The sequence below is a fragment of the Stegostoma tigrinum genome, chromosome 12, assembly GCF_030684315.1.
Source record: "Stegostoma tigrinum isolate sSteTig4 chromosome 12, sSteTig4.hap1, whole genome shotgun sequence".
Classification (NCBI taxonomy): Eukaryota; Metazoa; Chordata; class Chondrichthyes; order Orectolobiformes; family Stegostomatidae; genus Stegostoma; species Stegostoma tigrinum.
In genome coordinates, this window is record NC_081365.1 from 38937777 (window position 1) to 39009865 (window position 72089).

General features: G+C 40.4%; 1 protein-coding gene across 3 annotated transcripts; it reads left to right on the plus strand.

Annotated features, from left to right (window-relative positions):
• The first annotated feature begins 4867 nt into the window (after positions 1-4867).
• Positions 4868-50850, plus strand: LOC132210425 (tyrosine-protein phosphatase non-receptor type substrate 1-like). Of its 3 annotated transcripts, XM_059650036.1 has the most exons (7): positions 4868-5083; positions 11803-11888; positions 33133-33474; positions 34589-34888; positions 42501-42605; positions 46221-46279; positions 49361-50850. In XM_059650036.1, the coding sequence occupies exons 2-7, from the start codon at positions 11855-11857 to the stop codon at positions 49619-49621; spliced, it is 1101 nt and encodes a 366-aa protein (XP_059506019.1). In that variant the 5' UTR covers positions 4868-5083; positions 11803-11854; the 3' UTR covers positions 49622-50850. The 3 variants fall into 3 exon arrangements, with proteins under 3 accessions (XP_059506019.1, XP_059506018.1, XP_059506020.1); XM_059650035.1 differs by lacking the exons at positions 4868-5083; positions 11803-11888 and adding an exon at positions 32879-33037; XM_059650037.1 differs by lacking the exons at positions 4868-5083; positions 11803-11888 and adding an exon at positions 32879-33037 and having other exon boundaries at positions 34667-34888.
• Positions 50851-72089: the final 21239 nt, after the last annotated feature.

A 72089-nucleotide genomic window follows, 5' to 3' on the forward strand; every position in this document is an offset into this window, starting at 1 on the left:
AACTGTGCTATGAACTGTGAAAAGATGCCTGTATTTTCCTCTATATTAACAGGCATTGAAATCCCACAGAGGCTGGCAGCCTCCAAGTAAGCACAAAATGAGTGAGTGTTAAGAAGTAAACTAAGATCTATAAGATACATCTTACTTAAATGCATGAGGTACGTCTGCGTGTTCTTCTTGGAGAAGCTTACAAGATTAATACATAGAAAGAGTACGTTTTCTGATGAGGAAAGACTGGACAGAGAGGGCTTGTTTTTAGTGGAATTCTGAGGAGTGACGACTGATTTGTTTGAAATTTATAAGGTCCTGAATGGTCTTTTCAGGAGAATATGGTAAGGATGTTTAGTCTTTTGAATGAGCCTGTAAGTATGAAACAATGTTCTAATTTTAAATTAGAAGCCACTCTTGTAGGACAAGATGAGGATTTTTTGTTTCTCTCTAAGAACTTTGGTGCATCTTTGGAAATTTCTGTCTCAGAAGACAATGGAAATTGTGTTTTGGAATGTTTTTAATGTGAAAGTAGACGGATTCTTGTTAAATTAAAGAATCAAAGTTTAATCAGGGAAAAAATGGGAATGTGGAATTTGTTTACTTTATTCAAGTGTAGGACATGGGCATCAGTGGCTGGCCAGCATTTGTACTACCTGTGCCCAGTTACATCGAAGCACAGAAACATAGAATCTAGGAGGAGGCCATTCAGCCCTTCAAGCCTGCTCTGCCATTCTTCACAATCATGGCTGATTGTCCAACTCAGTAGCCGAATCCTGCTTTCTCCTCATTACCTTTGATCCCATTCGCCCCAAGTACTATTATCTAGTTGCCTCTTGATTATATTCAATGTTTTGGCATCAACTACTTCCTGTGGTAATGAATTCCACAGGCTCACCACTCTTTGGCTGAAGAAATTGGGAGGTGGGAGTATGTAGCGGGACCTAGGCATCTCCTCATCTCCGTCCTAAATCATCGACCCCGAATCCTCATACCTTGATCCCTGGTTCTGGACATGCACAGCATCCGGAACATCCTCCCTGCATCTACCCTGTCCAGTCCTGTTAGAATTTTATAAGTCTCGATGAGATCCTCCCTCATTCATCTGAACTCTAGCTGAAACAATCCCAACCTAGACACTCTCTCCTTATCTGTCAGACTTGTCATCCCCAGAATCAGCCTGGTAAACCTTTGCTGCACTCCCTTGATAGCAAGAATATCCATCCTCAGAAAAGGAGACCAGAACTGCACACAATATTCGAGGTGTGATCTCACCAAGGCCCTATACAAATACAACAACACATCCCTGCTCCTGTAGTCAAAACCTCTTGCATTGAAGGCCAACATACCATTTACCTTCTTTATCGCCCTCAGCACCTGTATGCTTACCTTCAGCAAATGGTGCACAAGGATACCCAGGTCCTGCTGCACACTTTCCCCTCCCAATTTACAGCCATTTAGGTAGTAACCTGCCTTCTTGTTTTTGCCTCCAAAGTGAAGTAGACAGGAAAGACCTAAAGAAAGAGCTCAGAAGAGCCAGGAGGAGGCATGAGAAGTTGTTGGCGGATAGGATCAGGGTAAACCCTAAGGCTTTCTATAGGTATTTAAGGAATAAAAGAATGACGAAAGTAAGAGTAGGCCCAATCAAGGATAGTAGTGGTAAGTTGTGTGTGGAGTCAGATGAGAGAGGGGAAGCGCTAAATGAATATTTTTCAACAGTATTCACTCTAGAAAATGACAATGTTGTCGAGGAGAATACTGAGATACAGGCTACTAGAGTAGGTGGGATTGAGGTTCACAAGGAAGAGGTATTAGAAATCCTATAGAGGGTGAAGATAGATAAGTCCCCTGGGCCAGATGGGATTTATCCTAGGATCCTCTGGGAAGCCAGGGAGGAGATTGCCGAGCCTTTGGCATTGATCTTTAACTCGTCATTGTCTACAGGAATAGTGCCAGATGACTGGAGGATAGCAAATGTGGTTCCCCTGTTCAAGAAGGGGAGTAGAGACAACCCTGGTAATTATAGACCAGTGAGCCTTACCTCAGTTGTTGGTAAAGTATTGGAAAAGATGATAAGGGATAGGATTTATAATCATCTAGAAAAGAATAAATTGATTAGGGATAGTCAGCACGGTTTTGTGAAGGGAAGGTCGTGCCTCACAAACCTTATTGAGTTCTTTGAGAAGGTGACCAAATTGGTAGATGAGTGTAAACCGGTTGATGTGGTGTATATGGATTTCAGCAAGGCGTTCGATAAGGTTCCCACAGTAGGCTATTGTACAAAATGCGGAGGAATGGGATTATTGGAGATATAGCAGTTTGGATCGGAAATTGGCTTGCTGAAAGAAGACAGAGGGTGGTAGTTGATGGGAAATGTTCATCCTGGAGAGCAGTTACTAGTGGTGTACTGCAAGTGTCGGTGTTGGGTCCACTGCTGTTTGTCATTTTTATAAATGACCTGGATGAGGGCGTAGAAGGATGGGTTAGTAAATTTGCAGACGACACTAAGGTCAGTGGAGTTGTGGATAGTGGTGAAGGATGCTGTAGGTTGCAGAGAGACATAGATAAGCTGCAGAGCTGGGCTGAGAGGTGGCAAATGGAGTTTAATGCAGGCAAGTGTGAGGTGATGCACTTTGGTAGGAGTAACTGGAAGGCAAAGTACAGGGCTAATGGTAAGATTCTTGGTAGTGTAGATGAGCAGAGAGATCTCGGTGTCCATGTACACAGATCCTTGAAAGTTGCCAGCCAGGTTGACAGGGCTGTTAAGAAGGCATACAGTGTTTTAGCTTTTATTAACAGAGGGATCGAGTTCCGGAACCAAGAGGTTATGGTGAAGCTGTATAAAACTCTGGTGCGGCCGCACTTGGAGTATTGCGTACAGTTCTGGTCACTGCATTATAAGAAGGATGTGGAAGCTTTGGAAAGGGTGCAGAGGAGATTTACTAGGATGTTGCCTGGTATGGAGGGAAGGTCTTACGAGGAAAGGCTGAGGGACTTGAGGCTGTTTTCATTAGAGTGAAGAAGGTTGAGAGGTGACTTAATTGAAACATATAAAATAATCAGAGGGTTAGATAGGGTGGATAGGGAGAGCCTTTTTCCTAGGATGGTGATGGCGAGCACGAGGGGGCATAGCTTTAAATTGAGGGGTGAAAGATATAGGACAGATGTCAGAGGTAGTTTCTTTACTCAGAGAGTAGTAAGGGATGGAACGCTTTGCCTGCAACGGTAGTAGATTTGCCAACTTTAAGTACATTTAAGTCATCATTGGATAAGCATATGGACATACGTGGAATAGTGTAGGTTAGATGGGCTTCAGATTGGTATGACAGGTTGGCATAACATCGAGGGCCGAAGGGCCTGTACTGTGCTATAATGTTCTATGTTCTATGTTCTATATTCTATGTTCTATGTATTAATCCAAATTATACTGCATTCGCCATTGATTTGTCCACCCACACAACCTGTTGAGATCATGCTGAAGGATCTCTGCACCCTCATTACAGTTCACCCTCTGACCCAACTTAGTATCATCTGCACACTTGGAAATATTACACTTTGTTCCCTTATCCAAATAGCTGGGATCCTAGCATCGATCCTTGTGAGAGACAAAATGATGGCCAAATCCAAGAAAAGCCTCCTTGAAATATTTGCCTTACGCTGCTTTTATCTGCTCCAAAGAGTATGCAAAGAATATTGTTTAGTTTGCAAAATATCATCTGGATGTGAGATGCAAGCAAGTGAAACAGAAATACATTGTAGTCATCAACACTCCCTGTGAAGCAAGTTGAAAATGCAAAGATAGATTATGAAGTTTTCCATATTCAAGGAGGAACAACAGCTCAATATATTCAGCAGATGCATTGAATCTAAAGGTAAGCAAAGCAAGCAAACTATGCAAGAAAATGAAACTCTGTACACGATGCAGGATGTAATGTTGAAAGGACAGTCTGAGAGTAGCAAGCCCTATTGCTTTAAGAGAGCTTCAGCATAGAGAGATGAAGTGTTTGCCCAAGACAGAAACCTGTACAAAAGGAATACATATATTATCATTCAGAAAATGGAAACTGAGATGCTAAAGTGCATCCAGATAAGCATGGAAGGAACTGAATCTAGTCTGATGAAGGCAACAGAAGTGCTCTCCTTGCCAAAAATGAGCAACAAAATTGCAGACCGTATCAGCCAGTGCATTGCTTGTACTGAATACAAAGCCTAGCAAGCTAAGGAGTCACTGGCGATGCATGATGTTCCAGGCAGACCATGGATGAAGCTTGTAGTAGACCTCTTCATATCCATAGCAAATGATTTTCTTTTCACTATTGATTACTATTTGACTGCTAGAAGTTAGGCCAGCTGACGTCAGTGACCACCAGTAAGATTATAGAATGCCTAAAAGTGCACTTGAGTTTTTATAGAATTTTAGACAATTTAATGAGAGACAATCACCAAGGTCTGATAAAGAAATCAAGCAAATCCAGCACAGACGTTTGTAAAGCAATCCTTAAGTAGAAAAACACACCTAATGAAGACACGGAAAGTAATCCGGTCCAAAGAGTAATGTCATGCTACAACTGAGGTGCTGTTCCAATCGTGAAAGAGCCAATGAAATCAGAAATAATAGGAAGCCTGAATGACAAAATTCAGGTGGAATGAAATTCTAAATTTCACTTTGATATTACTGCCAAGATATTGCCAGAGCTAAGCACTGGTGAACCAATCAGAATGCAAACATTCAAAGGTCTCAACATCAGTCAGCTCTCATGGCAACATGGGTCACGCATTGAGCAGTCTTCATCTCAATCATATGCAGTGAATGTGAGCGACAAGATGTAGTGTCACAAACTACAGATATCTACATGCAACTGGAGAGGCAGTGCCTTCACTGCAGACAGCTGACTCGAAAGACATGATCACATTACCTACGTAGAGTACTGAACAGCTATCAGTCCTATAGTTTTTTTTCTATTCCCAGCAATGGATGTGTATCAGAAACAGCTGTTACCATGGCAACTGCATTCATCGCATGATTGACATTCTTTGGAGAAGGAACATCATCCTCAGAAGCAGCAGATGTCACACGAACCGCCAACAATAGACGGTACACGTATGATTAGGAGACCTGCATGATTTAAAGATTTTCTATACTATGCATGCACAGAGACTGATGGAAGCTGATTGTTAATCTTCTACTCTTTCAGTGAACGATAATTTTCATTGCTGGCTATGTATGTTGGGTAACTTGGGTAATTTGTAAGTTCAAATGATTACACATGCAATAAGTTTATGAAAAGTGGTGTTGGGTGAAATGAGGTTCTACATTGTGCGCTGGCAAGGTTGTCATAGCTATGAGACCTTTACCTCTGCTGTAAGTGCTTTTGTGTGTCTTCTGTGGCATACGTTAAACACACCGCTTTAAACCCAGATCTGGCATCTGAATAACACCTAGCAAGCAATTCAGTTCAAGGGCAATTAGGGATGGGCAACAAATATTGGCCTTGACAGCAGAGTAACGTATTGAAAGTGACAAGCCCCTCTCCTGAAGGGATTCCTTGCTTCTAACCTGTTGGCTGCAGTGAAAATAGTGGGTTAAAGAAACAATCAATGTTGTTGGTTTTAACAACCCATCCCCTTCAAATTTTATACATTCTTGTACGTTAAAACCCAGCCCATAGTTTTATCCACACAATTTAAAATAATGCTACCATTCAGAAAAATGTTTGAATCAAATGATTTGTAATGTCCAGCTAGTAAATCAAGCTATATTCAATTTGATTAAATTAATAAAGAACCTGGAACACTGAAAATAATAGTTACTCATATCTTTTGTTTTTCAGATAATTTGTTTATTATTTTAATTATTTTATAAATGTTTTATGGAATAATTTCCTGACAGCTGACTTTTAAACCAGTGTTCAGGTACAAAATTTAACTTTTTAAAAAATAACAATTCCATCTAAAAGCATTTGGCAAATCAATTTAAATCACCCTCTGGATACCTCAATTTACTTTTTAATTAATGCAAATTTGTGAAAAAGCAGACAACTATTATGGCGTAAGTCAAAAAGATCAATTATAATTCTTTTCTTTCAGGACAGTCATAACAGTTAGGAATAACAATGGAACCTGTTCAGTGCAGCAATTAGGCAGGAGGACAAAGCAAAATTTAACACTTTTAAAAGTCAGGTAGTTATTGGCTTTAAGCCCAACTTGCTTGAGAAGTCCAGGAATGACAGGTTGTGAAAATAAAGCGAGACAGTTAGGACTCTACTAATAGTTTTAACTTCCTCTGATTCAGTCTTTTGATGGGAAATCATTAAGGAACCTGATAAGAAGAAGCAAAGTAGTTGAAATAATGTATTTTGTCCAGACACCTTGTCAGAATCACAGTTGAACTTGTATCAAATTTTTGAATAATATTAGTGCTCAGTATTGGGACTATCTTGCTGAAGTCCCATAGTATCCATCATGAGGTGCTATGGTGGAAGAACTGGAGGCAAGCTGTAACAATCAACATCAACTTACTCTTATGTTTCACCTTTCACGCAATAAAATATCACTCGGCAGTTTATGAGAGCATCATAAAGTACAAATTATGCACAGAGCTGCAAAAATTGGTGTGGCTTCATTGAAGAGGTAAATTTTTTGAAGAATCTTCAAGAAAGAAATGGTCAACTTCTGCTCCTGTTTCTAATAGTGACACCGAAGAAATTGTGGAGAATTGGTAGGGTTTAACAAAGAAATTTCAGAACTTAGGCCCTAAAGACAAGGGCTGCTGAAGAAATCAAAATTAGATGATTGCAGATATTTGAGAGATTTGTAAGTCTGAAAAAGATTACTGAGGTAAAGAATGATGAGGGTCATGGAGACATTTGAAATCAAGGGTGAAATTTTTGTATCAAGTTGTTGCTTCACCAGGAACTTAAGACAGCGAGCATCAAGGTATTGATGAAAAGACATGAACAGCAGAGTTATGAATGGCTTCAAGTTCATGGAGAAACAAATTTAGGACACTAGCCAAAGTATTGCAATAATCAATATTAAAACATAGAAGTATTTCAAGTTAATAAATGCATGATGAGGTTTTAACAGCAGATGAGCTGAGGAGGGATAAAGTCATGAATGTTATAGGTACAGATGTAACCAGTCTTGGTGATGGAACAGATATGTGATGCATCGCAGGATTAAATATAACACCAACGTCATGAACAGTCTGGTTCAACTTCAAACAGTTTCCATGAAGAGGGATGGAGTTAACAGTCAGGGGACAAAATTTTAAAGAGCGACCAGTCATTGGTTTCAGTCTTCAGTGATGAAATCCTCTTTTAGTTTCTACTTTTTACAATGCACACTAGCAATCCATGAATATTATAACATTCAGAGAACGGACAGTTGCAAGGTCTTGCTACATTTGACTGTTCCAAAGTATTAGTTACATTTAATACTATTGTGCAATAATAATTGACCATGTCGCAATTTTTTCAATAGGTCACTCAGAACAGCTCAAAGATGATTGAATAGTCAGTTTGACATAGGCAGTGAGAAGAGAAGGTTGTTATCTCATTCAGTCCAGAGTTAGGAGAAGGAACTATAGACTCCACCCGAAAAACCTCCTGCTACAGCCTCCGAACCATTAGATCTCTCGAGCACGGGCAGCCAGGCGATCAACTAAGTGTTGTGGTTAGGGTTCAAGGAAAATCTGGGACTCGTGGGACCTTAGAATTAGCTCTGTTCCTTTAATAGTGCAGCAGAAATGAGGATGAGGGAATTGTTTCTGACCAAGTGCTGGAGCACAGTTTCCAGAATCGAGGACAATACAGTTCTGAGTGTGAGAGTGAACTAGAAGAATGTGATCAGTCGTTGAGACAATCCCTGACAGAATGGTTTTTGAGGGAGTTTCATAGCAAGATCATAAACAGTGAGTAACAGTTTTAATGAGATCAGGTGACTCACTGTGTCACTGACATTTGGGAGGCTGCTGAGAAATCTGTGGGATCTGTCTTTGCATTTACTATTTAATATGTTTGGCCATGTATGCATCCACAGTGCATCAATTACTGATATATATTCCAAATTAATTCAAATAGATGGTTAAAATGTAATATTTTGTTAACATTCATTTAGAATATTTTAAAATAATATAAAGTTTATTGTTATTTGTTCAAAGTAATGGAATCTTTTGTTTTATTCTCTTAATAAAACCTTTGAATCTCACAAATTGCCTGCTTTAAAAAAAAGTTAATGGTCCTTAAGCAGATTGAAAGAAAATGTTGGCAGTGTGATCTGGGATCAAACTTCCTGATGCTTAATCAGGAAAAACAATTGATCATCCAATACTGGATACCAGGTTAGCGATTCAATAATTTAGCAGCAATGAAGGAATTGAGGGAATGGTGATCTAGCTGGGTGTCATTAGTGAACCTCCAAAAACTATAGGAGAGAGATAAGAAACCATTGGAAATTATGCTCTAACTATGATTAGAAGGTTGGGATGGACAGGGCTAACCACTGGAGAAAGTCAATGAGCATTAGAGGGTATTGTTGTCAACTGTGCTGAAGGTTACTGACAAATTGAGAAGGATGGGGAAGGAAATCATCAGCTTTGTCAATGTCATACAGGATGTCACTTGTGATTCTGATAAAAGCCATTTTCACTGTGGTAGCAATGGAAACCCAAAAGGAGGGATTCAAACATTGAGTTTTGGTAGAGCCAACATGAATTTTGGATGCTGAAGCATGTTCAAGAGGCTTTCGAGAGGAAAGAAAGATTTGAGATGAGGTCCTAATATGATTGCGTTAAAATTTGTTTTTTAAAAAGAGAAATGATTTGAGCAGTTTCAAAGGAGAGAGGAAAAGTACTTGCAGAGAGAGAACAAGATAACCAAGAAGAGGGGTTGAATGGTCATTGGCTTAGTGACAATAGGATCAAGAAACAAAGAAGCTATCGTGGGCAGGATCAGCTCTGCAATGGCATGAAGTGCTACCAGAAAAAATGAAGAAAGATACAAATTCAGTGTTAGAGCAGTGGAGAACTTCAGCTCATGTTTTTCCCAGTGGAACCATTAGAAGAAGGAGATGCTGCTGATGGGATGGTATTGATCTTAGTGATAGGAGAATCCATGAGTTTCTTTCAATTTCTTTTAGCTAATGGAACAGACATGGAAGAATAGTGTAAGAAGATGATTCACAGTGGAGAAAGCAAGCTGGTGCAATAGTTGCATTTCAAGATAATGCAGGAATAATGGGCTGTTTAAGTAAATGATGTTAGGATCTGATTGAGTTTAATGTGGTTCATCCAATTCAGGCAATGAATAACTAACCAACCATAATCTTTCAAGTTTGCAGTTGTACAAGCCTTCATAGTTTCATTCAGAAGGGAAAAACTTGAATGTGACACACAAATCTTTCTTTAAAGTATTCACTGCCAATTTTAAAGTCTATGCTATTTTGGCATCTAACAGCAAATAAACGCACACAATGTAATATGCTAACAAAACAAAGCAAAACCACAGGAAATATAGTGTATCCATAACCAACAAAGTATAGATACACAGAACCAGCAAAGCCATGCACACACAACTGAACATAGCCACATGATAAAACATAACTAGACATCAGAGGGATTCTGTCACTTTGTGGTATCCAGAAGAGCAAGATTGGCCAGATTGGCAAGCCTCACTGCTGTTCTGATCAAGCCTTAATTTAAAAAGGGAAAACAGGCCATATTCAGAGACTTAACTGACATTAGTAAGATTAGAATGAAAGAATGCTTTCAGTACTGTTTCCATTTTACCCCAACACAGCCAACCAAGTGCCTGGTTTCCAGACAAAGTAATCTTTGATGTATGATAAACACACGGTTATGGTTACAGCAGTTACTGCAGCATTCATAAGCTAACTTTATCTGTGTATGAAATACTAGCAAAAAAATGTCCTCTTTCTTACCTTTATACAAATGCTTATTCGGAACCAAGTATAAGTGGGGATTTAAGAGCAAACATTCATGCAGGCATGCCCAAAATGACATACTCAATATAAATAAAGGGTGTAATTTCTGTATTCTCCTTCAAGTCAGAAACATGCTCCTGGAGTAAGCGACATCTTGCTGACTCTTGATGACTTCCATCCTTAGTGGCATTAAGTAACTGCGTCTTTTTCAACCGGGTTATACTACAGTAATTTAAAATGTGAAATCCTTTGAAGATGAGTGTGACAAGGCTATGATTTATAAAGTGCAGAATGGATTTTGACCATTCTAAAAAGGTGCTGTTGGGTTTTATAAAGGTTTCACATAGGTCAACAGTAAATGTGAAATATATTGACATTGAACAATTTTGCTATCTATAATTGGGAGACTTCATGGTGGATAAATAGAATGATTGAGTAACATTATCTTGTCAGCTGTTTAAAGGTCTAACATCTATAGGCCTTGTAATCATGTATTTAGTATTGACTCCAAATACATTACACTATTATCCTTTGACAATCGTTCTCCAGACTATCAAACCAAAAACATGGCCCTCACAGTCAGCTCATGTAACAGCTCACTCCACTACGGCAACTATCATGGAATCACTGAAATGCTACGCACAGAAGGAGGCTATTTAGCCTATTGTATCAGCTTGTTAAATGAGCCATCTCCTGCTTTCTTCCCATCCACTTGTACATGTTTTCTTTATTCAAACAATCATCCAATGTCTTTTTCAATGCCCTGAAAAGGGGAGCTTGGGCACCATCCTTTCATAACTTGGTTGCACACTTTTCCTCCATAACTAGTTTTGGAATGGTTTAAAATCCTCGCAATCTTTGGAAATGCAGTTTGAAATAGTACTACATGCTGCAAACAACTTGTATTTAAGTGATTGTATACCTTTAAGTCTGTTGCACAGTTATTGTTATACAATCATCCATTGGCAAACCACTGCTTGTTCAGCAAAGAATTTTTCTCCATCTTTAGAAGAGCCAAACATGGGAAAATAATGGTGTAGGAACTCAGCTGGTTGCTGTATTACTGACATTGTGCATGCTTTTGTGGGGATTTGTTTGGTTTATTGGTTCCAGAAATCATAAAACTTTTTTTAAATGTGTTTACGATAACACTAATAAAACTCAAAACTTATCACAAAAATTGGCAGAGTCGGGAATATATGTTGTTCGATGAATAAAGGCACCTTGCATTGGGACAGACAACGTTAATAACCAATGTAAAATTGTCAAAAATTTCCTTTGAATAGAGAGGCTTACTAAAAGCTCTTATGATTACTCATCCTGGCTAATGACATTAACTCAGCCTCGGAGGTAATGACACTTACAAACGGATTTAACATTCAGTTGTCATAAACTGGGGACCAAGAATTCTTATGAAGCATTGCCTGACTGTATTTCAAGTATCATCCTTAAGGACCTAGCATGAACATGTCAGGATGTTACTTTTAGCTTACATGGGGATACAAACAGAAAATGTTATTTATCAGAGATAACAAGGCGTACAGCTGGATGAACACAGCAGGCCAAGCAGCAACAGAGGAGCAGGATATATTTCTAATTCCAAATGATTGCTTTATACAAAGTTATCAATTAGATTCATTATGAATGTAATCAGGAAAATACAGCATTATCTTAAAGTTTGCATAACTTATCATATAGTGTGCCAGTTGCTTTAGTTATTTTCTTTTAATGTTACTTTAGAATGTGCAGCTGGATCGGTAGATTTTGCTTTGACATTTGTAGCTTTGCAGTGTTAAACCTGATACTCACCAGGTATTGTTATATCAGTGATATTGTTATATGTTCTGTCTTTTAAAACCTTTCTCATAACAGGCCACAAAACAGCAACTGCAAAGTACAACAGTGCCATGTACTGGCCAAAAACATGAATCAATATTCCTCTCTTTCCAGCCCCAACGGTAAGCACTGTCAAGTAATTTCAAAAATTATATGCAAAGGAATACGATAATTTTTTTTATTTAGTCTAGCATTTCATTAGTTTTAAATTCTGTCTCCTTAAAGGACATAGAAACGTTCTTCTCCCCATATTATAAAAATGTTGATTTCTTTATGACATTTCATAAAGTGTTAAAAATTCCATTCATTTATTCATTGGGCAATTGCCACTGCATTCATTTACTAAACAATAATTTGGTCTCAGAGATCTACAAATGTTTTGACTAAATATTTTAAACAAATTACAAGTTCCCCAAACTTAACAGACATATATACATCACAATTAACATTTGAAAGTCAGTCTTTTAAATTAAATTTATGAGAATACATGAGGGTCACATTTTGAAGTTTTTCGTTAAGATGGGCTTTGGGGTTGTATACAATTAGGGATAGACAATAAATGCTAGCATAGTCAATGGTACCATGTGAAACAGACTGTTGATCTGATATTGCTTATTTTTAATCATCACTAAAATTTAAAATGATCCCAGTGAAAGATAATTTAACATTGTAATGATCCTACGACCATCACTGCTGTAACAACTCTATTCAACAGAATGTATCAGAGATCAATGTTACATTTCACTTTGGAGGCTATACCTAGTCTGACTGAAAATTGGCATGTAGGTCAGACATAGAAACAGAAAATTGAAGGTCAGGTACTGTTAAGGGAAACCTTGTGCAGCCAATAGTGGAGGCCAACATTATAGATGTATTTGACAAGGTCTCACAGGTGGATTGGTCAGGAAATTTAAAATCAATGAGACAGATGGGATTGGGGCAATTTGGATCCAAAATTGGCTCAGTGACAGGAAACAAAGGATAACAGTCAATGAGCGTTTTTGCAAACGTAAAGTTGTTTCCAGTGGTGTTCCACAAGGCTACCTTGCTGCTTATGACCTAGGTTATTGATTTAGACTTAAACGTGAGAAACACGGTTGGAAATTTGCAGATGACATAAAAATCTGCTGTGTATTTGATAATGAAGAAGCTAGCTGTTAACTGGGCAGAAAAGTGACAAATAGAATTCAATCCAGAGAAGTACAAGGCTGTGCATTTAAGGTGGGCAAACAAAGCATGGGAATACATAATAACTGGGAAGATATTGAGAGAGGCAGAGGAAGAGAGAGACCCTGGAGTGCATCTTATGATGAAAGATTAGATAGACATCTCATAGAACAAAGGAGGCTGAGGGGTTTGGAAAGATTTGACAGGGAAGACCTACCTTCCCTGGTGGACAGCACAAATACCAGGGGCCATTGATATACAGTGATTGCTGGAAGGGTTTGAGTGGACTTGAGGAAAAACCAGAGGGTGGTGGATGTCTGCAATTCGCTGTCCATTTTTGTAGTTGAGAAGAAACCATCAGCTCATTTAAAAGGAACATAGATTTGTACCCGAATCTCTGTAACGTGCAAGTCTTTCCTAGCACTGGAAAGTAGGATTAGAATGAGCAGCTGGTTTATTCAGCTAGCATAGGTACAATGGCCTCTTTCTGTGCTGGAAGCATTCTACGGTTTCACAGTTATTCAGTTAAGCCCTTGGACAGGTAGGAAGTGCTAATTAAAACACTTAAATCCGGAAAGATGTTGCCTAGAACTGTGGGAAGACACTTTCCACAATTCTTTGCTCAGGGTCTCATAATGCACAAGATGGTGGCAGCAGAGTAATAGCACAGTGTGCAGGCTGCTCAGCCCAGGAGACCGTAGGTCATCTACTCCATTCTCTTTTACAATCATTTTCTTTCTCTTTCTCTGTTTTTAATGCTTCCAATTAGTATAATTAATATTAAAACATTAAAATTCAACTTATCCTCATTTAATAGCTCATCCAGCGATGAGGTGGTTTCCCTGTGCCAATTCATGCCCAATTTAGAAATACTTAGTGGTCAAACCATTTGACTTCTCTGGAGGCTTTTCATATCAGCAAGTTGAATGTAAGTGTTAGTGGGGCTTTGTGTTTGGTATTTTTCCAGATATTTGTACGACATTGGATCTCATTAAGATAATCTTGACAGACATCCACTTTGCTGCCCATTCCTCTAAAAGCTAAGTCAGCAATGCCAACCTTACCAACTTAATTTATACAATTCAACAGGATTCATCGATTGAAAAGGCTTTTTTTCTTTTCAGAACTGGGGGAGTCTGTAGGGTTATAGGAACTATTGAATGAGTTGTGTTCCTGAGAGAACACTGGTGAAGAAGAAAATAGAATCAGCATTTATTTGGAGGAAAGAAATTGAACTTGGAGCATGGTAGTTGACGGCTTTGTTGCCTAAACAGGAAAACTCAAAGCTTTTACCCAAGAGTCCTTCCCTTGTGTCACAGACAAAAGGCAGGGAACCAATTCAGAAATTAATTTAAAAATTTCTTCTTTATTTAATTCCTTAAATACCAATACTCAATATAAAACATACATCCATGACAACATTTACTTCTTACATCACCTAACTTCTACGCAATTCATTTAATTTTGCTTTACCTTATGTTACTTAATTCACATTGAACCTTAACTGTAACTCTATAAGTTTGTCTTGCAGCAAACACTCCCTGATTCAAGTGAAGTGGCCAACTTTTTGCTCGTTGTGTAGATTCCTCCTTATGGTTCTTTGTTCTCTCTGAATGTGAAGTCAAGGCACATGCTCCTCAAATGTGGTTTTGAAGGCTTCTACTGGAAAAAAATCCTTTGTTCTGCTAACTTATCTAAATACGTGCTAGTAAACATTTCTGCTGCTGGCCACCTGCCCACAGCTTCACCTTTGGTCACATTGAACTCTGAAAGCAATAACAATCAAGGAGAGTCCAGAGGACCAGAAAATGGCTAATGTTACACTTCTGCGTAAGAAGGGAGAGAGACAGAAGAGGGGAAATTTTGGCTGGTTAGCCTGACTTCAGTCGTTGGTAAAATTTTAAGAATACATTATTAAAAATGAGATTGTGGATTACTTTGAATCACATAGGAAAATAAAGCTGACTCAGCACAACTTCTTGAAGGGGTGGTCATGCCTGACAAATTTGTTCGAATTCTTGAGGAAGTAACAAGCAAGTTAGAAAAAGGACAGCCAGTGGACGTGATCTATGTGGATTTCCAGAAGGCTTTTGACAGGGAGTCATACAGGACGATATTAAATAAGAGCCTATGGTGTTAGAGGCAAGGTACTTGTATGGATAGAGAATTGGCTAACTGGCAGAAGGCAAAGACACAGATGAACTATCTGACTGACCATCTGTGGAGCCTTCTGACTCACTATATATTTGACTATCTCCCTGTAGAGTCAAATCAAAGAACCAGACAAAGAAGAATAAAGGTGGGAGTTAAACATTATGTGCATAGGGATCATATGCTTCTAACATAACATGAAGCTGATTTTTACTGTACATGGAAAACAGTATGCCTACATTTGGTTTATATATAACCATACAGTTTTCCCAGAATCCAGTGACACTTTATACACTGAAGGACTTACTTTATCAACGATACAGTAGAGTCCATAATATCTAGTTGACAAAAATATACCTGGTTGATGAACTCAAAGCATAATCTGTTGTCCCACCTCATACTCTGCAGAATTCACTTTACCACCAAAGTAAGCCTTGTTCCTATTTCAAGGACTGCAACTACCCACTCCGGTGATTGAAAATGCCCACAAATGTATATCTTGCCTTTCCCACATATCTGCCCTCACATCCCCTCCCCCTAACAAAAATTAAGTCAGAATCCCCCTTGTCCTCCCATTTCACCCCACCAACCTCTGCATCCAACGTATCATTCTCCACCACTTCTCCCACCTACAATCCAACCCCACAACCAAAGAGATATTTCCCTCCCCACCCATATCTGCCTTTCGTAGGGACCATTCTCTCCGTGACTCCCTCATCTGTTCCACACTCCCCACTAGCCCCACCACCCCTGACACCTTTCTCTGCAACTGCAGGAAGCGCTTCACCTGCCCCTACACCTCCCCCCTCACATCCTTTCAAGGCATAAAACAAACCTTCCACATTATACAGGGGTTCAACTGCACATCTGTCAACATGGCCTACTGTATCCATTGCTCCCGATGTGACCTTCTCTACATTAGTGAGGCCAAGCATAGACTCAGAGGTTACTTTATAGAGCCTCGGCACTCTGTACATGACAAATGACAATACCTTCCAGTTGTGAATCATTTTAACGCCCCCCCCTCCCATTCCTTCAGTGACATGTCCATCCTGGGCCTCCTCCAGAGTCACAACGAGACCACCCGCAAATTGTAGGACCAACACCTCATATTCCACTTTGGGAACCTATAGCCCAATGACCTAAATATGGAATTCACTAGTTTCAATATCTACCAAACCCCGCCCCCCGCCACCCCTGTCTCATACCATGACCAACCCTCCCTTTCATCCTGCCTCTTTGACCAGATACAAACTGTCCATCTTCTCTCCCGCCTACCGCCCCTCCCATCTCACTGACCAATCCCCACCACTCTCTACCTGCACTCACCTATCACTATCCCCCCTACCTTCCCTAGCCATACCCCTCCTTTCTCTATTTATTTCAGAGCTCCATTCCCCAAAATGTCAACTTTCCTGCTCCTTTGATGCTGCTTGCCTTGCTGTGTTCCTCCAGCTTCACATTGCATTGTCTCTGACTCCAGCATCTGCAGTTCTTGCTATCTCTGCTGATGGTGATGCTTTGGTAGCAAAACCTTCAAAATGAGTTCTACAGTAGCTCACAAAAAAGATTAAAGCAATTTCACATCTTTACGGAGGGGCAACTACACAATAGATTCAATGTATCTCCTTTTCAATTTTGTACTTCCCGTGGGTTACCACATTGCCTATGTTCACCACCGGAGGCTTCATAATTTGTACCTTCTGCAGATTTAAGTCCCAACAACACGAGAAGAGTTAATAATTCATCCAAAAATCAGAGATATTCCTCTCTAGTTTCAATCTGAAAAAGAAGATCATCCATACACATGTTTAAACAATCAAGTCATGATAAAGTCTCCAACCCTTTAGCCAATCTTTGACAGAAGATAGACAGAGAGTTGTGGAAGTACTGGAATAAACAAGCCCATGTACGTTGCTGATCTTGAAATGTAAGAACAAATACATATTGATATTGCTGATTTAAAACAATAGACCAAAACCCATTATGATGTCAAGAGCAATAAGGTATTTTGCTTCTGCAACTTGTTCCATTAATGTTGTAGGGCTGGTTGCTACTGTTGGTGCCATTAATAGAGTCCTTTTATTTAACTCTCTAAAATCAATTGTCAGTTACCATGAACCATTTTGTTTTCTAATAGCCAAATGGGAGAATTATTTGTCAAAGCTATCAGTAGTAAAACTCCCTTTTGGAGTAGTTTTGTGAAGACCATTGCTACTTCTCCTTCAGGTTGTTTTGGGAAACTGTACCGCTTTTGTGGTTTTCGGTCAGAGTCCTGACATTCCCCTGATATTCGACAATTGTCATGCTTCTGCTCTACAAATGAGTCTGCATGTTTTACAATAGGGTCTTGCATGATTACGTCATGGGGCACCTCTGTCAGTTTGAAACAACTCCCTGACTGTACACATTCTGTCTGCAATGATTCTCATGGATACCTCTATTGTTGCCTTATTTATATCAGCCATCTGCTATCTGCAACAATTTGCCGGATCAGGAGACAGTTTACGTCTACTCATAAAATCAGAAAATGTGCTCCACTGTTCGGGGAACTGTACTAACATAGCCAGGTGAAATGTAAGAACAAATACATATTGATATTGCTGATTTAAAACAATAGATCAAAACCCATTATGATGTCAAGAGCAATAAGGTATTTTGCTTCTGCAACTTGTTCCATTAATGTTGTAGGGCTGGTTGCTACTGTTGGTGCCATTAATAGAGTCCTTTTATTTAACTCTCTAAAATCAATTGTCAGTTACCATGAACCATTTTGTTTTCTAATTTCAATTGTCAGTTACCATGAACAATTTTGTTTTCTAACTGGCCAAATGGGAGAATTATTTGTCGAAGCTATCAGTAGTAAAACTCCCTTTTGGAGTAGTTTTGTGAAGACCATTGCTACTTCTCCTTCAGGTTGTTTTGGGAAACTGTACCGCTTTTGTGGTTTTCGGTCAGAGTCCTGACATTCCCCTGATATTCGACAATTGCCATGCTTCTGCTTTACAAATGAGACTGCATGTTTTACAATAGGGTCTTGCATGATTACGTCATGGGGCACCTCTGTCAGTTTGAAACAACTCCCTGACTGTACACATTCTGTCTGCAATGATTCTCATGGATACCTCTATTGTTGCCTTATTTATATCAGCCATCTGCTATCTGCAACAATTTGCCGGATCAGGAGACAGTTTACATCTACTCATAAAATCAGGAAAAAGCTCCACTGTTCGGGGAACTGTACTAAGATAGCCAGGTGATAACAAACCACATTTCTTTGGACTGTTTCAAATCATTCTTACAAATGTCAAGCAAACCCACTCAAAATAATTGTCCCTTTTGTTCAGCAAGAAAAGTAAATATCTCTAGTTGTGTTAAGGGGTAGTGCAGAAGCCCCATGTATCCCAAAAGAATTCTGTGGGTGGTCTCCTACCTCAGTATGTACCAATAGAACTAAATAGTGATTTATTGTGTCTTGTATTTTTTACAAAGAATAAGTAAAAATTGTTTAATTCACCATACCACAGCACCTTTATTAATAAAAGAAGGCATAGAGAAGAAAGTTTGTTTTTTAAAGTCTAAGGCAAAGTCCACCTTAGCTCAGTTCCTGGCTTCTAGGTTCAGGAAAAAACAGTACCATTGTAAGACTGTCATGCTGGGCTGCTGGAATACTGGGCTCGAAGCTGCAGGCGAAAGGGGCTCCTACACCAGGATGCTGGAATCCTGCCCTGCAAGACTCCACAGAAGCCCACCCTCGAACCAATCTTGCCTCTGATCCCAGGAAAGTAGACTTCGCAGAAGCCACCTAAAGGATACCTGGGCCACCGGATGCCAGGCCCAAACCACCACGTTGCTGGAGAGAGCACCAGCCTCTGCCAATGTAGCAGGTGACACCAGGTCACCGAGCTCACCCCATCAGCTAGTCACCACTATTCTCCAGTGTCCCGTTCCGGACTCACCAGGTTCCTCACTGCCATCTGTCAGAGCTCCATTCCACTGAGAGTCATACAACTGTACAGCGTGGAATCAGAGCCCTTTGGTCCAACTCATCTGCACTGACCAAATACCCAAAACTGATCTAGTCCCATTTGCCAGCATTTGGCCCATATCTTTCTAAACCCTTCCAATTTATATACCCATCCAGATGCCTTTTAAATGGAGGTGGGTACAATTACAGCACTTAAAAGGGTCTATTTCCGTGCGATACAGTTCCATGACTCTAAATGTTGTAACGGTACCAGCTTCCACCACTTTCTCTGGCAGCTCATTCCAGATGCCCAATACCCTCTGCATGGAAAAAGTTGCACCTTAGGTCCCTTTTCAATCTTTCCTCTCTTATCTTAGACTTATGCCCTCTAGTTTTGGACTCCATAACCCTCGGAAAAGACTTTGACTATTCACCCTTTCTAAGTCCCTTTTGATTTTATAGACTTCTATAAGATCACCCCTCAGCTTCCAATGCTTTAAAGAAAAAGCCCCAGCCTAATCAGCCTCCCTGTGCAGCTCAAATCTTTCCATCCCCGCAATATCATTTAAAATGTTTTCTGCACCCTTTCAAGTTTAATAATATCCTCCCGAAAGCATGGAGACCAGAATTGCATGCAGTATTCTAAAAGTGGACTCATCAATGACCTGTACAACCAGTACATGAAGTCCAGTAATTCCTGTACTCGACGCACTAATAAATAAGACAAGCATACCAAAAGCATCCTTCACAGCCCTGTCTACCTACAACTCCACTTTCAAGGAACTATGCACCTGTACTCCTAGGTCTCTTTGTACTGCAACACTCCTCAGAATCCTCCCATTAACTGTGTAAATGCTGCCCTGGTTTGCCTTACCAAAATGCAAGACTTCGCATTTGTCTAAACTGAACAATTCCTTGGCCCATTGTCCCATCTGACCAAGGTCCAAGTACTTTTCTCAGAGAGAGTAACCTTTACACTCTCCACATAACTGCTCATTATTGTCAAATAATTTGTTTTTATTATCTTCATGTAATACTTTATTTTCTAATTTCTTTCCCCTTTAACTACTCTAAACAGCTGACAATTTCTGCAGCCTTACCAAGTTTAGAAGTGCACTCTCCTTGCTCTCTACATGCTTCTTCCCAACATTTCTGACCTGTGGATCTCTGACCCAATATTAACTTACTGCAATGCTCAACTTACTTGGGCCATTTCTTATTTAGGTATTTCCTTAGCATCGCTTCCCATTCTTGGCAAACAGCCATTTTTTTATCTCTAAATCTTTAGCTGTCTTTGAAGGGCCACAAGAAGCAAGTAATAAAGTCACGTCACAAATTCTGCCATTTGTTTGTCACACTCAACAACAACCCATTTTATTTCCAATACTGCTCGATCCCAGCTCTATCATGCAAGGCTGGTGAGTTCGACTTCAGAGCAGCTTAAAGTTACTTCTTATCGAATGCCCACTAGGGACGCCAAAGGAAAGGAGAACACAAACCTTTTGCTCAGGCAGCCTATCCAAGTGTGACAGACAAAAGGCAAGGAACTCAGAAGTTAATTCAAGAAACACTTCTTTATTCAATCCCTTAAGTACAAATACTTAATATAAAATATACATTCAAGCAATATCTACTTCTAATTTCGTTAACAATTTCAACTTTAACTCACTCCATTTGACTTCACTTTACATTGCTTTACCTAATTCACATTTAACCTGAATTTTACCTCTGTATGTTTGATTTAATGAAACACTGCCCGATTTGAGTGAAGTGGCCAACTTTGTTTTCCATGTAGATTCTGCCTAATGGCTCTTTATTCTCCCTGAAGGTGAATTCGGGGCATGTTCTTCTCAAATGTGGTTTCAAATGTGCTTGCCTCAAGAAAAATCCTTTGTTCTGCTAAGTTCTGATCAGCCTGACCTCAGTCATTGATAAGATTTTTGAGTCCGATCTTCGAGCCTGTTACATCCAAGTTAGACAAAAACTGGAGAATGTGGATTGGGAGCAGTTAATTAAGGGCAAATCAACATCAGTCATGTGGGATGCTTTTAGAGACCAATTGATTAAAGTGCAGGACATGCATGTCCCTGAAAAATTGAAGTTGGGAATGGTAGGATTCAGGAACCATGGTTGACAAGGGAAACTGTAAACCTAGTCAAAAGGAAAATGAAAGCTTTTTGATAGGCCTAGCTACAAACTGACAAAGCCCTTGAGGACTACAGAGAAATTAGGAAGGAAGTTAAACACAGTATTAGTAAGGCTAAAAGAGGCCATGAAACGTCTTTAGCAAACTGGATCAAGGAGAATCCAAAGGCTTTTTAATGCATATATTAGAAGAAAGAAGGTAGCAAGGTAAAGATTAGGCCCACTCAAGGAGCTCTCCGATGAAAGGTCTCGGCCCGAAACGTCAGCTTTTGTGCTCCTGAGATGCTGCTTGGCCTGCTATGTTCATCCAGCTCCACACTTTGTTATCTTGGGTTCTCCAGCATCGGCAGTTCCCATTATCACTGATTGATGTTGAGGTCAGGGATGAATGTATGTATATGCTAGAGAATGTCAATATATTAAAGGAGGAAGTTTTGGGTATTCTAAATTGCATTAAGGTAGACAAGTCCCCAGGGCCAGATGGTTACTGAGAGAGGCAAGTGAAGCAATAGTTGGGGTATTAGCAGATATCTTCCCATCCTCCTTGACCACAGGCGAGGTTTCAGAGATTAGTCAATGTTGTTCTCTTGCTTAAGAAATGAAGCAGAGTTAATCCAGGAAATTATAGGCCAGTGAGTCTGACATCTGTGAGGAAGCTCTTGGGGAAGACACTGAGGCACAGGATATATGTACATTTGGAAGAAAATAGACTAGTTAGTGACAGGCAGTCACTAACTCTCACCCACCTGATTGATTTTTTTGACGAGGTGACCAAGATAATTGATAAGGGAAGAGCCGAGGATATATGGACTTCAGTAAGGCATTTGATAACATGGCAGATTGGTAAAGAAACTAAAATCAAATGGGATTTAAGGTGAGCCAGCCAGCTGGGTACAAAGCTGACTTGGTCATAGAGGACAGTGGGTAGCGGTGGAAGGGTGTTTTTCAGAATGGAGACCAGGAACTCATGATGTTCCACAGGGATCAGTCATAGGTCCTCTGTTGCTTGTAGTATATATAAATGATCTGGAAGAAAATGTGGCTGATCTGATTAGTAAGTTTGCAGTTGACACGAAGATTGGTAAAGTTCCTGAGAGTGCCGACAGTTGTGAAAGGATACAACAGGATATAGATTAGTGACTTGGCACAGAAATGGCAGAGGGAGCTTAATCCAGACAAATGTGAGGTGATGCATTTCGGAGAATCAAATTTAGGTGTGAATTACACTGTAATTGGCAGAATCCTTACGAACATTAACATACAGATTGATCTGGGTGTACAGGTCCACAGTTCCCTAACAGTGACAACACAGGTGTGCGACGCGATTAAGAAGGTAAATGGCATGCTTGCCTTCATCGGCTGCAGTATGGAGTACAACAGTTGGCAAAACATGTTGCAGCTGTATAAAAGCCTTGTTAGGCCACATTTCGAGTATTGAGTGCAGCTTTTGTCACCACATTGCCAGAAAGGTGTGGAAGGTTTGGAGATGGTGCAGAGAATGTTCATGAGGATGTTGCCTGGTCTTGAGGGCATTGGCTATGAGAAAAGGTTAAAACGACTGGGATCATATTCATTGGAAAGATGATGGCTGAGAGGAGACCTGATAGAGGACTCCAAAATTATGAGAGGCATAGATAGGGTAGATAGTCATTGGCTTTTTCACAGGGTTGAAGTTTCACTTACAGGGGACTACAGGTTCGAGGTGAGAGGGCAAAAGTTTAAAGGAGATGTGAGGAAAGCTTTTTGTGCAGAGAGTGGTAGGAATCTGAAATGCACTGCTAGAGGAGGTGGTGGATGCAGGCATGTTGGTGGCATTTCAGAGGCATTTGAATGGTTACATGAACAAGTAGGGAAAATAAGACTGAGTTAACACAGCTTTCTCACAGCATGCCTGGTCGAGGTATTAGCATTCAAAAAGAAGATATAAAAGCTAGCATAAAGCCACTTCAACTAAATGCTTGCAGCATTCGAAACAAGGCAAATGAGTTGATGGCACAAATCATCACAAATGGATATGATTTAGTGGTCATTACAGAGATATGGTTGCACAGTGGTCACAAATGGGAGTTTAATGTTCAGGGATATTGGGCTATTCGGAAGGACAGACACAAAAGAAAGGGAGGTGGTGTAGCTCTGATATTTTAGGAAGTCATCAGGGTGGCTATGAGAAATAAAATGTGTTCTGTGAAGAACAAGGTTGAATCAACGTGCATGGAAATTAGAAATAGTACGTGGAAAATGTCATTGATAGGCAGAGTTTACAGGCCACCAAATAATAACTTCACTATAAGACAGACAATACACAATGAAATTACAATGAAATTGGGTGGCACTGTGGCTCAGTGGTTAGCACTGCTGCCTCACGGAGCTAGGGACCTGGGTTTGATTCCCCCCTTGGGTCACTGTCTGTGCAGAGTTTGTACATTCTCCCAGTGCGTGCGTGGGTTTCTGTCAGGTGCTCCGGTTTCCTCCCACAGTCCAAAGATGTGCAGACCAAGTGGATTGGCCATGCTAAATTGCCCATGGTGTTCAGGGATGTGTAGATTACAAGGGCTGCAGAGAGAGGATGAGAGGAGAGTCTGGATGGGATACTCTGAGCATTGATGTGGACTTGATGAGCTAGGAGTGGAGGGCATCCTGTTTCCACACTGTAGGGATCCATGACGCATGTCAAAATGCTACTGCAATGATCTTGGAGGATTTTAATCTACACATTGATTGGTCAAGCCAAGTCAGTCAAAACAGCATTGAGGAGGAGTTCATAGAAGGTATCTATGAGTTTCCTCGAACAGTGTTCAATGGAGGCCATGAGGGATCAAGCTATACGTGAACTTGTCCTGTGTAATGAGACAGGAATAATTAATGATCTCATGGTTAGGGATCCTCTTGGAAGGAGTGATCACAGCATGGTTTAATTTAAAGTACAGATGGAGGGTGAGAAGGTAGAATTCAATACCAGTGTTCTGTGTTTAAATAAAGGAGGCTACAATGGGAAGAAGGAGGAGTTGGCTAAGGTAGACTGGGAGCAAATACATATGGTGGGACATTTGAGGAACAGTAGAGGACTTTCAAAGCAGTTTTTCACTCAGCAAAAGCATATGCCTGAGAAAAAGAAGGACTGAAGGAAAATAAATAATCAGCCATTGATAACTAAGGAAATAAAGGAAGGTATCAGATTGAAAGAAAATGCATACAAAGTGGCAAAGATTAGTGTGAAATTAGGGGATTAGGAAATCTTTAAATGTGAACAGAAAGGCACACTAAAAGCTATAAAGAAAAGTAAGATGGATTATGAGAGTAAACTAGCTCAGAATATAAAAACAGAAGGCAAAAGTTTCAACAAATGTACAAAATAACAAAGAGTGGCTAAGGCAAACATTGGTCCTTTACAGGACAAGAAGGGGGATTTAATAATTGGAAATAAGGAAGTTGTCAAGGCATTGAATAGGTATTTTATGTCAGTTTTCACAGTAGATGACACAATTAACATGCCAATAATTAATGACCAGGGTTCTATGGCAGGTAAGAACCGAGAAACAATCATTCTCACTAAGGAGGTAGTGTTATGAGGACTAAAGGCAGACAAGTCTCCTGATGGAATGCATCCCAGGGTACTAAAAGAGATGGCGGGGAAATATCAAAAGCGCTCACGGTAATTTACCAAAATTTATTGGACTCTGGAGTGGTTCCAGCAGATTGGTAAACAGCAAATGTGATGTCAATGTTTAAAAAAAGGTAGACAAAAGTTGCATAACAATAGGCCAATTAACTTAACTTCTGTAGTGAGGAAAATGCTTGAATCTATAATCAAGAAAGAAATAGCGAAGCATCTGGATACAGCTTGGCCCATTAGGCCGACACTGAATGGGTTCATGAATGACAGGTCATGTTTAATTAATTTACTGGAATACTTTGAGAACATTACGAGTGCAGTGAACAACAGGAAATCGGTGGATGTGGAATATCTGGATATCTAGAAAGCATTCGACAAGGTGTCGCACAAAAGGCTGCTGCGCAAGATAAATGTGCATGGCATTTCAGGTAATCTATTGGCATGGACAGAAGATTAGTTAACCAACAGAGAGCAAAGAGTGGGGATAAATGGCTGTTTTCTGGTTGGAAATCAGTGGCTGGTGCTGTGCCTCAGAGATCAGTGTTGGGACTCAATTGTTTATAATGTACATAGATGATTTAGAGTTGGGGACAAGGTGTAGTAGTGTTTCAAAGTTCGCAGATGACACTAAGATGAGTGGCGGTGCAAAGTGTGCCGAGGACACTGGAAGTCTGCAGAGAGATATAGACAGGCTAAGTGAGTAAGTAAGAGTGTGGCAGGTGGTGTACAATGTTGGTAAATATGAGGTCATCCAAAAATAACAGCAAAATGGACTATTATTTAAATGGTGAAAAAGTACAGTATGCTGCTGTGCAGAGAGACATGGGTATCCTTGTGCGTGAATCACAAAAAGTTGTTTTGCAGGTGCAACAGGTAATTAAGAAGGCAAATGGAATAGTGTCCTTCATTGCTAGAGGGTTGGAGTTTAAAAACAGGGAGGCTATGCTGCAGCGGTTTAGGATGCTAGAGAGGCCAAACCTATAGTATTGTGTGCAGTTTTGGGCTCTTTACTTGAGAAAAGGACATACTGTTACTGGAAGAGGTGCAGGGGAGGTTCACTTGGTTGATTCCGGAATTGAGAGTATTGGTTTATGAGGAAGGGTTGAGTAGACCATACTCTTTGGAATTTAGAAGAATGGGGGTGAGGGTGATCCTATGGAAACATATGAAATTAAGAAGGGAATAGACAAGATAGAAGCAGGAAGGTGTTTCCACAGGCAGGTAAAACTATTACAAGGGGGCAAAGCCTCAAAATAAGGGAGAAGCAGACTTAGGACTGAGTTGAGGAGAAACTTCTTCACCCAAAAGATTGTGAATCAGTGGAATTCCCTGCCTAGTGAAGCAGCTCAGGCTACCTCATTGAATGTTTTTAAGGGAAAAATAGATTTTTGAACAGTAACGAAATTAAGAGTTATGGTGGGTGGGCAGGTAATTGGGGCTGAGTCCACAAAAAGATCAGCCATGATCTTATTGAATGGTGGAGAGCAGGTTCAATGGGCCAGATGTACTACTCCTGCTCCTATTCTTATGTCCTTATGTAAAACTGTTAGAATTCTTTGAGGTGGTAACAAGTAAGTTAGACAAAGGAGAGCCAGTGAAAGTATTCTATTCAGATTTCCAGGTCTTTAATGAGGTGCCAAATGGGAGGCTACTAAATAAAATAATAGCCCAGAGTGTTAGGGGCAAGATACTTGCATGGATAGAGAATTGGGTGACTGGAGAAAGGCAGGGAGTAGGCCCTTTGTCGGGTAGTAACCGGTGACTAGTAGAGTTCTACAGGGATTCGTGTTGTGATTTCAAATATTTACATTACCTGTGATCTGGACGAAGGAACTGAGGGCAAACTAAGCTTGCAGGTGAAACAAAGATAGGTGGAGGAAAAGGTAGTGTTGAGGAAACAAGGAGGCTGTGGCAGGTGACCAAGGAACAGCATTCCAAAAGCTTGTGACTTTAAAAAAAACCTGTTAGACTATAACCTGGTGTTGTGTGATTTCTGACTTTGTCCACACCAGTCCAACACTAGCATCTCCACATCAGGTCTTGGACAGGCTAGGAGAATGCACGAAGAAGTGGCAGATGAAATACTGTATGGGAAACTGTGAGGTTATGTACTTTGATAGGAAGAATAGAGATGTAGACTATTTTCTAAATGGGGAAAGTCTTTGGAAATCTTAAGCACAAAGGGAATTTGGAGTCCCAGTTCAGGATTCTCTTAAGGTTAACATGCAGGATCAATTGACAGTTGGGAAGACAAATGCAATGGCATTAATTTCAATATGGCTAGAATACAAGGGCATTGAGCACTATCGAGTTTGTATAAAGCTCTGGACAGATCACATTTGGAACACTGTGAGCAACTTTGGGTCCCATATCTAAGGAAGGTCCCACTGTTGTTAGAGGGGAACCCAAAGGAGATTTACAAGAATGATCCTAGGGATGAAAAGCTTGTCATGTGAGAAGTGGTTGAGGGTTCTGGGTCTGTTCTCTGTGGAGTTTAGAAGGATAAGGGAGATCTGATTGAAACTTGCTAAGATTGCTGGATAGAATGCATATGGAGTAGATGATTCTCCTAACAGCAGAGAGTGGAATCCAAGCACAACCTTAGGCACAACCTTTAGAACTGAAATGAGGAGAATTTTCTACAGCCAGAGCAGTTAATCTGTGGAACTCATTGACTCAGAGGGTGGTAGAGGCCACGTCATTGAGTGCTTTAGACAGAGGTAGATAGGTTGTTGATTAGTAAGGACAGAACAAAAAGAACAAAAGAACAAAAGAGAAACACAGCACAGGAGCAGGCCCTTTGGTCCTCTAAGCCTGTGCCATTCATCATGCCATAACTAATCTCTAAAACAACATTCTGCCCTTATTCGGTCCATATCCCTCTATTCCCTCCCTATTTGCGTAACTATCCTGATAGCTCTTAAATGTTGTCAATGTGCCTGCGTTCACCATCTCTTCTGGAAGTGTGTTCCAGGCTCTTACCACTCTCTGTGTGAAAAACACTACTCGTACATCTCCCTTAAACTTTTCCCCTCTCACCTTGAACCTGTGGCCCCTTGTAATTGAAACTTCAATCCTGGGAAAATGCCTCCGAATATCCACCCTATCTCTGCTTCTCATTATTTAAAGACCTCTGTCAGGTCTCCTCTCAGGTGCCATCTTTCCATTGAAAACAATCCTAGCCTTTTTAACCTTTCCTCATCACCAATGCCCTCAAGACCAGGCAACATCCTGGTGAACCTTCTCTGCACTCTCTCCAAAGCTTCCACGTCCTTCTGGTAATGTTGTGACCAAAACTACACACAGTACTCCAAATGCAGCCTAACAAGGGTCTTATATAGCTGTAACATAGTTCGCCAACTCTTGTACTCCACACCCTAGCCAATTAAGGCAAGCATGCCATATACTTTCTTGATCACATTAGCCACGTAGGTTGCAATCCTAAAATGGGATAAGTGATTTAACATCCCATTCAGTTCTTTTCTAATGAAACATCTTACTGTTACTTCCCAAGTGCATTACCATTGGAGAGAAAGATGGTGAAAATATTTAACAATGTTTTCAGGTTTGCAAGAATGAGTTTGAAAAACATACCAGCCCTCAAATGGTGGAACAAACTTGATGGAATGAATGGCCTAATTCTCCTCCTATTTCTTAAAGGCTTGTGGTCGTGTTAACTCTGACAGCTTTCTACCTTTCTGGAGTATTTTCAGCAAAGAGATAATCTTTGATTATTTATGCTTTGATTCCCCATTCAGCATTTTCAACTTCACAGTCATATTTGACTTTTAGTCATCTCCAATGCATATAATGTTGATCATTTACTTCTTACTTTGGACATCCCAGAAGACAATTGCTTTGTATATTGCATGTTATTGGACATTAAATAGGCCTTCAATCTTTTTATTGCTGAATTGTAATCAATTTTATCTTGTGCAGGAGCCAATATCTTAAGTGGCACCTTCAAATTCTTCATAAAAGCCGAAATAACTGCGGATGCTGTAATTCAGGAGCAGAAACAAAGTTGCTGAAAAATCGCAGCATGTCTGGCAGTATCTTGAAGGAGGAAACAGAGTTAACATTTTGGGTCTGCTGACCCAAAATGCAAACTCTGTTCTTTACCTTCACAGATGGTGCCAGACCTGCTGATCTTTTCCAGTAACTTTGTTTTTGTTCCTTCAAATTCTTCACCACTTTTGTGGAGAAGTAACACCCTTTATTACCTGCAGTTGCACCTTCAAAACTTAGCAGACCTTTTTTTCCAATGTATGAATACAGACGAAGGCTTCAAATTTACCTCAATATCATCTCAGTCAGTGGAGCAGTAATTTTGTAAAATCAAGGAGCTGGGATTTCACTCCTTTGAAAGAAAGCTTTCACTGTAACTGTTCAATATTTTTTGTTTCTCTGTTTGGATGGTTAATTTTCTCAGATCAGTGTCCATATATGCCATGCCAGCCTTTCACTGCTGTCAAGTTGAAGAGTCTTCCTGTTTCTGTCTAACAACAGACGACATTTTTCCTCAAAATACTGCTTAAATCCCCAAATTAAAATGCTATCTCCAAAAAGAGACAATAAGATGTTTTGTTAGAAACAGAACTGAATATGATCTTAAATCACTTATCCCATTTCAAGATTTTTGTTACTGGTACATCTGTATGGAAACTGGACAAAATGCACAATGGAATTCCCAATAGACAAAAAAAATGTAAATATGGAGAAATGTATACGTTGTATTTGTCTTTACAACTTCTTCAGTTTTTAGGCATTTTGTCATATTACTTAATTCCAATACTTGAAAACAATCACCTGGTCTTTTGTGAGTGCATAACCAATCAAGTTCAACAACTATTTTGTTTCTTTGAAAACCATCTTTTTGAAATGATCTAGCACAATTAACAGGAATAGAGATAATTCCCTCAAAATAAACTTGCTGATTTAATCTTATTATAACTCTATTCTGCCTAAAATCTCAATCAGTGTACTTAAAAGCCAAAAGCTTGAATCCCAATCTGAAATTTCTCCTCAGACCTAACGATGGGATACAACAGAATCAGGTTTTCCAACAAGAGAACAAGGCCAAATGCCATGTTTTCCTAAAAGGTCAAGGAATACATAACTGGTGAGAAATAGGCACCAATAATTACCGCAGCATAGACTGGACCAATCCTGATACAGTACTGCCAAGAGACAATATAGCATGGAGAAGACATGCAGATCAACTATCGGCAATCAGAAAGTCAGCGAGACAACAATAATTGAAGATTCATAAATAACTGTGCCGAATACAGACCTGGATATACCTGAGGACAGAGCAGTAATTGGAATATGTGAAGGGGATAGTACCTCAGTGAAGAATACCATGACATTGTACTAACCTCTGAACATTCAGTCATCTCAGGAAAAGACAATGACAGACAAACTTCCCAGTATATCTAAACAATCAGGGATTAAAGCCGGGGGTACATGGACAACCATACAGGAATTGACATCCTCCAAAACATCTTACCGACTAACAGTTGCATATATGATTGTAAATGTCTATGACGCAGAGGGGAGGTGCTATTATGCATTTGTATAGTATAGTAGACTGTCAAGTTGTGTCTGATCGCATGACATAGTGATGATGTCATTGGCTGCTTTGGATGGACAAACAGGTTTCTTTCACCTTGGTGCCTGTAGAGCAAGCGCCTTCAAAATGAACAGCTATCCAAAATCTACAGTTCTTTGTTTTATTTTAGCTCCATAATGAAACTCCTATTGTTTAATGTTTCAGACTCTTCATCCTTCCTAGAACTTAAAAAGGATGAAAGTGAGGTTTAAGGATGTGTGTAGAGGTAGTATGTTCCGATTCATGGGACACAAATACCAGTATTGAGAAAAATAAGATCTGCATCAACTGGATGTTCTCCATTTCAACTGAACTCTGATTAGTGTTTTTGCAAACCATATAGTTAGGAAAGTAGAGAGGAATTTAAACCAAATAGTGGTGGTAAAGGGGTCAAATTTGGAAAGATGCAGTAAACCACAGTAGAGGGCGGAAGAGAAAGGTATTAATATGGGAAGTGATAAAGTAACAGGAAAGAATCAACTGTCAAATCAAAGTAAATCAACAGAAGACTAGAGATTATAGAAAGTAAAAGGTTAGAACTAAAGAATCTTTACCTGAATGCACAAAGCATTTAAAGGGAGACAGAGGAATTGAGCATGAAAATAGAAAATAAATGAGAATGATCGCCATTCCTGATGGAAAACATGGATTGAAACTTAAATATTAAAGGGTGCAGGTATTTTGGAGGGATAGGAAGCTATAGCTTTATTAGTTAATGATGGTAACAGAACAACAGAGGAAGGATGATCCAAGTTCAGGAAACCAGGAAATAGTTCAAGTAGAGATGAAAAATGACAACTGCAAGGTATTACTTGTAGGAATAATGTACAGGCACTTTAACAGTATCCACACAGTAGGATGGGGCACAAAGGAAGAAATATGGAACCTTGTCAGAAAGACAGAATGATAATCATTTAAGCTCTCAATTTACAGATAGACTGAATAAATCAGAAAGGCAAGAATAGTCACAATGATTTTTTAGATTTTTTTGTGATAGTTTCTCAGAACATCATGTCTGGACTTGATATTCTGCAATGAGATTGAAGTAATTAATGATGTGACAGATAGCAGTGATTGTAATATGATTGAATTTTACATTGTTTGAAGGAGAGAGTGAATCTAACATTTTTGTTTTAAAAATTTAACTCAGGAAAATTGACAGCATGAAAGCAAAGCTGGTTAAAGTGAATTGGCAAATTAGGTTGGACATTAGGTCAGTTGGGATGCAGCGCCAGACTTTTAAGGGAAAGAACATTTACCAGACTGATTCCTGGGATAGCAGGGCTTCTGTATGAAGAAAGAATTGATTAATTTGCACTTCATTCAAGAGTATAGAAGTATGATGGGATATCTCACAGAAATCTGTAAAATTCGAATAGGACACAGTATATACAGGAAGGATGGTCTCAGTGATTAGGAGTACAGATTAGGGATCATACCTTAAGGATGCAGAATAGGACATTTACATTGGAATTGGGAAGAAATTTCATTGCCCAGAGAGCAACGAGCCAGTGGAATGCTGTGGCACAGAAAACAGTTGAGAGCAAAATGTTGCACGTTTTCAGGAAGAAGTTAGATATCTTCTTAGTGCTAAAGGGATCAAGGGATATGAGGAGAAAGCAGAAACAAGAGTATGATGTTGAACGGCTAGCCATGATGCAATGGTGGAGCAGGTTTGGAGAACTGAATGGCCCAACTCCTGCTTTTCTTTATTTCTATGTTTCTATGGGATATTTCCAGATACACAAATAGATGTATTCCAATGAGTAAGAACAATTCCAAAGAATGCACCCACCTAAGATTAACTAGAAAGATGAAAGCTAGTACTAAACTTTAAAAAAATATAATTGTGCAAAAATGGATGCCAGGTCTGAAGCTAGGATAGAATACAACAAACAGTTTCGAACAGTTAAAAAATTAATAAGGAAGGAAAAATTAGAGTATACAAGAGAAAGCAATCCGTAAGTATAAATATTTAAAATAAAGTTAGTGAACATTGATGTTTTGGGAAGGAAGCCTGAAGAATTATTAACGCAAAATCAATTCATAGCAGGCCACTTGAAAAAATATTTTGCATACAAAATGAGGGTTTACTTTGTGGTAACCACAAACTTAGTGGAGAGCCAATGCGGAAAAAAATTGAAAGGACAATGTTTCACAGAAATTCTGATCAAAATCTTACTTTATTGTCTCGTTCCTCACCCTGAACTAAAGTGCGCTTTAAGAAAAAAAAAGTTTAATTTTGAAATCAATGTCTTTTTGATGGAGGCGGAAGAAAGAGGTGAAGGAGGAGGTGTACAGGAAATTTATCTATCCGCAGTGTGCATTAATCTTCTGCAAACTTTGGTGTACGAATTGTTGTATTGTTCACGAAGGGGGACACATTGTTAATGCATGGCAGAAGTTAATATCCGGGTACTGATAGGGTTGGTTTTGCTGTTCCTTTCGGTCTGTGAGCAGCAGTCAATGTGGTGTGACACAGTGCTCGCTACACCCGCATCAATCTCGCTGCGACTTGAATTTCCCGCATGATAACCAATATTTCCAAGTAACCCGTGAGGCAGCGTCATCCTCAGTAACATGGGCGCAGTTCTCAGGCTCTGGCTCTTGGTCTTAGGTAAGGATTCACTTTGATTCCAGCTAGAAGTCATTACAGTTAGACTTGGATTCCGTGGAGCTAATGGTCCCATTTGTTGCCTTGTTATGTTCCAGGGCCTGTTGTCCCTCTGGAAGTGATTGAGTCTCCTCCAGTTCTCTCCCTCCTGAGAGGACAGACGGCTCGGATCGACTGTAGCCTGATACCGGGAGAGGAGCTGGCTGATTTTGTGAAATATTATTGGTGTCGGGCAAGAGACGCTCCTGATTTGAACAGCAACATATCCAGGATCTTCGTGAAAAACAGCCCCCGTGTGTCCGTGTCTATGTCTGAGAGTTTTCTCATTATCCGGGAGCTGATGCTGAATGATTCGGACACTTACCGATGCGTGGTTCTTAGAGAGAAACCTCGGCCCTGGAAATACTTCCTGGGAAATGGAACAACATTGAACGTCCAAGGTAATTGTGAAAGATCGTAAATATTCAGCAGATTGGGTTGCATCTGGAAACAGAAACAGGTCACGGTTCAGATAAACGACCTTTGCTGATAAACTGTTCACCAGTAAAACCTCCAGCTTCTTCCAGTTCTCACCAAAACACGCCGACCTGAGCCGTGACCTGTTTCTGTTCCCACAGAGACTGCCTGAGTATTTCCAGCAACCGTGATATTTTGTTTCTGATTCAGTCTGGACAGACTAGACAGGGAGAGGCTATCCCATGTCCGAAACCAAGCGGTACAGGCTGACACTGAATATCTCAAGAAGCAGAATCCACATGAGGGTTCGGTTTTAGCTCGCACTGCCGCAGAGTGTGGCGGACACAGATTCAATCGGGAATTTTAAAACAGGTTGGGACAACAACCTGAAGAGGAGCATTCCAAAGAGAAACATTTTTCAGAGTTGCCGAAAGAGCCGAGTTGCTCCGGCTCAGTATGGACACGATGGGCCAAATCGCCTCGGTCTGTGCAGAGACCTTTCTCTGACTCGATTAAGGGAGAACGAAATAGCTCAATGTGCGAGAGAAGGAAACAGAAATAGTGCCCAGAAACACACTAATATAAACCAGACTGCGATGTTCTGTGGGATCGAATGGTTTGCCCGGGACGACCTTTAATCTGACGGTAACCCCTCACCACCTCCTTTTCTATTTAGACCCTTTCAGTCCAGATCCTTTTCAAAACTTAGTTTGAAGAAAAACGCCCAAAAGACAAAGCTCTGTAATCCGAAACCCAACAAAGTCAACTACGAAATTAAACAAAACTAATTTTGGGGAAAACGTTTATTTTTATTTATCATTTCCTGGAATATACTGCAATAAAGAAACACAACCCGAGGTTGTGTCGGAACGAAACCCCCTTTGGATCACGGGATCTCATTCTGGTTCACATTTTTCATAAAGGGTTATATTTTTCCTGGTGTCGGTCATTTGGAACTCGGTGTACCATTTATCAAATTGGTCCTGCACTGTCCCGTTGAGTATCAAAGTTGCACACAATTTTAATCGCCCCTCTCCTTGTTACCTGTATATTTCTATTGGCTACAATGAAGTGTGATGTTTTGATGTGTTTATTTAGCGAAACCTGAAATCTCTCTGACTGCGGATCCCGAGAATGGAGATGTTGGGATTCAGACACTGACTTGTTTGGCCGCAGGATTCTTTCCGAGAGATCTGAACATTTCCTGGATTGTTGAGGGGGATGTCTCGTATCAGGAGGAGCCGGGCTCGCTGACAGTAAACAGTGACAGCAGCTACAACCTGACCTCCCGGCTGCGGATCACTGACCCTCAGCGGGAGCAGGGAGCCGCCGTCTCCTGTCTCATTGAACACAGGACATTCAATGGGTCAGTGACAGCAAGCTTCAGCAACAGCACAGGTAGGTCCTTTAGCATTACATCCTACACTACATTATTCCAGGCTGCAGTTAGTGAGCCAGAAAAAACAATTTCATTTTTAAACATGCAGTGTTCGAAATAGAATTACAGAAGAGTGAAATGCGCACTCTGCATTTTTAACCGTATTGCAGGAAAATGCACGCTACATTCCATTCAAATTGGCAAGTACCAGCGTTGTCTTCGTGTGTAATTATTGTAAATGATGGTGGTGAATGGAAATCGGCAAAAGCAAACAATCAGAGATAGTAGGAACTGCAGATGTTGGAGAATCAGAGATAACAAGGTGGAGAGCTAGATGAACACAGCAGGCCAAGCAGCATCAGAGGAGCAAGGTTTGTGAAGGAGGGTCGAAGTCCGGAAGGTCAGCTTTGCTGCTCCTTTGATGCTGCTTGGCCTGCTGTGTTCATCCAGCTCGACACCTTGTTGTCTCAAAAGCAATCAACTCGTTGGGAGCCGCAGTCGGAAATCTCAAACAAAGGAACTGACCCGGAATCAACTTCCAACATTTGTTTTCACACAGTTTAATTGTGTCAAACAGGTGGATTCGCTTCTGCCACTCTGTTAGAGCAGGGAATAACCTGGAGAAATATTAAAACGGAACGCAAGCGGTAGCCAGTTTCAACCCCCTGTTCTTACCCCGAGCGGTCTCAGAGCTGGTTTATCTCCAGCACATCCAGACGGAGTCGCTCCCTGCTTCCACACGAGGCGGCTCGGTAAAATGTGACCATTGACTAAAGAGCAATTCCGGCTTCAGGAAGAAGAGAAAAGGAATCAGAATGGGCAGCGTTTAAACGGCACGAAACAGAGGGGTAATTAACAACTTTGTAGCAAATGTCAGCAGTTCTAAATGGCACAGCAGGACCGATGCATTGCTGAGGCCGAGTGACTATGACTTCAATCTAGGCATTTCCAGAGAAAAACATTGCAGAAGCAAAGAGGGGAATGGAGTGGGAATGTTCTGTCAAACTCTCATCGCGACACCAGCAGTGAGCCGAATGGTCTGCTCCTGTGCTCCCATTTATAATTCCCGTTCTAGCCACATACCATTAACCGGTTGGCAGATTTCTCACTGCGTGTACCAGCCGAGAATCGAGTGAACCTGGTGTGCTCTGTGGTCGATATATTTACATTCCTTCCGCCGCTTCGCTCTGTTCTAGCTGTGTACAGACAGCGTTCAAAGCTCCTGTTACACCACTATCACTGGCCGGGTACACACTAGACAGTCTATAAATCCCAAAAAACACGAGCTACATTGTCTCATTACCAAAGTCCGGTTGGCATTTTAGATGCAGGAATGTAACTGCAGGGAAAAGAAACGACCATCTCCATTCAATTCAATCCATCGCGTCAGACAAGCGCCTTTGCCTCGCTCCTATCCCTGCTCATTAAAGCTCAGGTAAATAAGATTATATCCCGAATTCCCAAACTTTATGTCTTTGAAAGAGAGAGAGAGAGAGAGAGGCCGACAGCGGAAAAAAAATTCCCTGGTCATTATCATCGCTTTTAAAACAAGGATTGCCAAAGAAACAGCGAGGGGACACATTGGAAACGTACAGATGGGGCGATTACCCACCGGCAGCTTTGAAAGCGGCTGAGAGCCAATCCTCAGCAGACGGCGGGACACAGCACTCCAGAACCAAAATGTTGGCAATCTGAACTGAAAGCAGAAAATGCTGGTAACACGGGTTAGGTCGTATCTCTGGAAAGCGAGTCAAACATTTCAGGTGGTGACCTTTCATTCACAACACCAAGGAGACAATTGGAAAGGTCCGCGGTCTCCCTCCCCGCAGATGCTGCCCATTATTTGCAGCCTTTTCTGGGGTTTTAATACATTTTTAGGACGTGGACATTGCGGGTTAGACCAGCGTCTGCTGCTCATCCACATTTCCCCTTGAGAAGGTGGTAGGAAGATGTGCGCTTGAGTAGCCTCATCTGTCTGGAATGGGGATATTGGGAACTGCAGATGCTGGAGAATCCAAGATAACAAAGTGTGGAGCTGGATGAACACAGCAGGCCCAGCAGCATCTTAGGAGCACAAAAGCTGACGTTTCGGTCCTCGACCCTTCATGAAAAAAGGGGGATCGGAGAGGATTCAGAAATAAATGTAGGTTGCGGATCAACTGACCTTTAAAAAAGCTGACCAACGAAAAAAACAGATAAACGTTGGTCCTAAATGTATGTCACTCATCATGAATTTAAGGTGCTAGACTGTGTTGGCTCCAAGTGGCTTGCGCTAACAATCTGTAGCTCTATCAATCACTTACAAATAAACATCAACTATGGTGATTTAGAAATTACAGAAGATGGATGTGAAAGGTTAGGGCGTGAGATTTATTTGCAGCAATATTTATCCAGCACTTTTATTTCACTAAACTATCTTAAGGCACTTCCCAAAAGTATTATCAGTCAAAATGTGACACTGAACCACATTAAGAAAATCAAATTAAATAAACATTCCACCAACCTATTCTCTTTCCAAATCCAGGAAATTCTGTAACTGAAGCAATTAACATTCATAAACAAAAACAATTGGCATTTCACATTAAAGAATACCCTTACAATATCACTGAGGATGTAACTGCTTAGTAAGAAATGTGACCTTTGTGTTTCGTGAAGCATCAATCAGACATGCTCCAAATACCTTTTCACCAAAATGCAAATGTAAACATCTCAGAGATAGCTGATGCTGGAATAAAATGCAGCTTACTTGTCAAAAGTGACTTTGTTGGTAGGAGCCATTAAATAAACACACCTGTACATGTGACTTTCAGAAACTTCTAAAACCTTTTATCAGTTATTCAGCTCATGGTTGGATCTAAAAAAGAATTAGAAAATTAAGCATCTGATTCTAGTTCTGTCCTTCAACAATATTGGTCCTGACAGCCTCCAATTGCAACTTTCAAATTAGAAGATCAATCTCCAATATCGGTGAACTAGTTTAATATTTCTTTTTGAACCACAGCTGGCAGTTTATAATAATAATTGTCAGTTTGTCACATTGCTAGTTATCGTGTATGCACTGAAAACTAAAATAATGCAAATCATTTTGAAAAGGGCAGCATGGGTAACAGTACAACTGTATTTAGACAAATGTGTTGGATGAGTTCTGAAAAAGGGTCCAATAATGTTAATGTTGATTTCTCTCCACAAATGCTGCCAGACCTGCTGAGCTTCTCCAGCAATTTTATTTTTGTTTCTGATGTCCAACCTCCACAGATTTTCTCGATTTTGTTTAATTGTATGTTGGATTGGAAAGGCACATTATGAAGTAAGTTTGAATTTGCTGATAATTTGAGCAAGGTGCTCAAATTACATGACCTATTTCAAACTTGTGTAACTACAGTATAAGTTGAGGAGTGGGTTCAAGAAAGCTTGCTGAACATTAATTTTCTGCATGTAAATATACATAGATGATTTGTTTACTGGTGTCTGGCTGTGGTGAACGTATTACTTATAATGAAGAGTTTAGAGAGGGGAGGCTTGGCGGGTTGACTTAGTTTTTAAAGTTACTTATAAACATCTATTATTATTCGGTGCAAAGTGAAAATACTGTATTACCATCTCAGGCTACTGTGCACAGCTGCTTTTGTAATATAATTGCAGGATAATACAGTGAGTTGTGACCCACCCCACCACACGTAGTGCCAAAACCAGTCATGAACAATATAACGGGTGTGAGTGGCATGGATAGGGTAAATAGACATGATCTTTTCCCTGGGGTAGAGGAGTCAAAATCTAGCGGGCATAGATTTAAGGTGAGAGGGGAAAGATTTAAAAGGGACATAAGGTGCAACATTTTCACGCATGAATGGAATGAGCTACCAGAGTAAGTGGTGGAGATAGGTACAAGTACAATATTTAAAAATCATTTGAAAGGATATATGTATTGGAAAGGTTTAGAGGATACAGGCAAAATGCTGGCAAATGGGGCTCGATTTATCTAGGATATCTGGTCAGCATGAATAAGTGAAGTGAAGTACCAGTTTCCGTGCTGTACATGTCTATGCTTCTATGACTCTACACCTCCAATGATTTTTGGGAGAATTTTTAGTAGAGATAGGATACTGCATATAAAATTACTGTTTCACAAACTGAATTAATTTTGGCGTCATTCCTTAATGGCATTCCACTGGATGAATGTATTATGGTGGCAGAAAGGACTTTTGATGAGGACTCGTCTACTGAGGTAGTATGGGCTGAAGTTGGAAACAGGAAAGGAGAGGTCACCCTGTCGGGAGTTTTCTATAGGCCTCCGAAAAAGGTAGCTGGGTGACTGTCAGGAAGGGGAAAGGGAATAGGCAGACAGTGCAGGGATCCCTTGTGGCCATTCCCGTCAATAACAAATATACCATTTTGGATACTGTTGGGGGTGACGACTTACCAGGGGTGAACTATAGGGTACAAGTCTCTGGCACAGAGTCTGTCCCTGTTGCTCAGAAGGGAAGAAGGGAGAGGGGGAGAGCATTAGTCATAGGGGACTCCACAGTTAGGGGGACAGATAGAAAATTCTGTGGGAATGAGTGAGTCTCGCTTTTCGTGTGTTGCCTCCCAGGTGCCAGGGTCCATGATGTCTCGGATCGTGTTTTCGGGATCTTTAAGGGGGAGCAGGAGCAGTCCCAAGTCGTGGCCCACATAGGCACCAATGACATAGGTAGGAAAAGGGATGAGGATGTAAGGCAGAAATTCAAGGAGCTGGGGTGGAAGCTTAGAGCTGGAACAAACAGAGTTGTTATCTCTGGTTTGTTACCCATGCCACAGGTTAGCGAGGTGAGGAATAGGGAGAGAGAGCAGCTGAACACGTGGCCACAGGGATGGTGCAGGAGGGAGGGATTCAGATAACAGGATAATTGGGGCTCATTCTGGGGTAGGTGGGACCTCCATAAACAGGATGGTCTACACCTGAACCAGAGGCGTACCAATATCCTGGGGGGAAAACTTGCTCATGCTCTTCAAGAGAGTTTAAACTAATTCAGCAGGGGGATGGAAACCTGAATTGTAGCTCCAGTGTACAGGAGGTTGAGAGTAGCGAGGTCATGAATAAGGTTTCAAGGTCGCAGAAGTGTGCTGACAGGCAGAACAGTGGTTTGAAGTGTGTTTACTTCAACGCCAGGAGTATCCAGAATAAGATGGGTGAACTTGCAGCATAAGTTGCTACCTGGGACTTCGATGTTGTGGCCATTTCGGAGACATGGATAGAGCAGGGGCAGGAATGGTTGCTGCAGGTTCCGGATTTGAGATGTTTCAGTAAGAGCAGAGAAGGTGGTAAAAGAGGGGCAGGTGTGGCATTGTTAGTCAGGGACAGTATTACGGTGGCAGAAAGGATGTTTGATGAGGAGTCGTCTACTGATGTAATATGGGCTGAGGTTAGAAACAGGAAAGGAGAGGTCACCTGTTGGGAGTTTTCTACAGGCCTCTGAAAAGTTCCAGAGATGTAGAGGAAAGGATTGCAAAGATGATTCTGGATAGGAGTGCAAGTAACAGGGTCGTTATTATGGGGGACTTTAACTTTCTAAATATTCACTGGAAACGAGATAGTTTGAGTACTTTAGATGGGTCAGTTTTTGTCGAATGTGTGCAGGAGGGTTTTCTGACACAGTATGCAGATAGGCCAACAAGAGGCAAGACCACATTGGATTTGGTACTGGGTAATGAACCAGGCCAGGTGTTAGATTTGGAGATAGGTGAGCACTTTGGTGATAATGACCACAATTCGGTTACGTTTACTTTAGCAATGGAAAGGGATAGGTATATACCGCAGGGCAAGAGTTATAGCTGGGGGAAAGGCAATTATGAGGCAATTAGGCAAGAATTAGGATGCATTGGATGGGGAAGGAAACTGCTCATGCTGGGCACAAATGAAATGTGGAGCTTGTTCAAGGAACAGCTACTGCGTGTCCTTGATAAGGATGTACCTGTCAGGCAGGGAGGAAGTGCTCGAGCGAGGGAATCGTGGTTTACTAAAGAAGTTGAATCTCTTGTCAAGAGGAAGATGGAGGCTTATGCAAAGATGAGGCAGAGACAACCCTGGTAATTATAGACCAGTGAGCCTTAGTTCGGTTGTGGGTAAAGTGTTGGAGAGGATTATAAGAGATAGGACTTATTATCATTTAGAAAGGAACAATTTGATTAGGGATAGTCAGCACGGTTTTGTGAAGAATAGGTCATGCCTCACAAACCTTATTGAGTTCTTTGAGAAGGTGACTAAACAATGCGGTTGCTTTGGTGTATATGGGTTTCAGTAAAGCGTTTGATAAGGTTCCCCACGGTAGGCTAATGCAGAAAGTACAGAGGCATGGGATTGAGGGCGATTTAACGGTTGGGATCAGAAATTGACCAGCTGTAAGAAGACAGAGGGTGGTGGTTGATGGGAAATGTTCATCCTGGAGTTCAGTTACTAGTGGTGTACTGCAAGGATCTGTTTTGGGACCACTGCTGTTTGTCATTTTTATAAATGACCTGTATGAGGGTGTAGAAGGATGGGTTAGTAAAATTGCGGATGACACTAAAGTCATGTGGATATTGCGGAAGAATGTTGCAGGTTTCACAGAGACATAGATAAGCTGCAGAGCTGGGCTGGGAGGTGGCAAATGGAGTTTAATGCAGAAACGCGTGAGGTGATTCACTTTGGAAGGAGTAACAGGAATACAGAGTACTAGGCAAATGGTAAGATTCTTGGTAGTGTGGATGAGCAGAGAGATCTCGGTGTCCATGTGTATAGATCCCTGAAAGTTGCCACCCAGGTTGATAGGGTTGTTAAGACGGCGTATGGGGTGTTAGATTTTATTGATAGATGGATTAAGTTTCGGAGCCATGAGGTCATGTTGCAGCTGTACAAAACTCTGGTGCGGCCACACTTGGAGTATTACGTACAGTTCTGGTCGCCGCATTATAGGAAGGATGTGGAAGCATTGGAAAGGGTGCAGAGGAGATTTACCAGGATGTTGCCTGGTATGGAGGGAAGGTCTTATGAGGAAAGGCTGAGGGACTTGAGGCTGTTTTCATTAGAGAGAAGAAGGTTAAAAGGCAACTTAGTAGAGACATACAAGATGATCAGAGGATTAGATCAGGTGGACAGTGAGAGCCTTTTTCCTCGGATGGTGATGGCTAGCACAAGGGGACATAGCTCTAAATTGAGGGGTGATATATATAGGACAGAAGTCAGAGTTAGGTTCTTTACTCAGAGTGTAGTAAGGGTGTGGAATGCCCTGCCTGCAACAGTAGTAGACTCACCAACTTAAAGGGCATTTAAATGGTCATTGGATAAACATATGAATGATAATGGAATAGTGTAGGTTAGACGGGCTTCAGATTGGTTTCACAGGTCAGCGCAACATCAAGGGCCAAAGGGTCTGTACTGCGCTGTAACGTTCTATGTTCTATGTTCTATGAATCCTATTAATACATTTCACACAAACAAGTCAACCAAAAAATTTCAAGTGACAGACATAAGTTTATTTCATACTTAATATGTAGTTAAAGAATATAATTGAAGATTTGAATTTAAAATTATTGCAGGCTATATAGCTTTTCTTGATCTTGTTTATAATTAATTATTACTAATGTTTTGATTCATGTTTCAATTGTTATGTTCAGGTTTTTTCAAGTATTATTACCTTGGCCTGCTGAGTCCTGTCCTTATTGTGCCATTTTGTCTTTGGGTCATAAGGAGTCAATGCTGTAAACTAAAGAGTGGAAAAGGTAATCAGATAAAATGTAATCTCTTTAATGGCTGAATATATTTCATTGGAAATAATGTGTAAGTGCTGCATGAAATAATTCTAACAAAAATAACCATTAAAAAATCATATTCCACAGGCAATAAGAGTTCAGGATAGCAGATAATAAGCCATCAGAAACAGGAGGAAAAGACAGAAAGTTCAGGAGCCATTGGCGTTTGTGCCACTCTCAAAATGTTGGTCAGCCTGAAGACTATTGTGAGTGATGAGTTGTCTAACTAGAGCAATGGAGCCAAATAGTAGGGATTGGGAAGATAGATCAAATGATGGGAGATATGGTAAAAGCAAGGGAAAGGACAAGGCAACAGCATAAGCTAATAACACGGGTACTGATAAGCAGTGGGGCAGGAAGAGACAGAGCTTAAAATTTAAATTGCATCACCAAATAAGGCCAATATTTACAAAATATGATAAAAAGAAATAATTAAAAGTTTTGTATTTGAATACATTCATAACAAAATGGATGAAATGTCATGTCATAGAGGAGTAAATATGTATGATTTGACAGCTGTTACAGAGAAATGACCACAGCATGAGCAAGACTGGAAATTAAAGCTTCACAGTACTTCAAAAGTATAGGAAATTCAGAAAAGGTGATGAGGTAGCTGTGTTAAATTAAAAATGGAATTAGTACAGCTCTAAAAGATAGCATTTGTGCTAAAGATCATGATGCAGAATTAGCTTTGGTCGAAATAATAGTAAATGTAAGAAGTGCCTTGTGGGAGTTTTTTGTAGGTCCCCTCATAGTAATTATACTGTCGGATAGAATATACAGGAACAAGTAATGGGGAATTCTGTAAAGGATACAGACAATCAAAGATGATTTAAGTCTACATAGAAATTGAATGAATCAGATTGGCTAGGCAGCACAGAACATCAGTTCATGTAGCATTCTCAGGGCAATTTTTTAGAGCTGCATATTCTAGGGTCACCTAGAGAGACAAGTCATTCCAGAGCTCATAATGTGCAGTAACAGAACTGACTATAGTTCTGATTGTGAACGAGGCTCCAGGAAAGCAAGGTCAAAACATGATTACGTTTGGTCTTCATTTTGAGGATGAGAAGAGTGGATTGAAGACTAATGTTTTAAACTTAAATAAAACCCATTTCAGGGATATGAAGGCAGTACTGGCCAAAGTGAACTGGGAGATTCCATTAAAGGATAGGACAGTAGAGATGCAGTGGCAAACATTTAATTAGACCTTTCACCATTATCAGCAAAGGTACATTTTAGTGAGGAAGCACCTTGGAGAAGAATGCCAAATCTGCGTAAGATGAGGAAGTTTCAGATAATATTAAATTGAAGGGAAAAGTGGACAATTTGGCAAAGATTAGTGATAAGTCAGAATTATTTGCAATATATATTAGTGACTTGGTTGTGGAAAGTGAAGGTACTGTAGTCATGTTTGCAGATGACACAAAAATAAGTGGGAAGTCAAGTGATGAGGATGACACAAAGAGCATGCAGAGGGATATAGGCAGGCTAGGTGAGTAGGTGAAAAGGTGACTAATGAAATATAATGTGGGGAAATATGAGGTTACCAAATTTGGCAGGAGGAATAGAGAAGCTGAATATTACATAAAAGGATAAAAACTGCAGAAAGCAATGGAACAAACGGTTTGAGAGTCTTCGACTATGAACCACAGAAAGCTACCGTTCAAGTTTAGCAGGTAACAGGGAAGGCAATGAAATTTTGGCCTCTATTTTAAAGGGAATAAGGAATAAAAATAGGGAGATTTTGCTAAACCTATACAAGGCACAAGACAGATTGATTACTGTAAACAGTTTTAGTTCCCTTATCTATGGAAAGATGTATTGGCAATAGAGGTAGTTGAGGGAAGATTCACTATGTTGAAACCAAGTATGGAGGGACTGTCTTATGAAGTGAGGCTGGGTGGTTAGGGCCAGTATTATTCATTGGAATACAGCAGAATGGGAGGTGACCTTAATGAAATATACAAGATTCTGAGGGGACCTGTCAGGGTAGATGCACAAAGGTTGTGAGAGTCTAGGACCACAAGGTATAATCTCAGAATAAAGGATCACACAGTTAAATCAGTGATATGGGGGAATTTCTTCTCTCAGAGTGTGCTGATGCTGTAGAATTCTTTGTCACCGAGGGATATATTCAAGGCTGATACAGACAGGATTTTAATTTTTTAAGGGGAGTGAATGTTGTGGGGAAATGTTAGGAGAGTTGATTTGAGGATTAACAGAGCAGTTGTGATCTCATTGAATGGCAGAGCAGATTCATTGGTCTCCTATTCTTATGACTTCATGATCCATAATGAGATGCATTTTTAAAGCAATGACTGACTAACAAAGTCTGGTTGAATTTAAAATATGTGAGAAAGCTAAATCGAAATATAAAAACAAATTGTCAGTCTTTCTATCAGTATTTGAAAAGGAAAAGAGGAAAGCGAGCATTGGTCCACTCAAGGGTGAAATGGGGGAATTAATGGGAATGAAAGAAACAATTGGAAGTGTGAAACAACATTTTATGTATGTCTTCAATGTAGAACACATAAATAGTATCTCAAGATGAGTTGAAAACCAGGAACTGAAAGGGAAGGAAGTACTTAAAACAAAGCAATTATGATCACAAGGGGAAAAGGTACTGAGAAAATGATGGCTCAGTTGTTTCACTGCTGCCTCGGAGTGCCAGGAACCCAGGTTCAATTCAAGCCTCAACACACTGTCTGTGTGGAGTTTGCATGTTCTCCCCATGTCTGTCTGGGTTTCCTTCTGATGCTCCAGTTTCCTCCCATGGCCCAATGATGTATGGTTTAGCTTGACTGGTTATGTAAATTATCCACAGAGTCTAGGCTAGATGGATTAGCTATAGGAAATGCAGGGTAACAGGGATGGGTTGGGCCTGGGTGGGATGCTCTTCAATGGGTTGTTGTGGGCTTGATGGGCCAAATGGCCTGCTTCCCCACTGTAGGCATTCTATGAAAGCAATTAGAACTGAAAGCTATGAGGTTCCAAGTGCCCAATAGTATGGCCTTTAAAGAGGCAGCTGATGAAATAGTAGATTCACCAGTTGTAATTTTCTAAAATGTGCTATATTCTGGGAAGATTTCACAGACTGGAAAAATAGTCAACAGAGCTTATCTACAAGAAAGGAATAGAAGATGACTAAGAAGGACTACAAGGAATATATTGACACTTTGAATGCACGTACATAAAAAGACAAAGTCTTGTCAATAATGTTGATGAGGTAAAGTGCAAGCTGTGTGAGAATTTGATGTAGTAGCAATAACAAACATTGTTTAAAAATTTTGAGGACTACGTGCAGAAAATTCAAAGACAAAGAGTGTTCAAAAATATATGAAAAGGAGGCAAGGCAGTGGTACTGATTCGGGAAGGCATCTTACTATTGAAAACAGAGGGTTTCCTTGAAAGAATAAGGACAGAATCTACTTGCTTGGAATTCAGAAGCTGGAATTGTATGGTGTGTATAATTGTCCCAAATGACCACGATATCACTGTAATAGACTACTTTCATTGTTGAATTTCAATATATATGCTAGTGTACTTTACTATAAGACAGTTCTAACATTGATATACTTACAGATTCATCAGTCCGTGGCAATGATGTTGATGGTCAAATTATGGAAGAATCAGAATGTGTAGTAAGTAGATTGTTTTGATATATTCTTTTACTTGACATGAGCTGTGCTGTGCTGAACTAAAGCTTTTATAATATATTGAGAGAGAGATACTTTGTGCTCCTGAGATGCTGCTTGGCCTGCTGTGTTCATCCAGCTACACACTTTATTATCTATTATAATATATTGTCAGCTTAATTAAATTGAATGTGAACATAATGCACTGGGAACACAAAGACAGCATCATTGTGTAAAACTAGCACCACATATCTCACAAGAGAGAAAGTTCTTAGTTATTTAAATGTCTTCCATGTTCTAATTTGCCCACCAATCCAAAGAAGTCACATAAACTTGATGAGTGCTGTAAACCTGCAAAACCTTTTTGAGATCATTATCAGAGATAATGGGAACTGCAGATGCTGGAGAATCCAAGATAATAAAATGTGAGGCTGGATGAACACAGCAGGCCAAGCAGCATCTCAGGAGCACAAAAGCTGATGTTTCGGGCCTAGACCCTTCATCAGAGAGCTGATGAAGGGTCTAGGCCCGAAACGTCAGCTTTTGTGCTCCTGAGATGCTGCTTGGCCTGCTCTGTTCATCCAGCCTCACATTTTATTATCTTGAGATCATTATGTTGGGTGATTTAGCTGCAGGTGGTCTGCATTTCACAGCCATAAAGCATACATCATTATGCAAAATAAACAAACTTTGAAATGTCACTGAAGATTCATTTCATTTGCTTTTCTGTGAATTGAGCTCTCTGTCCATGCAAGGTTTGATTTTAGAAAGTTAATATGCTTATCATGATGTTTCCAACTTGATATTGTAAGACCAAAGTTGAAGCAAGATAGTTTTCAGTGACTTGAGGAAATACAAATATGGGATGGCATGGAGCGAATGGAGAAAGATGCATATTTGCAAAGAACAGCCATTTATTTATTTCTGGCCTTCATTCATCAAACATTAGCATTGTAAAGATAGAAATAATTCTCTGAAATAATAGTATTCAGCTGTGAAAACAATGACATTGGAATTTTGTATTGAATCTCAATCTCTCAAATAATTATCTCTAAAATGATGCACTATAGGCTTCAAGATAACAAAGTGTGAAGCTGGATGAACACAGCAGGCCAAGCAGCGTCTCAGGTGCTCCTGAGACGCTGCTTGGCCTGCTGTGTTCATCCAGCTTCACACTTTGTTATCTTGCATTCTCCAGCATCTGCGGTTCCCACTATTTCCTTCACTATAGGCTGCAAGAAGTCTTTGCTTTATTTGGCTCCCAATGTGGTTGAGATAAATAACAATGTGATTATTGATACTCACGTCCACAATGGTATCTACATAAAACAGAGTACATAGAACATTACAGCACAGTACAGGCCCTTCGGCCCTCGATGTTGTGCCGACCTGTCATACCGATCTCAAGCCCATCTAACCTACACTATTCCATGTACGTCCATATGCTTATCCAATGATGACTTAAATGTATCTAAAGTTAGCGAATCTACTACCGTTGCAGGCAAAGCGTTCCATTCCCTTCCTACTCTCTGAGTAAAGAAACCACCTCTGACATCTGTCCTGTATCTGTCACCCCTCAATTTAAAGTTATGCCCCCTCGTGCTCGCCGTCACCATCCTAGGAAAAAGGCTCTCCCTTTCCACCCTATCTAACCCTCTGATTATTTTATATGTTTCAATTAAGTCACCTCTCAACCTTCTTCTCTCTAATGAAAACAGCTTCAAGTCCATCAGCCTTTCCTCGTAAGACCTTCCCTCCATACCAGGCAACATCCTAGTAAATCTCTTCTGCACCCTTTCCAAAGCTTCCACATCCTTCTTATAATGCGGTGACCAGAACTGTACGCAATACTCCAAGTGCGGCCGCACCAGAGTTTTGTACAGCTGCAGCATTAGGTTTACATTCTGGCCAGTTAATGCTCCAATTTCTTGAAGAAGATTGCAGCAATGTAATCTTGAAGAGATCAATATCTGTAGCTCAGTAATTTTTAAAAATCATTTTTTGTTCTACTACTCTTGGAAGCATTTACTAATAGCCAAATATTGTCAAATATCACAGTAGATGTCACTTGCCAGATGTGTTTTCATCAGGTGTTAGTTTAGGCATTGAAATTAAATAGGATATTGCTTGACTAAAGGGGGCATCATGACAATGTTCAATCATGCAATTGAACACATACACACATGCACATATGCTTCAAGGCAGAATTCACTAAATATTCAAGAGTGTAAGCCTTTTTCTGCTCCTATGACAGTAGCACTTAGTTAAAATGCACGGTTTTAATTGCTACAAGCAAAAAATAAGGATATTGAAACTAAAGCCTTCCACTCAGTCTAGATGATTAAACATGGAGTGTTGCTTTATCCAGTGCCCATCACTAAATTAATTGCTAGAGAGTGCGATTGAGGTAGACTTTGCCTCTGTTGCATATTGAGCAGTTGGTGTTCTGTTTATCAGCAGCAAGCCTGACCAATTATCATATATTAACATTGTATGCAAGAGAAACTCAATTGCCAGGCAACATCCACGCAGAGAGAAAAAGTTTGCATTTCAAGTCAGAAGAAGGAGAATGTTGCTTGCACGATCTGGAAGTCCAATGAGCTGGATGCCCTGTAAAGTCATCTGACAATCCTTTAAAAACAAGATTCATTTTTCAAAATTAAGGACAGTTCATTAGTGAGGCAGTAAGTGAAATGGTGTTGATTGTGCAATATAATTATGGAGGTGCAATTAAGAAATAAGAGGATTGTCTCTTCTGCCAGTGCTGAGCCCTGGCAACTTAACCAGAGGTGGTAGAGAGGGTTGATTGAATGCCGACCAATGGTTTCAGTGAAATGTAAAACAGATAGGATTGTTAAGAGGCCAATATGCCACAAGTCCATACACCAAAATCAGAAATGTACAATTTAACTGCTTGCTTTCAGATGTTTGCTATTAGTGTTGAAATATTGGTATTTCTATGTGGTTTTGCATCATACAACAAAAAGACAGGACTCATGCTAAAATAAAGTCAAATCAAAAATTGAAATTTCCTCATTTTTAATTGATCTTGTGTTCTTATTTCTGTTTCTTGCTCCTTTGTTACAGGATAATATTTCCCTCAGCAGTGAAACTCTTCATTATGCATCTGTTCATGTCAAAAATCCTTCAAAGAGTAAACAAAAACAGGAATTGAAAAGACCAGAGCAGGACCAGGCAACGGAATATGCCATTCTAAAGGTCAAAGATAAAAATAATGAATTCTACAAAGAGGTGGTAGATTACTCCACCGTCAGCATTTGCCCCACATCAAACACAAGGCAAACTGTTAACTACAAAGCAACCACATATGCTTCACTTAAGAAATAAACATTTCATATCATTTTATATGATTTGCTCTCTCAAAGGCAATTAAGGGTGCCGACAAATGCTGACCTTGCCATCAACTCTCACATCTTCCAAAATGTGGCTTGGGTGAAGTATAATTTTGCACTGCAAATGCATAAACAAGTGTAACTTTAAAGCGGCTCCAGTGTCGCAAGTTGGACGTTGACATTAATTTTTTCATTAAACTGAAATGAAACCCACTATTATTTGCTTACATGGCTAAGATATATTGTAAATGGTGTGTCACAGAATTATTACCGATCAAACTCAAAATGGATACTATATTGCTTTTGACCATTTGTTATCCCAAAAACCAGTCAAATATACTGTAATTCCCTAGTATGGGTCCTTCCATCCTCCTGTTCATATCTTTAAAGTTTTGAAATTTCAGGTCCTTAAGGTCCTATTGTTTTATCCAAGAATTGAATGTTAAATGCCCCCCTTTGTGATTGATGTTGAGGTGGTATACCAGCCTTTCTACTTGTTGGCTGCCAGTGAATTAAAAGGCAAGCCATCATATGACTTGGAGCTATCCTGTGAATAGCTGTGTCCATTCTAAATAAAAGCTCAAATTAGCCTTGTGGAAGAAATACATAAGTTTATAATTGCTTGGCAAAGGAAATGTGCTAGAGGAAAGTAAAACTTCCCCCATCGCCCATAGTTCCAGCTTTATCCTTGTGTGCGTCAGTCTTTCTACAGGGGGTGCATTGGTGTTCTAGTTCCCAGTAATGGCCCCTGCAGCCCAGACTTGGCCTCAACTGGTCCCTCAATTACAATGACAGTGGTCACAATCTTCACAGAAAGGAAGCCAGCGATATGAGTGGGTTGTGACCATCTCCTCTAGGTCAAGAAGGGAAGCACAAAATAGGTTTGTCTGAATGCTGAGTTCACCACATTGGGTCAATCAATAAGTAGGTCACTGTTATCTGTTATTGATGTTGTGTGTAAGTGCTAAGTTTGACTCAATCTAAATGAATTCAGTCTTTGTTTCAAAGGTATGCATGGCTTTTAAAACTTTGTGCAAAACAGTGTACATATATAAGTCAAACAATGGTTCTGACTGGTGACAGTGGAAACTGCAAGCTGCAATCCAGCTCTGTGATGATATGTTTACACCAGCTGACTACACAATCGGCTTTCCAATGCCAGCACGTGCCTGATGTAGCAGCATCCACAATCCCCATCCCTCCACTTGATGATTTCTTTTTCAATGCAAGCAGTGAGACTTCTCAGCTAATTAAAACAATTCAAATAAAGTTCCACATCAGTTGCCTGTTGACTCATCTTATTTGTTCATCATACCATACACAATAGAAATGTCTGCTGAAGGCTTCTGATATGCAGCCACACCCCACAAAAGTAATTTGTGTCTGAAGTTGGCCCTTTCATTGAGGCAAAAACAGAAATTGCTGGAAAGGCTCAGCATATTTGGCAACTTTGGTAGAGAGAAATCAGAGTTACCGTCTCTCCTGCTGTTTCTATTTCTGATTTTCAGCATCCACTGTTCTTTCGGTTTTTATTTTACCCTTCAATGGATATAAATGAGCATGATTCCTGAATGAATTGATGCATATCTGGTTTACTATCTGTGCCCTTTGCTGTGTTCTAAATGGCAGAGGGCAAAAATGGAGGAAGGTCTTTGGGCTGTGCCATATGGCAGCAATTTGTTTGCTGTCCCTCCTGAGTCATGTCCTGTTTCAGATGGGAAAATTCCATCCTTGTTCTCTACTCTACCCTTTAATTCTTACTACCGTCCAATGTCAGCACTGGTCTCCTCCCCAAATTTCAGTCCACCATCATCCAGAACCAACTTAACCCTTGGATGGATCTGCCTACATTTCTAAGCTACAGATAATATATTAATGTATTAAACAAAAGAAAAGCTTGCTTGACTTAGAGGAAGTGATGAGCAAATTACATTAGAACAATCTGTGGTCAGATTTTGGTCATGCATTTCAGTAGAGCTATACTAACCACGCCAAAAAAATTTTCCATTCAGGCTATGACTAAGGTCACATCATAGTAAAAGATAAACCTCATGTCAAGGAATGAGCTAGTCATTGGCTAGACTGATTGCAGTAAAAACATATCCTGTGTGTATTATAGATTGTTCATAGACCAATCTCAAAAAAAAGGTGACAAACCGCTCAATACACGCAACAATCCTTTTTAGCTTGTGTTATGTTTAACTGCCAACTACCCCTGCAGTGACAGAGAGACTACAAACATCTTAAATGTTTAAAGGTATCCAATTTATTATGTAGAATCTATATGAGGTCTCTAGTTGGGTATAAATTTCAATTTGTTGCTAAAATACTCAATGAGTATAGTTTTCTTTTCTTTTTAAAATTAAGTGTGATGGTGGGTAAAACAAACAGGAGGGATTTCTGTTAGGAGATGGGTTGGGATTTTACATTTGCTACTTACTTGTCAGATAATTACATCAGGTATTGGTGCTACATCATATTTTTTGGGCTAAAATGTTCTAAAGCCCATTGGGACCTCACAGACTCCAATATCCAGATGCCACATTTAAGAGGGACCTGGAGGGCATTTCACTCTTTGCAACCCAAAAGCATTGCTCAATTTCTGCTCTTCACTCCTCACCCACCTCTGGAGATGTCAGAGACCAGGGCAAAAGGAATGCCTTGTTTGAGCAATTCATCCTTAGAAGTTTCCCTGAAGGCTGATGGTAGAGAATGGAAGTTTTTTTCTCTATAAATGACGAGAGGCTGTGCTGAAGGCACCCAGAGGATGCTACAGAGATCTGCACATGGGAAGTTTAAGAGAAACTGACTCCAGTTGCAAGAGGATAGGTATGTCTGACGGCTCAATTCTCATGCCCCCATGACTGTGAATTAGCATTGTAAGGTTGCCAATGCAGCGCGACGTTACACAGAAAGCTGAGTACCAGGCCTCCATCAAATGTCTCATGTGCAGTCAATGTTTGCAACCTGTCATTGCAGTTACCCAATGTAGCAGTACTGAAATCACAGCAGTATTGCCTTTCACACATCTACAAGTGTTAGCACTCAAAACATTGTAGGAGTTGTAATGCACAGCAACTCATATCAATGACTTTATGTCACACTGAGAAGAATTTACACATCTGATAACCTTTCACCATAGGCTCGCAAGGAACAAAGACACAACCACAAAAGGTGAGCTTTTGAGTTGGGTTCCTTTAAAGTTCAGCCTTGTTTGCCTTGGCCAGGTTTGCTGAGGTCAGCCGCTCGCTGGGTGAGACTCATTTGTGCAGTCAGGCTTCACTCCCAACGCTAGGCATTAAATAATGATAAGCCTGACTGCATCTGGCAGGGACCTCTTATCAACAGGGACAAGCTCATTGCTAACACTCTGACAGTTTTCTCTAAGAAATGTTTTAGTTACAAATGAGCGAAGTAACTGAAAAGATTTCAGTTCACTGGTGCTCAGAGGAAGAAGCCTATCCTTCTTAGTGCGCACCTCATGAGTACAGTCACATTTGTGATTACATGTGATTTCCAATTTTGGCCCAGAGTATTGTGGCCCTGAATTAAATTTGATTGAATTAAATTCCACCACTGAGGTGTGAAGGAGTCTTCATGACATTGGTTATTAATGCAGGTTCCCAGCTGTGATGTTTGGGAAAGCCAACCTCCCTGAAAAGTTTTGAGAACTTACTGGGAAGAATTCACCTTGCTGCCAGGCATCTGAATTTTCACTTCCTATACAATTAGATTCCCCTGCACACCCTTCTAAGAGCTTTGGCTGGCCCATGGATTTGCTATATCAAGAGTAGATTTAAGGACATTCTGCTATTAGTTTAAAGAAATGACTTTCTCAAACAATCTAATTAGTTGTGTATTTTTCTCACGTCCAGATGTGTTGTCAGGGAGGTGAGGGCTGAAACGTCTAAGCAATTATGACCTAAGGGGCCAGGAATTATGGTTAGAACTTGCTGATGTATGTATCTTGGGATTCAATGCATATATTGGGAATAAATTTATTTTAAATAATTGATAATCCTGGCATTACATTTTCCCTTTGCAAATCTGTAGTCATTCTGAAGAAGGGTTTCAAACTGAAACGTCAGCTTTCCTGTTCCTCTGATGCTGTGTTCCTCCAGCTCCACACTGTGTTATCTCATCATCCAAAACCCTGCTGTGTGTGCCTTAGCTTGCACCAAGTGCCATGTACCTGTCATTCCCGAATTCACTGATCTACATTAACGCCTGGTCAACTTTAAAAATTCTCATCCTCACTTGTAAATCCCTTTGTGCCCTGAACCCTGTCCATCTCTGTAAACTTCCCATTCCTACAGCACTCTGAGATTGCCATGCTGCTTTAATTCTGCATCTTGAGCATCCATACTTTTTATTGATCTGTCATTCGTGGCTCTGCCTTCATCTGTCACGCACGTGTATCCTGAAACTCCCTTTCTAAACCCATATATGAGTTAGACAGATTATTGGCTGACAAGGGAGTCAAAGGTTACTGGGGACAGATAGGAAGATTATTTAAGGTCACACTAGATCAGACATGATCTTGTTTATTGGTAGAGGAGGTTTGACGGTCCTAATTACTTTGTTTGATATGTTTTAAAATCTCCTTATGTAGCTCAGTGTCAAATTTGGACCCGTGAAATATCTTAGGACAATTTATTGAGTTAAAAGTAATTTTATGAATACAAGCTACTGTTTTTGAGTTTGTGTTAGATTCCCTTGTGTGAAAGTGCAGAACAGGTATTGTCCTTGTAATGAATTTTAAGATTAGTGTGGAATAGCTAAATGTAAAAGTTTTTAATCAAGGACAGAGGATATGGTGACAGGAAGTAGACTTTGAAGTCAACTAAATTTGCTCTATTCATTGATGACTAATAACACTGTTTCTTAGCTGTCTAGCAGCATTAAACTCTGGAACTACTCACAGTGCCTCACAATATCTGGGCTTCAGAATTAGAATTGTTATTATTGTTATGCTTGGTTTAGAATTATCTACCTTGCAGTCTAGTGGAATCTCAGTCATTAAATAAGTTCAAGACGGATAAATTTCTAATCACCAATGGCATCGAGGAATATGTGGATAGCGTAAGAATGTGTAATTAAGGTAGATGATCAGCATCATGGTAGAGGCAAGCTCAAGGGACTGGATGGCCTATACCTGCTCTTTTATTGCTTCCTGTGTTGTTCTTCTTTGCAACATCTGAGACATCTACCAATAACTCTTTCCTGAATGCAAAGTTACGAATGTGTACTGTAATATTTTGCCAATGTAAAAACTGTGTTGTTATTTTTGTGTCTTTTTAAAACAGCAATGAGAGACAACTGTTCTTAAAAGCACAGAGTTACCAAGATGACTGTATAATTTCACAGCAAGAAATTTGATACCTATTGTGATCTCTGTTTTGTTTTTGTATGGCTGTGGGTTCCTGCAATGCGCAGACAAACAGGAGCTGAACAGTTGTTTAAAAGTGAAGCTGATTGGTTGTTAGCTAACTGAGTAAGTTGGAACTGGAAACAAATTACAGCAACATAGACACCGAGAGCAAGAAACACACTCAAATCTGCACCGTTGTTCTCCCCAATAGTAGCTGCCTGTTCTCTGCAGCAAAACACTCCGTTTAAACTTGGGGGAAGAAAGTTACCTTATGTAACTTTTGCAACAGTATGCAAAAGTTACAGTAATCTGTGACATTTTAATCGATAAGAGACATTTTTGAAGTGAGTCAGTCATTCTGTACTTCTGAGAAGCCAGTAAAGACTTCCAGAAAACATAACCGAATGCCAAGGGCTTAGTTCAGAGCCTATTGGATACTCCAGCTCTTGCAAAATTACGCAGACAGTCCACATAAGATGATAGGCATGCTGGCATAATTTGCAGCATTGACATCTAGTTAGCCACAAACAGACCATAGAATTCAATCAGAAGGAAACAAATTAGGAGGTGCGCTAGTTGCAAGCAGGGATCACTCAAGGGTTGCTGCATCCATCTCACATCTGCACCATGGGCCAGCAGGACTCACTGCAAACACACGTGTATATCAAACACTTAATGGTCAAGATGTTGCTCTTTGGTAGATTGCCAGTGGAGATGCACCCCTGAGCTACCAGTTGCCTGCCACTTTAACAGACCACCCTGTTCCCTGGCCAACATCTGCTTGCTGCAGTGTTCCAGCAAAGCTCAGTGCAAGCTGGAAGAACAACACCTCATTTTCCATTTGGGGACCCTGCAGCCCTACAGACTCAATATCAAGATCAATAATTTTAGGGCCTAAACTCTCCCATGTCCTGCTCTTCTCTCTCTTTGGGCTCTATCCTATCGTTTACTCCCTACCCCAATTCCCCTTCCTATTTTCTGCATGTAAACCAATGATTTCCCAGCTACCATCAGTTCTGAGGAAGGGTCAATGGACCCAAAACATTAACTTTAATCGTTTTCTTCACGGATGCTGCCAGACCTATTGAGCTTTCTCAGCAACTTCTGTTTTTGTTCCTGATTTAGAGCATCTGTAGTTCTTTCTGTTTTTGTTTAGTATTTAACTCACTGCCACATCTCTTCTAGGCATGCCCACCTTGAAGTAGTTCTGCTCCTCGCTCCGATGGGATTTCCGTTCTAATCCTTCTTCTTGTCCACCAGCATTAACTTCACTGTCACTCCTGGTGTTTGACCAAGTATTTGTTAAAACTCATTTCCACAGCCACATCAAAAACATTCGCCAGTGACTGCCTCAGGCTCAGACTCACCCCAGTGGATTTCAAATGAAGTTTCATCCGTCATGTTTTGAATCCTTCCCGGATCACAGATATCTCCATGATGTTCAATATTCCACGGACAGCTATTCTCACTGCATCCGGAGATCCACACTCAGTGCCATGCAATGCCACATACACACTCTCAAGCGCTCTCTTCAACAGCATCGCATCACACTGGCTCAGGGCTGCAACACTCCGCAGTTCCTCTTCGTCCTCCTGCTCATTCATCATGCTAACAAGAATTGTGCTCGCAAGAAACTTTTTCTTTTCCTTTCAGGCATCAAGGCCCACAAGATGCAACAACTCAAAGATACTCATGGTCCTCTGGAACCTTCCTCTCCGCCCCTTCCCCTGACTCCATCCCCTCTCCCAACCCCACCTCCTGTCGGGTATTCATTATCCCTCCTAACGTTCTGCTCTCTGATACTGAAAGTTCTCTACTCAGCAAATGCCTCAACTTGATTACTCTGTGCCCCCACCTTGATGCATTTCGGGCACAACATGATGTCAAACTCTTCTCCTGCCATCTTCGCCTCCGTGCTCATTTCTTTGGACAAGAGTCACGTCCACGTCCCATAGACCCCTTCACCCAACTCCAACAATCTCCCTCCACCTGGACCATTCCAAGTGGCCTTTTATCTGCACTTGATCTGTTCATTGAGAACTGTCAGTGTGATATTGGTCACCTCAGTTTCCCTGCCCCCCTCACCCAATCCTACCCATCTCACACTAAACCAACAGTACTCTCTGCACTTAGATCTAACCCTGCCTTTGTTATTAAGCCTGCCAATAAGGGTGGTGCTGTTCTAGTCTGACGTACTGACCTCTACCTTGCAGAGGCTGAGCGTCAGCTCTCAGGGGTGGCACGCTAGCTCAGTGATTAGCACTGCAGCCTCACAGAGCCAGGGACCCGGGTTCGATACCTGCCTCGGGTGACTGTCTGTGTGGAGTTTGCACATTCTCCCCGTGTCTGCGTGGGTTTCCTCCGGGTGCTCCAGTTTCCTCCCACAATCCAAAGATGTGCAGGCGAGGTGGATTGACCATGCTAAATTGTCCGTAGTGTTCAGGGGTGTGTGGGTTATAGGGGGGTGGGTCTGGGTGGGATGCTCCAAGGGACGGTGTGGACTTGTTGGGCCGAAGGGCCTGTTTCCACACTGTAGGGAATCTAATCTAATTCTATCCCCTGTTCCAATCCCTGCCCATGTACATCTGCGATTCCTCTATTGCTTTACGCCAGTTTCAAAACTTCCAGTTTGCAGGCTCCAGCCGCATCCTCTTTACCATGGACATGCAATCCCTTTACAAGCCCATTCCCCACCAGGAGGGTCTTAGGGCTCTCCACTTCTTCCTGGAGCAAAGACCTGAACTAGGCCAGAGGGGTGGCCATAGGTACCTGCATGGCCCTAGTTACGACTGTCTCTTCCTGGGTTATGTGGAACATTCCTTGTTCCAATCCTATTCTGACCCACAATTCTTCCTCCGATATATCTATGGTATCATCAGTACTGCTTCCCTCATTCATTCAGAATTGGAAAAGTTCATCAATTTTGCTTCCAATTTCCACCCTGCCCTCAGTTTCACCTGGTCTATCTCTGACTCCTCCCTTCCCTTCCTCAACATTTCTGTTTCTATTTCTGGGGATACACTGGCCACCACTATCCACTATAAACCCTTGACTCGCACAGCTACCTGGACTATACGTCCTCAAACGTGGCTTTCTGTAAAGACTCCACCCCATTCTCTCAGTTCCTCCTTCTCCATCACATATGTGCAGATGAAGCCAACTTTGACAAAGGGAGCGTCCAGGGCAGAAATGGCTAGCACGAGGGGTCATAGTTTTAAGCTGGTTGGTGGAAAGTATAGAGGGGATGTCAGAGGCGGGTTCTTTACGCAGAGAGTTGTGAGAGCATGGAATGCATTGCCAGCAGCAGTTGTGGAAGCAAGGTCATTGGGGTCATTTAAGAGACTGCTGGACATGTATATGGTCACAGAAATTTGAGGGTGCATACATGAGGATCAATGGTCGGCACAACATTGTGGGCTGAAGGGCCTGTTCTGTGCTGTACTGTTCTATGTTCTATGTTCTATGTTCTATGACTACCTTCTTCCTCAACTGACAATGCCCCAGCCCCGTTCTCAACCAGGTCCAACCCATCTCCCACAATTCTGCCCTCACCCCTTCTCTTCCCTCCCGCAACAGTGATAGGGTTCCCCTTATTCTCACCTACCATCCCACCAGCATCCACATCCAGAAGATCATCAGACACCATTTATGCCACCTCCAGCGAGATGCCACCACCAGACACATATTCCCCTCCCCTCTCTTGTCCACCTTCTGCGGGGGCCGTTCCCTCTGGTACACCCTGGTCCACTCTTCCTTCACCCCCAACACCTTCCCACAGCCCCACGGCACCTTCCCCTGTAACCAGCAAAGGTGCAACACCTGCCTATTTACCTCCTCCCTCCACACTATCCAAGGGCCTAAACAGGTGAAGCAAAATTTCACCTGCACTTCCCAGAATCTAATCTACTGCATTTGTTGTTCTCAACGTGGTCTCCTCTACATTCAGAAAATAAAGGGTAGATGACTGCTTTGCAGAGCATCTACATTCTGTTCACAAAAAAGACCCTGAACTACCTGTTGCCTGCCACTTTAACACATCACCCTGTGCCCTGGCCAACCTCTCTGTCTCTGACTTGCTGCAGTGTTCCAGTAAAGCTGAGTGCAAGCTGGAAGATCAACGCCTCATTTTCCCCTTGGGGACCCTGCAGCCTTTGGTCTCAATATCAAGTTCAATAACATTTTAGGGCCTAAACTCTCCCACGTTCCAGCCTCCTACCTCACATGCCTGGCCTTGTTATCACATAGCCTGCCGTTATACACTGTCTACTGTTAGTCACCAACAGTCCCATTAACAGCTATTGACCCTCCTAGCAAGATCATTATCAACTCCTTTGTCTACCCAACTGCTCCTCTCTCTTTGGGGTCTATCCTATCGCTTACTCCCATTCCATCCCCCTCCCTATTTTCTGCATATAAACAGACGTTTCCCTAGCTACTATCAGCTCTAAGGAAGGGTCACCAGACCTGAAATGTTAACTCTGGTGTTTTTTTCACAGGTGCTGCAAGGCCTGCTGAGATTTTCCAGAAGTAGACTTCTGTTTATGTTCCACATAATCGCTGTCATTTCTCACTCTGCACATGATCTCAAGGTGGTCCACTTAAACTAGGGTGGCACAGTGGGTCAATGGTTAGCACTGCTCCCTGCCTCACAGTACAGAGACCTGGGTTTGATTCCAACCTCAGGTGACTGTATGGAGTTTACACATTCTCTCCATGTCTTTGTGGATTTCTTCCGGGTGCTCCGGTTTCCTTCCAAAGATGTGCAGGTGAGGTGGATAAACCATGGGAATTGCAGGGAAAAGTTAGGGGAATGGGTCTGGATGGGCTGTTCATCAGAGGGCCGGGATGGATGAAATGGCCTGCTTCAACACTGTAGGAATATTATGGTCCACTTAAAACAATTAGAGCTCTGTTTTGAAAATTACAAGCACTTGATTTGGTGACGAAAGTTGCCGAAGGTGGGTTTGGAAAAGTGTTGGTTCCCTCCCTCAAGCATATTGTAGGGCAAAGGCAAGTGCTGCCAAGCATAGCAGAAGTATTGGCTTTGAAGGAGTTCTCTGACCATAAAACTAAATGATAAGTTTTGTGGGATTTCTCTTGCAAGTTTGTACCAGCCTCACCAGAATAGCTGCTCTTCTGAATATCTGCTACAAATGGACACCAAGGTAGTCTGGTCAAGGGAGTGTCAAACAGCTTTTGAGAGACTGAAAGTAATTGTGATCAATGAATCAATGTTGGCTGCCCCTAATTTCATGACTCTTCAAGGCAGCAATCGATACGAATGACTTGGAGTAGGTACAGTTCTGTCGCAATAAATTGAGTTACAAGTAGAGAAGCTTGTGGCATGCTTTTCTAAACAGCTAAATCAACACCAAAAAAGATACCTGAGGATGGGTCACCAGACCCGAAACATTAACTCTGTTTATTTCCTCCACAGATGCTGCCAGACCTGCTGAGCTTTTCCAGCAACTCTGTTCTTGTTCTTGATTTACAGCATCCACAGTTCTTTCAGTTTTTACCTGACATGTGTTATGACCAGACAGCTTACACTTCAGAATACCCAGGGGCACAGTAAAGGGAAGGAAAAGACTTCTGGTTTAAAGTGCATTTATTTCAATGCATGAGGTCTGACTGGTAAGGCAGATGAGCTCAGAGCATGGATAGGCTCTGGCCTGGGATATTATAGTCATGCAGAAACATGGTGGAGAGAAGGACAGCACTGGCTGCTCAATGTTCCAGGATACAGAAGCTACAGGCATGACAGAAGTACAAGTAAGCGGGGAGGGGGAGTTGCATTTTTGATAAGGGAGGACATAACAACAGTGCTTAGATAGTGTGGAGCTGGAGGAATACAGCAGGCCAGGCAGCATCAGAGGAGCAGGAAAGCTGGCAGTTCAGGTTGGGACCCATCTTCAGATTTTTGAAAAATCAACCCAAAACATCAGCTTTCCTGCTCATCTGATGCTGCCTGGCCTGCTGTGTTCTTCCAGCTCCACACTGTGTTATCTCTGACTCCAGCATCAGCAGTTTTTACTATCTCTGAGTGCTTAGATAGAATATTCTTAATGTGTCATCAAATGAGTCAAAATGTGTCAAAATATGATTAGAGCTTAGAAACAATAAGGGGATGGTCACTCTGTTGGAACTCAGATCCCCAAATGGCCAGCGAGTACTAAAGGAGCAGATGTGTAGAGAGATTGCAGATACCTGCAGGAATAACAGAGTAGTATTGGTTGGAGATTTACATCTCCAATGTATTGACTGCGCCACCCAGCTTGTTGAAGGCCTGGGCGGGGTGTAATTTCTCAAATGCGTCCAAGAAAGTCTCCTAAGTCAATATGTGGAGAGCCCTACTCAGGACAGTGTAACACTGGACCTCCTGTTAGGAAACAAGGTTGAGCAAGTGACTAAAGTGTCAGTCAGTGAGCACTTTGGGTTCAGTGACCATACTCTATTAGTTTTAACATAGTTATGAAAAAAATAGAGCATGCCCACATGTTAAGGTGCTAATCTGGAGCAGGGCCAATTTTGGGGCCATTAGGTGGATCTAGCAGCGGCCAATTGGATGAGTCTGTTTGAAGGAAAAGGAATGACTGGTAAATAAGAGGCTTTTAAAAATGTGATATCAAGAGTCCAGGGAGAGTGTGTCCCTGTTAGAGTGAAGGATAAAGCTGGCAAGTGTAGGGATCCCTGGCTGATGGGGGATAATGAGGCTTTGGTCTGGAAAAAGGAGAAGGCATACATTGAGTTTAAGTCATCGGACTCAAGTGATTCCCAAATGACTATAAAAAGCACACATAAGAGGGAAATCAGAAGAGCAAAAAGAGGATACTCCCTATAACAGATAAGGAGTAAAAGGGTGGCTTAAAGATGGCTTCCCCTTAAAGATCAACATGACTATGAGCTGGGTGCCGTCCTTGCACAGAAAGTGTCCTTGCAGCAACTTTTCAAATCTAGTTGCTGGTGCGCCATCCAGTGCAAGTCAGCGCTTCCTAAAAATCATGAAAGTGTATCAGAGAGCTGCCATGAGCATTCTGATGTATTGGCAAAGATCAGATGCCAATGTATGTGGACAAGGGGGTCCTGTGACTCGTGCCCAGAAATTATGCCCTGAGATAATATTTCTGGCTGAGTAGTCAGTGGCAAGGTGAAGTTACCCAGTACCAATGCTAATTTCCATTTTAAAAATTCAAGATTGTTTGGTTCAAGATTCTAGTTTGTTTGACCTTTTTGGTAAGATAGATAGTTGCATATAAATCATAGAGTCATACAGCCATACAGCACAGAAACTGACCTTTTGCCCTAACCATTCCCTGACAGCCATAATCCCAAACTAAAGTAATCCCAAATGCCTGCTCTTGGCCTATATCCTGCCAACATTTCTTATTCATATCCTTATCCAAAGATCTTTTAAATGCTGTAATTATACCTGCATCCACCGCTTCCTCTGGAAGTTCATTCCACAAACAAACCATTCTCTGTGTTATACAAAAATGTCCCTCACATCTTCTTTAAATCTATCTCCTCTCAGCTTAAAATTGTGCCCCCTAGTCTTGAATTCCCCATTCCAAGGGAAAAGACACCTGCCATTTACCTTATCCATACCCCTCATTATTTTATAAATCTCCATAAGGCCACCCCTCAAGCTCCTGTATTCCAACAAAAAATGTCCCAGTTTATCCAACCTCTCTTTATAACTTAAATCCTCCATTCCTAGCAAGCTCCCAGTAAATCTCTTCTAAATCCCCTCCAACTTAATAATATCTTTCCTGTAGCATGGCAACCAGAACCGTGCACAATACTCCAGAATAGGCCTCACCAATGTTTTGTACAATCTCAACATGCCATCCCAACTCCTACACTCAAAAGGTCTCAGCAATGAAGATAATTACGCTAAGTGCCTTCTTAACCAGCCTATCTATATGTGACAAAAACTTCAAAGAATTATGACCTCAACCACTAGGTCTCTCTGTTCTACAACACTATCGAAGGCCCCACCTTTAACTGTATAAGTCCTGTCCTTGTTTCTTTCATCAAAATGAAATACCTCTCATTTGTCCAAATTAAACTCCATTTGCTACTCTTTAGCCCATTGACCTAATTGATCAAGATCTATTTGTAATCTTAAGTAACCTTCTTCAGTGCCCATTACACTAACAATTTTGGTGTCAGCCACAAGCTTACTAACAATACCTTCTAAATATTCATTTAAATTTTTTATATAAATGACAAACAAAAGTGGACCCAGCACAGATCCCCGTGGAACACTGCAGGTCACAGGAGTCCAATCCAAACCGCAACCCTGCACCAACACGCTTTGTCACCTGTCATTAAGCCAATTTTTTTCAACAAGCTGAGATGTGCAATTAATAAACTATTTAACATGTAATAGTCTCTTCAACAGACATCTCATTGCTGCCAATAAATTTGCCTCGGTGCCTGACAGTTGCATCAGAAATGCAATGTGTTATTCCCAGTGTCAAGATGGGCCTCAATGAACTTCATACGTGGTTCTGCCACAAATCTGACCACAAACTGCATTGCTCAGGTCTCCGTAAGATTCCAGCACAGTTGGCTTTCCTTGTTCATAAAGGTCACAAATGGCCACTAGAAAGAATTTTTTTGGGCCTTTAACTTACAACAACATTTATACAAAAGGCCAGAGAAATTGTTTGGCAAGTACGATTTTATCATGTTACCAAGTTTATGAATACCTTCTGTAGTTAATTTCAATATGAGTTGTTGTAGATCAATAAAAATAATGCATGAATGGTATAAAGCTTGGTGATTTAGAAAAGTTGAGGAATTGAAAGGTTTACATTGACAAAATGTTAAAAGCTAACTCGAACAGCTAAGTGAAAGGCTAATGGATTCTTGCCAGATTACTATACACATATGTTATAAAATGTAACAGTGAAGCTCTGTGAAATTATAAAAAGGCTACAGCCGGCTTACTCTGTAGTTTCATATATATATAAAAACAAGAGACAATTAAGCACAGATAAAAACTAATGGCCTTACCAATAGTGCCCATATCCCATAAACAAGGAGTTTTGGAAATTTCTTTCAACAAAAAGTCACAATTTTAGTCAATCAAAAGATCACAGAATAGTACAATTTAGTATATCGCATCAAAATATTCAGACATTTTATTCATTAATGAAAAAAATTAGCAAATATCACTGTGTACCTGAATCATTCAAGCAATTATTAGTCGATTTAATTTTCGTTTAAAGAAACAATTAATGTCATCGTCCAACTTAAGACGCTGGAGCCATTTTACAGTTACACTTGTTTATGCATTTGCAGTGCAAAATTATACTTTGCCCAAGTCGCATTTTTGGAAGATGTGCGAGTTGATGGCAAGGTCAGCATTTGTCGGCACCCTTAATTGCCTTTGAGAAAGCAAATCATATAAAATGATATGAAATGTTTATTTCTTAAGTGAAGCATATGTGGTTGCTTTGTAGTTAACTGCTTGCCTTGTGTTTGATGTGGGGAAAATGCTGACGGTGGAGTAAGCGACCACCTCTTTGCAGAATTCATTATTTTTATCTTTGACCTTTAGAATGGCATATTCCGTTGCCTGGTCCTGCTCTGGTCTTTTCAATTCCTGTTTTTGTTTACTCTTTGAAGGACTTTTGACATGAACAGATACATAATGAAGAGTTTCACTGCTGAGGGAAATAGTATCCTGTAACAAAGGAACAAGAAACAGAAATAAGAACATGAGGTCAATCAAAAATGAGGAAATTTCAATTTTTGATTTGACATTATTTTAGCATGAATCTCATCTTCCTGTCGTATGATGCAAAACTACACAGAAATACCAATATTTCAACACTAATAGCAAATATCTGAAAGCAAGCAGTTAAAATTATACATTTCTGACCGGTGTATGAACAATAGTCATATTGGCCTCTTAACAATCCTATCTGTTTCACATTTCACTGAAATCACTGTCTGGCATTCAATCGGTCCTCTCCACCCTATCTGGTTAAATTGCCAGGGCTTAGCACTGGCAAAAGAGACAATCCTCTTGTTTCTTAATTGCACCTCTATAATTGTATTGGACAATCAACATCATGTTGCTTACCACCTCACTAATGAATTGTCCTCACTTTTGAAAAGAAAATCTTGTTTTTAAAGGATTATCAGGTGGGTGCCCAGTGTGTTGGATTTCCAACTCTTGCCAGCAGCATCCTTTTTCTTCTGACTCAAAATATTAACTCTATTTCTCCCTTCACAGTTGCTACCAGATGTATTAAGTTTGTTCTAGTACTCTAATATAATTGATTAGACTTCCAGCTGATAAGCAAAACATCAGCTTGCCAATAACACACCAAGAAAAAGAGTTATCCCAATGACGTTGTCTTGCAATTAATTTAGTGTTAGATACTGGATAAAGCATCATCCAATGTTCAGCACCCTCTTCCATACAGATTGGAAGATTTTCATTTAAATACCTTCATTTTTATCTGGTAGCAATTGAAGCAGTGCAGTTTAATTGTGTGTTACCATCATAGGGCCGAAAAAGGCTTGCACTCTTTAATATTTCATAGTTCTAGTGTGAAGTACTTGTCTAGATTGTATGTCCACACACTTGCCTGTTAAATAAATAATGTCATGATGTCCCCTTTGTTCAAACAATACCTCATTTAATTTCATTGCCTAAATTAATACCTCAAGAAAATGCCATGGGCAAGTAACTTCACATCTACTGTTCTGAGGAAGGGTCAGCGGACCAAAATGTTAACCTTGTTTATTTCCTTCACAGATGCTGACAGACCTGCTGAGCTTTTCCATCAACTTTGTTTTTGTTCCTGATTTACAGCATCCACAGTTCTTTCGGTTTTCATATTCACTGTGATATTTAGCCTTATTCTGATGCAAGTGAATGTTTCCAGGAGTAGAACAAAAACTAAGTATTAAAAATGATTGAACTACAAAGATTAGTTTGTTAGATGTTGAAAATGAACAGCCTTCTTAAAGAAATTGGACTATTATTAATGCAGCTCATAAGCCTTCAGTATCATTGTGGAAGTACAATTGTGAAACAATGTTGTCATTTATCTCAAGCATGTAGGCAGCCAAATAAAATGAAGACATATTGAAATGTATTATTCATAATTTTACATCCAGAAATAATTCTTTGAGAGGTTGAGATTTAATGCAAAATCCAAATGCCTCTGTTTTCACAGCTGAATATTATTATTTCAGAGAATTGTTTCAGCGGATTGCTATCTTTACAATGCTAATGTTTGCTGATTGAAGGTCAAGAAGAAATTAATGACAGTGTGGACAAAACATGCATCTTTCTCCACTCACGCCACCCTATCCCACATTTATGTTTCCCCAAATTACTGAATTCAAGACCAATAGACTCAGTCTTGCTTCAACTTTGGAATTTACCCAAAGACACTGATAACAGGCAGTAAAAAAACACAACTTCTATCCATGACAATATACTCTTATCTCCATCTTCATCCAAGGAGCCTGGATTTTGTTTCGTCCATATTTGTAGGAATGTATGCAGTCTGTATTCAACACTTTGTCACTAGAATGACTCCCCTATTATTCTGATGTAGCATTTCCATCAACCTTAGGTTAATTTTGCTGGAAAGATCCCAAGTCATTTCACTGAAGGTAGCCCTCTTTCACTTTATAATGTTTTTCTTACTCTTCTAAACCTTGTAGTTTCAGGATCAAATTTAGTCAAGTATTGCACCACATGCACTTTGTCCATTTAGGCTGATTCATTCCCCTGCACCAAATCCAGTATTGCTTTGTTCCAAATTGGATAGGCAACAAACTAGTCAATGATATGCTCCTGAACATTTCTTTTCATTTTGCTCTAACTTTATCAGTTTGACATTTGAATGAATAAACTTCCCCTAATTATCACTATTAGTTCATGCATATCTACTAGAAGTCTGTAGAAAGTTTCCAGGAATGGGAGCATACCTTTTTAGCTTCTCAACTCAAACCAAATAGATTCTGTCCTTGTTAATAAAATGTGAGGCTGGATGAACACAGCAGGCCAAGCAGCATCTCAGGAGCACAAAAGCTGACGTTTCGGGCCTAGACCCTCTCTCTGATGAAGGGTCTAGGCCCAAAACGTCAGCTTCTGTGCTCCTGAGATGCTGCTTGGCCTGCTGTGTTCATCCAGCCTCACATTTTATTATCTTGGATTCTCCAGCATCTGCAGTTCCCATTATCACTGATTCTGTCCTTGTGCCTTCAAGGAAATCTTCTGTTTCCAATTCTGAGATGTCTTCCTGAATCAGTAACATTGCTTTGACTCCCTTTCGTATATTTTTGAACACTGCATTCTCGAATTTTATGCACATAGTCCTCAAAGATTTTAAGCTGTGTTTGTTATTGCCATTACATCTAATTCTCACACAGTTGTACTTATAGTTCATCATCATTATTGACTAAAATTTATCTTTTTATGTAATTACTTTCAAAATGTCATGGTATTCCTGGCAGTCCTTCTTAGTCATCTCCGATTCAAGATGGCAGCACATCATTCTCAATGAATGTACTTGTCTTGTTTTACCACTTGTGCATGCTGCTACCCATTTCCCCATGAATTTAATGTAAACCTACCACAACCACTATCATGTGTTTCTCTGAGAACATGGATCCAGGTATTTGTGAAGTATGAGCTGAAACCTATTGAATAGATTCTAATATATACCCTGTGGCAGATGTTACGTCAACAGGCTGTAATCTCCTTCTTTCTTTCTCCTTCCTTTCTTGCCAGAGAAGCTTTGTTGACTATTTTTCCAATCTGTTCAGATCTTTCCAAAATCCAGCAAATTTTACATACTTACAATCAATGCTTTGATTATTTCATCAGCCACTTCTCAGAGCCTAACATTAGGTCTTAGGGACTTTTAAGCTTTCAGTTCTAATTGTTTCCCCAGTACCTTTTCCCTAGTGAACATAATGTCATTTAATCAATTGCATAATTGTCCTAAGTTCTTGCCTGTACTTCAGTTCCTGGTTTTCAAATATAACTGAGATGCTACTGTGTCTTCTACATTGAGGACACACATAAAATGTTGTTTCACACCTCCAATCATTTTGTTAGTTCCCATTAATTCCCCGTTCTCTCCATTCCAGTGGAACAATGCTCACTTTCCTCTTTTCCTTTTCACATTCTGATAGAAAGTCTTACAATTTTTTCTATTTCTACTTAGCTTTCTCTTATATTCTAATTTCTCCAACATATTTTAATCATTCTTTGTTTTAAAATTCTGTTTCATCTGACACTAAAAAATCATAAGCTGCCCTTTCAGAACAAGTGGATTTGAGAATATGAGTCAAGACATTTTGCTGCAATTACTCAGTGCCTTGGTGAGGTCCCACCTTGAGTATTGTGTGCAGTTTGGCCTCCTAGTCTGAGGAAAGACATTCTTGCTTGTGAAAGAGTCCAGTGAAGGTTCAAAAGGCTGATTCCCGGGATGGCAGGAATGACATATAAAGGAACGTGCTTCGACTGGGCTTGTACTCACTGGAATTTAGAAGAATGAGGAGGGAGGATCTCATAGAAATATACATAATCATGATGGGACTGAACGGGCTAGATGTAGGAAGAATGTTTCTGATATCATAAAAGTCCAGAACTAAGGGTCATAGTATAAGAGTAAGTTGTAAACCATTCAGGACTGAGATGAGGAAGAATTTCTTCACTCAGACAGTTGGGAATCTGAGGAATTTCCTATCATAGAAAGCTGTTGGGGCCAGTTCATTAGATATATTCAAGAGATAGCTGGACATGACCATCGTGACTAATAGGCTCAAAGGGTATGGAGAGAAAGCAGGAATGGGATACTGGAATTACATGATCAGCCATGATCATATTGAATGGTGGTGCAGACTCAAAAAGCCAAATGTTTATTCCCGCACTTATTTTCTATTTATTTTTACAAGACATGGGAGCAGAAGTAGGCTATTCATCTCGATGAATCTGTTCTGCCATTCAATGACATCACGACTGGTCTGGTAATCCTCAAATCTACTTTCTTACCTTTTTGCTGTAACCCTCAATTCCTTTGCTAATTAAAAATCTGTCTACCACCAGCTTGAATTTATTTAACAACACATTCTTGACATCCTTCTGTGACAAATAATCCTACAGCTTCACTCCCATCTGGGAGAAGAAATTCATCCTCATCTCTGACTTAACTGTGTGATCCTTTTGGCCTCCTGATCCTAGACTTTCTCACAACCTTTTTATGCCTACCCTATCAAGTTCCCTCAGAATCTTATATTTTTAAATAAAGTCAATTTTTATTCATCTTTATTCCAATGAGTAATGGTCCAAATTATTGAGCCTTGCTTCGTAAGGCAATTCTTCCATAGCACAATTGGTATTAGTCTGGTGGACATTCTCTGAACTACCTCATGTGTTTGTACATCTGAGATAAGGGACCCAAAACTGCTCATAATATTTCCTATGTGGTCTGATGTGTGCCTTGTTTAGTTTTACCAAAACCTTTCTACTTTTATTCCTCATCCCCTTTAAAATAGAGGCCAAAATTCCATCTGCCTTCCCTATTACCTGCTAACCTTGAGTGGTAGCTATCTCTGATTCATGGGCATGGACTCTCAAAACCTCTGTTGCATAGCTTTCTACAGTTTTTGTCCATTTAAATATCTCTTCTATTCTTCCTGCCAAAGTGGATAATGTTGCATTTCCTCACATTATATTCCATTAGCCAACTTTTCACCTACTCACCTAACCTGCCTAAAACCTTCTGCAGGCTTTTTGTGTCATCCTCGCCACTCTCCTTCCCATCTATATTTGCATCATCAGCGAACTTGACTATAGTACATTCACTTTCCACAATCAGATCGCTAATAGATATTGTAAATGATTCTGGACTTACCATTAATCTTTGCAGAAGTGTGCACTTTTTCTTTCAATTTAATATTATCTTAAACTTCCTTAGCTATTCACAGATTGTGCATTCTTCTCCTAGATCCTCTCTCACTGGAGTGTATCTTTGCTGATAATGACAAAATATCCCATTAAATGCCTGTGACCTCACCGCTACTGTCCTATTATATAACATAATCTCCCAATTCACTTCATTGCCTTCATACCCTTGTAATGACCTTTAGTTAAGTTTCAAACATTAGTCTTCGACCCACTTTTCTCATCCTCTAAATGAAGGGAAAATTTGATCATGCTCTGACCTTGGCTTCCTGGAGCCTTCCTCACAATGAGAACATTAGTCGGTCTTGTCATTGCACCTTATGAGTTTTGGAATGACATCTCTCTCTGGCTGACTCTAGAATACACAGCCCTTAGAATTTGTCCTGAGAAGATTGCTTGAACTGATATTTCATGCAACTTTTGCCAATTTCTGTAATTTTAATCATCTTTGATTGATCTCTTTATCCAGATTAAACTCTGTCTGCCATTCCTCCACTCACATCTGCGACTGATCTATATCCCACTGTATCTTTTGATAACCCTCTACACTTTCCAAAACATCATCAATCTTTGTATCGTCAGCAAACTTACTAACCCACCATCTGCATTTTCATCCAAGTCATTTATACATATCACAAACAGCGGAGGTTCCAGTATAGATCCCTGAGGAACACCACTAGTCACGCAGCTCCAGCCTGAAAAACACCCTTATACCACTACCTCCTTTGTTCTAAGAGCAAGCCAATTCTGAATTTATGTGGCCAGGTCATCATGGATCTATGCACCTTAATCTTCTGGATGAACCTACCATTAGAGACTTTGTTGAAAGCCTCACTAAAGCCTTCTCCTCTCCCTTGCATTTACTATATCTCCTTGTCTTCCCAATCCCCACTGTTTGGCTCCACTGCTCTAGTTAGACAACTCACCACTTGTAACAGTCTTTGTGCTGACTAACAGCTTGAAAGAGGCACAAACACTGATGATTCCTGTACTTTCTGTTATTTCCAACTCTTCCAGATGGCTAACTACCTGCTATCCTGAATTCTTACAGCCTGTGGAACATGACTTTTTCTAATGATTATTTTTGTTTGAATTATTTCATGCAACACCTACGCATTGTTTTCAATGCAATATATTTAGTTCAGCCATAAAAGAAACTTGTATTTTATCCAGTTTCTTTTTCCATTGTTCAGTTTACAGCACTGACTCTTAACGATTCAAAGACAAAATGGCACAACTAGATGCAATAAGGATACGACTTTGCAGGCCAAGGACATAATAATTAGAAAAAACCTTCAAATTGCAATGGAAGTATGAATCAAACAGTTAGTAATACTTAATTGTAAAAGAATTGTTACACAATACTCAATAATCTTAAATTCAGGCCTTCAGATATATTAGTTGAACTACATATTAAATCAGAAATATACTTATTCTGTCACTTGAATGTTTGAATTGAGTTCTTTGTGAGAAATGTATGATTAGAACACCATTAAGGGCCAATGCTAAATTACTTCAATTTGTGTAATGAGAATGTTACATGCATTATCCCATTTCTACCAAAATTTCCCAAAGAAGTGTAGCAGTTATGTAACAGTTGAAGGACTAACTCCATGGCATCATCAAGTATATCATAACGGTTATATTATTCAGATATTGTTTTGTCATTGCCTGAAGGGAAGTCACACCTCATTGTGTCAGCATATTGAATTGCGTTACTGAGACAAATTATGACTTTTCATTGAAAAACATCCTTTAATTTTATGGTCTTACAATATTTTCACTTTGCACTGAATAACCATACAGGTACTTAGAACTAACTTTAAAGCCAAAGATATTCTGCTGTATTTATATTCTCAAAATCCTTCATGATGAGTACCACTTTTACCACTGCCACTCAGGAGTAAGCAAATTATCCATGTACACGTGAATGCAGAAAACCAAGGCACTGCCATCCCTTTACTGAAATCACGCCTCCATTTCTACTGCAGTTACACAGGCTTAAAGTCGGCATTGTAACCTGAGCTCCCTATTCAAATTATTAGGAATGTCAAACTTAATTTAAAATGAATCTCCATTATTCTCTTTCCCAAACCCTCATCCAATGCGTTTTTTGAACTACAGCTGTACTGTTACCAAAGG

Excerpts from the sequence above, each read along its gene's own strand:
- LOC132210425 (XM_059650035.1), top strand. The coding sequence starts at position 33,001 with ATGGGCGCAGTTCTCAGGCTCTGGCTCTTGGTCTTAG. Across the intron at positions 33,038-33,132 it reads GCTCTGGCTCTTGGTCTTAG|GGCCTGTTGTCCCTCTGGAA; the intron begins GTAAGGATTCAC and ends GTTATGTTCCAG. Across the intron at positions 33,475-34,588 it reads AACAACATTGAACGTCCAAG|CGAAACCTGAAATCTCTCTG; the intron begins GTAATTGTGAAA and ends GTGTTTATTTAG.